Source organism: Ambystoma mexicanum, chromosome 3p, assembly GCF_040938575.1.
Source record: "Ambystoma mexicanum isolate Mex_15411 chromosome 3p, UKY_AmexF1_1, whole genome shotgun sequence".
Taxonomy (NCBI): domain Eukaryota; kingdom Metazoa; phylum Chordata; class Amphibia; order Caudata; family Ambystomatidae; genus Ambystoma; species Ambystoma mexicanum.
In genome coordinates this window covers 419,910,373-419,982,461 of record NC_090925.1, presented here as the reverse complement: position 1 = coordinate 419,982,461, position 72,089 = coordinate 419,910,373, and positions in this window count along the sequence as shown.

Genomic DNA, 72,089 nt, shown 5'->3' with positions numbered 1-72,089 from the left:
ATTATGAATGCGATTTCCACTTTTTCAATTTACTTGGGCTATAAAATAAACCAAGCAAAGTCCAAGGTTATCCCGCTGACTCCAGCCACCGAACTGTCACCACCGTTAACTGGGTTTAAGTGGTCCCCCACCACCGCAAGTTATCTAGGGATAATAATGTCTACAGACAGACAAACGCTGCTTACAAACAACCACGAAGCATATTTGCATATTTTATGAAGAACAGAATTTTCAAGTCACCTTGTAGCGCACCTAAAGTTAACGCTAACTATAGGTTAAATGATGTTCCAAAAATCATGTTTGTTGTATCATGAGGCTTTTTTATTCCAAAAATGATCCTCTAAAAATTGTTCTTAAATAGTAGTGCCCTCTACACGTGCTCACCAAATCTATTGGCTCATCAGGAGGGATTTATAACAGAAAATTCAATTCAAATTCATTGATTAGATATAAACATGCCTACTGATTAAATATTTGCATTCATCTAGATAGCTTGGTCCATGTTTAGATTCCAAATTAGTTTGAAATTGGAGTGGTCTTGGTAACATGTGTGTTTGGGGTTTCCCCTGTGCTGTTTTACCCCAATAGGAGTTTCTTTAAAGTCTTTCGATTGAGACTTGAGAAGTTCTGAAAATCGTCCTCTTTGCTTGTTGCATACTCTGGAACATAAATTAAAAATTTGGGGGGCTTTACCAATATCTATATATGGCCGAGTCGCTCTACTTAAAATGGTTGTGGTCCCTAAACTTCTTTACTTGTTTTGTGGTGTCCCCGCCTGGCCGGGAAGGGAATTTTTCCAAAAATTGCAGAACTTTCCACCGCTTTTGTTTGGGGGGGAGGGCGGTCAGGCTCAGCTGGCCGAAGATGTGTGAGAGATATGAAACTGGTGGTCTGACGGCCCATGACTATTTGCTATATTATCACGCGACCCAGGCACACTTTGCGCGATACTGGGCTACTACAGCAGAGCCGCATGCCCATGTGCGTGCCGAAAAGTTTGCAGTGGCCCCTTCCAATATTCAGGCGATGGCGTTCTCTACTGTTAAGGGGAATATCACAGATATAGATCCGGTGGCCTCTACGGTCCGAGCCTGGTCGTCCCTATTCACTAGAGTAGGATGTGATATACCTTTTTGGCCGTTTCTTTCCTTGTGGCACTACCCTGGGTTAGAGCCCTCATATGACACTGCACTTCAAAAAAGATGGGACCCCCGATAAGGAGATGAAGCTGGGAGATCTTTACCCTGGGGGAAAGTTTGCTACATTACAGGTAGTGCATGACCGACTGGGCGCCGGCATTACCATTACTCTACAATACTACCGGTTAAAAGCAGCATGTAAGAAAAAGTGGACCACTTTTCCGGATGCCCCAGAACCCCACCATTTTGTTACAGCTACCATGTCACAGGACGGATTTACAGGCACTATATCTAGCATTTACAGGACAGCACAGGCATACACTCCCTCTAAAAACTATATGAAACTAAAATGGGAACGGGACCTGGGAATCACCATAGAGGATGATAAGTGGTCCAAATACTGTCAGCACACTAAATCCATCTCGCTCAATGCCAACTTCCGATTAATACAATTTAAGATCCTTAATCACCTGCATATTACATCGCACAAAGCCTCCAAATTTGACCCAGCTCTGCAAGCAAGCTGCCCCAAATGTAATTCCAACATGGCAAATTCTATCCATTTGTACTGGAACTGTCCCCCGGTTAGAGCATTTTGGGAAGAAGTTTCTAAGACAGTTTGTGATATTGTTGGACTTTCTATACCCGCAACACCGCTAAAGTACTTGCTGGGAGATATAGGCAAGGCATCTGTAAGGATCCGTCGCTTTGTAGCTGTTGCAGGTGCGGTGGCCAATAGGAACATTTTGCAGGCCTGGAAAGCTAAAACAGCCCCAAATCACAAGACCTGGCTAAGGGACTTATTGTATGTTCAAGAGACTGAGGAACAATATGTTCGATCCGTGTCTGCGGTTAGCAGACCTAGGGATATTTGGGCCCCACTACGGAACTATCTATCAAGCACTCGAAACAGTGAGGACGAGGCCATCTCATTAGCTCTCCAATGTTCTGCCCGTTGAGAATGTTTGTAAAACTCTTAGTGTAACTATAAAGCCCCATGCACGGGGTAGCTGTGGAACTTGATGATGAAGACTTATTTGCACGACTATTGCTTATCAAATTTACTGTGCTTGTTATGTTATTCAGTTTAGGGGGTAGGGGGGACAAGTTCTTGGGTAAACATGTTATGACATGCCACTTTCAAATCTTCTAAATGTCTGTTGTTGCCATTCATGTGCCAAACTCAGATCTTATGTGGTCTCCCAGGAGACATAGAACCTTCACAAGGGTCCATAAGCTTGTATATATATATAACCCACCACAAGGGGATATGACCTGAGACAGGGGAGTCTTCTTTATATGGAAATAAACTACTTACCTTGACTCCTAGAAGTTCTTCACTTCAGAATGGCAAAAAGCTGAACCCCAGGAGGTGCTCCTGCCATCTTCTTTTTTCAGTCTGGAGGTTTTCTTCTGCTTCTCCACTTCTTCTTCGAGCCAGGACTCAAGTGCTGCTTCCTCTCCACTGCTGATGAGGTCGTCTCTATCTCCTACACGTCAGGTTCCTCCATTGCCGAGTGTAAGGGTGCTTTCACGACTTCTTTTAACTCTGCAGCACTTCTTTGGTTGTCCTCAGTGGCACCTTTGAGTAGAGGACCCGTCCTCCCCTGCGGCCACCTGACATCCGTGAGCGCATTCTGTTGTTCCCAGCGCTATGGCCATGCGTTGCCAACCATTCTTCATTTTGTCGCCAACCATTCTTCACTATGTCGCCAACCAGGAAGCCGTTCACTTCGCATCGACTGGCTTTTGGCATCTCCGAGCCCGTGGAGTTGCTCCCTGCCACAGTCGCGGGCTGCGATTGCCTTTACGCCTTCTCCTGCAACTCCGGTACTGGTAAAAAATACAAGAAAGAGGGTGGCATTGCCTTGTCTCCCCACAGCAACTCTTCCTGCAACTTCCAGCCCCGAATAAACTATTGCTCCTATGGACAGCTGCTTGAACTTATATTTGACTGTCCTCCTGCCTTTACGCTTCTCTGGTGCTCTTAATCTTCCTTTTCACCTCACGGAGTGTAAAGAACACGCAGTGCACATGGTGTGCCAGCCTGGATTCCGCCTTTACACTGCCTGCACTTCCTGAAGCATCATTTGTTTGCATTGATTTACTTGATACTTACATTTGCTATTGGAAATATTCAATTCTTCTTTGTCATAGGTCCCCACAGCATACTGTGCCTTATTCAATTTTTTTGCGGAATAATTTTATGCCAGCATCGTGATATAATTTTTGTGTTATATGCTTTGTGGGCTTTCCTCGTCCTCACCATTAATCTTCAAGTAATATCCTCTGTATATCCTTGTAGCCCTAACTTGTGAACAGTACCATTTATTCCTTATCTGTTTGTCACTATGCCAACAGCTGTCATGTGTTAATCATTTTAAATACTTTTGTGGGCTAGGCATTAGTTGTCACATACAAATTGTACTTCATTACAAAGCCACGTTAGTGGCCGTGTAGTTATGGTTAAGTTGCTGTTTCCATAGGAAGAGCACTTTTTGGGCGGTTTATAACTTCGCTCCCCCTGGACGAATCCTCACGAAACCTTGGAAAAAAGTATATGGGCCACTCTGAATTTTTTGCTAAATTTGGTGAGGTTTGGCCCAGGGGGGGCAAAGTTATAGTGGGGTCCCAAAACTTCTGTTTTTCCCATAGACTGAATGGAGGAAAAACTTTGCGCACGGCTACAGGCCAAACCGCTGGACGGATTTTCACTAAATTTGCAGCAGGAGCAACGGCTTGGTCCCGAAAGCGTGCTTTTGTAAATTTGGTGACCTTCCGTGTAGTACTTTTCTTTAACATGACCAAAAAGTAGGTTTTAAAAAATTAGTGATATCTATGTCTGCTCCGCGGTCACACTTCCCTATTCGCTCCATGGACAAGACACCGATTGGCTAAGGGGCTGGCGTCATGACCACGGACACGTGATGTCTCTGCCAATTGGCTGCAGCGAGACGTGTTCTGCGTCAGATTGTTTGGATGCACCCAACATCTTGGATCCGCTGACCGCGGAGCGTGTACCAGCGGCAAAAAGCTATTTCGAAACCTATTTTGCTGTGTCAAAGTGCTTGGGGAGGTTTAGACAGTAAGAGATGGGTGAAAAACTGCTTTTGTTCTGGCGGTAGGTGTTCCTGATGTACTTTCTATGGCCGCCTTGTTCGGGATGTTTTTACGTACTGAAAATGAGGGGTCTAATAAGGGTAGTATTTCAGTCCGTGCTGTGTACAGGGAACTTGAAACTGTTCTAAGGACACGCGTGCTGTTAGCGAACATTGAAATTGAGTACATGCCGTATTTACATTACTTTTTCCTATGCGTATGCCATTCATTCGAACACTGCCATGGGTGTGACATGCTGCGGTGGTTGTGGCCAGGGCCTAGAGTCTTGGATGCATGGCTGTAGGCCGTAGGCCGACGGCCATACTTCCAAGACTGTAGGGGCTGGCCACAACCACAGCAGCATGTCACACCCATGGCTACACCTGTAGTATTGATTATTGATTAGCTCATTGTGGGGAGTGTGTACAGTCTTGGGTGCATGGCCAAAGGCCATGCACCCAAGAACAAAGTTATAAGCACTGGAGGTCTAAGCCACTGCACACCCATAACTTCTAATATCTATGCACATACAGCTAGGAGTCCAGCCTCTGGCCAGAAGCACTGAAGCATACCACACCTATAGATACACCCGTATTACGGCATATCACTGAGGGGTTGTGGGGAGGACCTGCAATCTTCGGTGCATGGCCAAAGGCCATGCCCCCAAGAACAAACTTATAAGCTCTAAATTTATAAGCCAACATGGATTTTATATAGTGAAGTGGTTGTGGGCAGGACATACCCTTTTGCGTGCATGGCTGAAGGCTGTAGGCCACACACCGAAGAGTGTAGACCCTGCCCACAAGCACTCAGGACATCACTTTCATACATCACAGCCATACATTCGATTATGTATCTGGTAGGTGTGACCAGGGCCTAGAGTCCTGAGTACGAATTGAGTACATGGTCCACTTACAAAGTTTCATTGTATGGGTGTGTTAATGATGTATAAGCGACCATGGATGTAATATGCTGTGCTGGTTGTGGCCAGGGCCTAGAGTCTTGGGTGCATGGCCGTAGGCCGTAGGCCATACTTCCAAGAATCTAGGCCCTGGCCACAACCACCGCTGCATGTCATAGCAATGGATACACCTGTAGTATTGCTGATGGATCAGGTGGTTGTGGAGCGTGTGTAGAGAGTTGAGTGCATGGGCGAAGGCCATGCACCCAACAACAAATTTGTAAGCACTAAATTTATAAGATACTGCATACCCATAAATAGCAATATCTATGGACAAACAAATAAGACTCTATACTAAGGCCTCATCCACTGTAGCATACCACAACTATAGATACACCCGTAGTATCGCCCATCACTTGGCTGTGGGGAGGGCATGCAGTCATGGGTGCATGGCCGAAGACCATGCACCCAACAGCACATTTGTACGTAGTGTAGTTACACGCCCCAATGGGTGTGATATGGTGTGGTAGTACATCACTCCGCTGGCTTTGGGGAGGGGCAGCAGTCATGGGTGCATGACCGAAGGCCATGCACCCAACAGCACATTTGTACGTAGTGTAATTACATGCCCCATTGGGTGCCATATGGTGTGGTAGTTGTGGCCAGGACGTACAGTTTTTAGTGCATGGCTGAAGGCCATGCACCGGAGAACAAAGTTATAAGCACTGCAGTTGTACGCCACTATGGATTTTATATACTGCATGCCCATATATAAAAATCTATGGCCTCACACCCAAGTCTGTAGCCTGTGGCCACAACTACTGCAGCATATCACAAGTATAGGTGCACTTGTACTATGAAACATCATTCAGGTGGTTGTGGGGAGGGCCTAGCGTTTTGGGTGCATGGCCAAAGGCCATGCTCCCAAACCCAACTTTATACGTAATGAAGTTAGAAGCCACAATGGGTGCGATATGCTGTGGTGGTTCTTCCCAGGCCCAAAGGCCATGCACCCAAGACTGAAGTCATAAGCAGTGAGGTTATAAGTGAACATGGGTGTGGTGTGGTACGTTCATTGTGTGCATGTCATAGCGTCTTGGGTGCATGGCTGCAGGCTATGCAACCAATAGTAGACTTATAAGTAGTCAAATTACAAGCACCATGGTTTTGATATGCAGCAATGGTTGCGGGTAGGACCTATCGTCTTGGTTGCTTGGCCGTAGGGTGTAGGTGGTAGGTTATACAACGAAGATGCTAGGGCCAGCCTACAGCCACTGCAGCATATTAGTGCCATAGATTAGACGTGTAGATTCGCATATATATGAGATGACTGTAATTATACTTACTGTTTACTTTGTTCAGAATCCATATATGTCTTACATGACTTTAGCACTTGGCAGAACAATCCTTTTTCAATTTCTGTGATAAAAGAAAAAAGCATATTAGTGTTTGCATTTTAAGAAGACTTATTACACTGTATAATAGACAGTTTAGCTTTTTTTTCCCCTCATATTTAGTTTACAAACCAGTGTACTGTTCATTTTGCTCAGTTTCTGTGTTTGTTTTTCAAATCCTTGGGTCTGGGGGAAAAAAAACCTTTATTTGCTATGCTACACACTATTTCTTTGTTTTCTTTGACTGTTTCCTTCTTCTTTCTGATTAATGTTATCTTTGTTGCCTTGCTACCGATTTGTAACAACAGTTAGATACTTGTTGGCGTATTCTAACTGTGCATTTGTGGTTACGGATCTGTGATATTCATTTATCTGTGTCGTTGTAATACACTCTTGGCAGTTAGATACCTGTTGGCGTATTCTAACTGTTTTTAGTCTTTCACTTAATTTTTTGCTAATGTTGAAGTACAAATTAGTTATTAAATTTTGGCTTTAAGAAGATTAAATACGCATTTGTAAGATTAGCTGGCAATCTCTGCTTTAGAGTAATGGTGCTATCATTACATTCCAACCATCCATATTTCTTTTTAATGTATGCAGTGTAGTGACCTGCATTGGTTGTACCTCCTGCATGGTAGATTATACCTATTGTTGTAAAGGTTTTCTTTCCAAGTGACACTTGACCGTGTGTGAATCCACTCAGCTTGCAGTTGTTTTTGGTACCATCTGCATTATAACGTAGAAACATAAGTATTATGTAGTTACTATGTGTTTGTATCAGTAAGGTGGAGCGATTGTCTGAATAGCACCTAGTACATAATCTGCCATGGTTTGCATTCTGTACAAGTTGCTGAAATGGAATGGATTCACAATTAGGTATGAATACGTACACAAATCGCTCATTTGGGATTTGTTCCTGTATCACATTGCTACAGAGAGTGCACGTATGTTTCCACATGTATGAAATCTGGAAGATTTCATTTATAGGTATGCTTTTGTTTTCCAGTACTTGTAGTAAGTACATTAGACATTCTTGTGGATCTTCTTGTGTGTTTATAGTGAATCTTACCATTCCAGCACAGTAGTTCAATTCTTGTCTTATTCCGTGAACACTGTACGTGTTGTCAGGGTTGTTTGTTGCGTTTCTATGCAGGACTAACATTTGCAAGCACAATTGGTCTGTACTGTGTAAGTAAATATTGTTAATAATTGGTGGCAATTGAAATAGAATATTAATTGCTACATTTGCATAGCAACTTACACCAGTTTCATTTGAAAATTTGAATGGACCAGCTAGTTCTGTATCTGAGTCCATTTTTTGGCCTTTCTGTTCCTTGTTTGAAGAAGTACCTGGTTTACTTTCCCTAATAGGTTTTTCTTTGCTTGTGGTAATTGGTGAAACTTTAGCTTCTTTTGTTTTCTTTGAAAGATTTGCTGTCAGATTCTGTTGCATTTCTGTTTGATTTAGTTTTCTTTTACCACGTTGTACTTTTTCTGGAACAGGATATTGTTTCAGATGAGGGGTGTACATTGAACGCAGTCTATTGTATTCTAAAATGCAAGGAATATCAGCATTCACTCTGCTTAAAAATAGCAAATAGCAGTGGAAAAGCAAGTGCTTCTATAATTTTTTCCCATATACTCATTGGTGAACCTTTGTCGCATTTGGTAAGTTTCTAGTGCATCATCTATGCTTTCATTGGAATGCAATGGATGAATTGTGTACTGGTCCAAAAGAGTGCATACTGCAGCAGGATCCAGAAGTTCGAATTCTGAAGCTGGACTTTTAGCATAGTATATTTTATACACTAGATTTCTTACATTTGAATGATGTATTGATATCCTTTTGATATCATGGAAGGTGCTTTTGCAAATAGGTCCAGAAATGCAGGCTAATGAATGTCCTCGCAGTCCTGTGTATTTGCGCACTGGACAGCTACTTATATTTTAATTTTGTCTTTACCTTGTACATACTGATGGAGGAACTGACGTAAAGATTTGAAAGATTTGTTGGGAATGGCACACATTGATGTGCACGGCCATTTGTATACTGGACGGTCTGGTTCAGTCGAATCGAGAGGTAATTCTGAGTTTTCAGGGGATACTTTTCTAAGCACTGTTTCTTGTTCCATGATGGTATTATTGATTTTTTCATACCCTCGTCCACTGCTGTGGATGGCAATTGTGTTTGTTTGATTTTGTTTGTACGCTTCTTCATTAAAATATGGTTCTGTGGTTGTCGTGTGACTCCATTCACCTCCACAAATATGTAAGAAGTTATTTTTGTTCACATTCCGTTTATTGATAAGTTTCTTTTGTAGTTTGGTACTTAGTTTTGTTAGTGATTTCATCCTATTTAACACTTATATGAACAACTTCCTTTTGAGAAGGATTGCACTGTCCACGAGAGCTTGTAGGATTAATTTTCTACCGTAAGTTTTAAGGGTTGAGGATGATTTCGGTCCTGTTCTTATTAGATTTTGAAGGACTCTGTAGCGAAACATTTTTGCCAAAATACTTTTTTTACTATGGGTTCTTGTTACTATATCAGGATTAATAGGAGCATTGTTAGCAGTACTGGTAGCTGATTTTTTGTGAAGAGTTTTGTGTTTCACGCTACATTTTGCTTGGAGGAGGTAAAGTTTTGGTAGTTGAATCTTCCTTTGTTTTCCTAAACGACTGTATTAGCTATTTTGTTCCAACGTTCTCTACAAACTCTGCTACAGATGGATGCTTAGGTTGGACACTTTTATTTTTATTTGCTCTACTTCTGTGTTCCTTTCTACGGACTTGCTTTTAAAACAGCTATTTGTTTTCTAGTACTAACATTCTAAGGATTTTGTATGTTATTTGCGTTCCAAACACACAGTGATTTGTGAGCCATTCTGTCTGTTATTCTTTATTTAATAAATGGGGATTTGTGGGAAGAATGGTTCAGAAATCAATGTTTGATTTGGTGCACAAATTAAATAAATAACCCACACAGAATGACAAGGTTTCTTCGGATATGTCGTTTGCAGTGTAGATGCTGTTGATTTTCAGGAGAGTAGTTTTCACTGCGATTGTAAAAGAAAAGAATTACTAACTTTGTGTGCTTAAAGCAGTGATGTTACTATACACGTTACTTTTGCATCTTTTATCGGAATATCCTCCTTTCATATTTCAACACAGTGCATGTCTACATTTCACTTCACTATGTGCTACCTCTGTATGTTATTTGCAGTATCTTAGTTGCACATGCTTCAGAAAGGAGTACAATTTTTAGGTTATGAAAATGCCTTGTTTTTTTAAAGCTGTATTATCTATAGGAGAGAGGTTTGTAAGCGATAGGTCATTATAGTAGATGGGAAAAATTCCTCTACTTTCATATTATAAATATGATTCCGAAAAATCGGGAGATGCTCAGCGGGAGATGTCACCACAGCAATCGGGAGCGTTTATTTTTCTCATACGATCGCATTGCAAGTAGCATTAATGTAGGTGGGACACCTTACAAAATTCAGACATTCACTAATGGACAATAGAGTTTCGCGCTCAATAGGGATGGTTGTGACGTATGTATAGGTTATGCGGGAGACAGTAAGAAGTAGTGCGGTTTGTCAATGAAAAATCGGATATCTTGCACATAAAGGGGGAGCGTTGGTATGTATTGCCTGTGCAGATTTATTGGCTTTAATTTGTTTAAATGAAATCATAAGGGTTGCAGATGTTCTCTGATTAAAATATGCATACCTGTACTTTATACTCATGCATGTGCGCATGAATGGAGATGTACGAAGAAATCCGCGACACTTGCACAGTAGTTTTTGAAGTAGGTGCTTTGCAATGATATGCAACTTCCCTTCAGAGTCATTGATAGTACATTTGAAGTGCGAAATGTTGATGACGGAGTTAGATCTAGCGATGTTGATTGTGATTGGTGGATGACCGTGTGACAGCTTAGTTCTGTCCAATGAGGGAATGGATTCGCGACTGATGTGGAAAGGGTAGAAGGACTGGGTAAGAGTTACGTGCCGCACGTAGACAACGCTTGTCCGCGGGTAGGGCGTGTCACATACGGGTTTCTACAGCAAATCCAGCATGGAAAGGGGACTGTAGGCATCAGGCAATCAGATGTTCACATTGCTCTTTTGTGTCGAAAGACGGTGCATATGCTGAAGATGGTAGAGGGTCAGGGTTTTGGTGCTTGGAGATATTTTTGTTCATGGTTTACAGCACTATGCCGAGAGTAGGCATGTGGCACACCATTTCGATGTGAGAGGAGTGGAGGTGGTGTGGAGCGCTCAGAGTGATCGCAATGTTGAGGCAATTCTGGAAGTTTGCCGACACATGCGTATGATGACCACTCTGCATGTGGTACTTTTGCACTACGGTGCTTGCCATTTGGGCTACGTGACTTCACGTACTTTGTTGAAAGATTTGGAACAGTTGGTTCAAGATGTCATGAACATCTTTCCAACTGCGAAAGCAATTTTTTCTGGTTTACTTCCTAGAGGAAAATGGGACAACAGTTCTGTTTTCTGTCCTGTTCAAAATATTGAGAGGTGTATCATCAATCGCGGCATGCGTGCTTTCATGTTACGAGCTGGTATGTTTTTCTGCAGCCACGATAACATTGTTCCCAGTAATGCAGATTATTTTGAAGCAGATGGTGTTGCGTTATCTTCTTTGGGAAATGCCATGTTCTTTTGGAATGTAAGGCTTGCTTTAGAGAAGGTTCTATAATGGTTGTAGGAGTAAAGCAAGAAAAAGAAATATTAAAAAAACACAAAATAACAGGTTTCTGTAAGGCATCTGCCCCAAAACAAAAACGTCTCTTTTCAGAGCCCACCTTAAAGGGGAAAAGGGGAATAATACTTAAATGTACATTCGTCACACTCTGATCCTGTACGTGGCCGCGGACATGGCGGTGGTTTGCAGGCAGCGCATGTTAACAAGGGGGATTCTGGGGTGGAGATGCATGCAAATGAGAATGAGCGGAGCTAGGGATTGGTCAGTAAAGTTCAGTGGGTGTGCTCTGAACGGAGAGATTTAATGAGACCGTCTTCTCCCTGACAGGAGAACAGACAGCCATGGCTCTGTGTGCGCGCAAATAGATTATCTGGATTTTGGGAGACTCCTGGATACATTGGTTGAAGGTGCATGCAGAAAGTTGCGGTCTATCTGCAGATCTTGGATTTCCTCATGTGGAAGTGCACTGGCATGGCGTTCGTGGAATGAGGTGGCTCGACTTGGTACCTCTCTGTGCTACTTTACAGAAAGAGCGTCATCCTGAAATAATTATCATTCATTGTGGAGGAAACAGTTTAGGCCATGTCTCTGGAATTTCTTTGCAATTTGCAATGAAGGAAGGACTTGCGAAGGTCATGGACATGTTTCCAAATTGCCAAATACTTTTTCCCGTATTGCACAAAGACAAATATGGCTGCGTTCTTCTGCATTTGGTCCACAAATGGAGAAAGCGAGGCGCAATGTGAATAAGGCTGTTTGTGCCTTTCTAAGAGATGTTGGCATGTCCTCATTCCACAATGAAAACATTTTGTTTTCGCAACTCTTTCATTTTTCGCAGAGATGGAGTCCATCTCACATATGCTGGCAATCAGATTTTTCTTCGCAATGTACAATCCGTATTGCAACCTTTTTTGGATTCACTGTAACCTTTTTGACAATCCGTTTTTTCAAATGTACAATTTTTGACGCACACAAACCACCACCAAAAGGCTCTTTTCAGAGTTACCACTTACTCCCAGCGTACAGTCCATTGGTTTTGCTCCGCTTGCACCCTCCATTTTTGTGTGTCCTACGACTGTCCGCAGACTTTTTCAAAAATGTGCGGAGGCCTACAACGGTCACTTGATAGTTCTATTGTTAAACTAAGAAAGGCAGCTGTGAAAAGAGCCATTATTTTTTCATTTTTGTAGTTTTCCACTTCACTGCTTTTGGGCACACGACAGACTAGGAGAAGAGGGCAAAGGAGGGTAAGGAAGTAACACCAACCACGGGGATAAGAAGGGGCAGGTGGAGAGAGAAATATATAGGGTGAGCTTTACTTGGGTAGGAGGCACTTCTTCTGGTGCTCTGTGACTGTAGCCTCAAAAGCACTTTGAAAACTGTTCCCCCTGCAGAGTACTGCATCGCAATACACACACAATATTGTCACCTTCGAAAGATAAGGGTCAACAAATGACTTGTGAGGCAGCTAGAGGGATGCGCTCCCCCACAGGAGTGTCTCTTGTGGTGAGAGGATCGGACACAGAGGATGCTGTGGAGGAACTCAATCTACTACGTTCTTCACATGGCACCACCATGCGAATGTCCGCACTGTGGAACGAAGTTAGATGTTGCATCATGGTTGTCGTACCAAAGCTGTACGCACCAGGTCTCCCGCGACTCAGCACCAACTGGCGCTGGTTACACCTCACCAGGTTCGCACGTGCTTTTGGTACGTTCCCACAAACGGAAAACAACCACCACACCCACGACTCCCGGTGAGTGCTTGTAATGCGGAGTTCCTCCACCTCATTCTCTTCTTCCTCTTCCTCCTCGATCTCTACATCCTCACCCATATATCCCTCTTCAGGCCCTTGGGGAGTTGGTGGCGGTGGAGGGTTTGGGGGTGGTGCTGAGACTAATGAAGCAACAGTACCCATGGATGCCATAACGATTACTTTCCTATTGGTCGCTACAGCAGTAAAGGCAAAACAACTCAATGTGCTATAGCCAGAAGCACAATGAAGATGCACTCGGGGTGTGGCCATTTATAGGGGTGGAGGGGTGCAGCTCACGACCATCTGCATCACTCAAAAGCGTTCCAAAAACTTTAAACAATACGTGCACAGGTACAGCTATTGTATGGGAAATGGGAAATGATTATTTTAAACTGTGAAATAATTTCCCTTTCTGTATATAACTTCTTTTGTAATGTTGCGTAAGCACACAAACTGCACGAATTAGTCCACACGCTCAGCGTGGGTGCGGTCACATGATGATGTCCTGAACACATCTGCGAGGGAAATGAGTGCCTGCTGGACAGCAAATGCAGAGTTACAAACGTGCGCATGCGCGCAAATGTCCTACGGACAGTGTTCGGGTCCTGTGACTAATTAAAAGTGCGACACAAGTGAGACGGACAGTTAGGGACAGGCGCAATGCTCGCTGTACTTATGAGTGTACTGCGCATGTGCAAGCATTATCTCATGACTGTACAGACAGGTCCAGTGTCCTTAGGACACTTCCATTTTCTTTGACTACGAACATGCCGGCCACCGCCCCTGTTCTACGGACAGTTCCATCTTGGATGCGGACGATACGGACAGGTATAGTGTCCTTAAAACACTCCCATTTTGCTCATTTACAGACATCCCGGACGCCTGGTGTGTTCTAAGAACATGTTTTATCTCGTTTATGAGCGGTACGGAGAGGTATAATGTCCTTAGGACGCCCATTCTGTTTATTTAAGCACAACTTGCACAGATGGTGCATTCTAAGATCAGTTCCATCTTGGTTGCCATTGCTACGGGTAGGTTTATTGCCCTTAGAATATCCATACTCTATTGCTTAAGGATAGCTCGAACAGGCACGCTGTTCGCTGACACTTTACGTCTTTTAAAAAAAAAATACTCAAACTCTTCAAGAACAACTAATATACGAAAACTTTCCAAATACACACACACACTTCAATAAACAGAAATACAGGGGGAAGCAGAGACTGACACGAATACAGGGGAATTAGGATTCAATACGGGCTGGTTGTGAGGGGAAGATTTGTGCGGGGAAGAAGGGATGGATGTTTCATCAAAATGTCTATTTTCCTCTTGAAGGTTTGGGGACGGTTCACTAGGGAATGGAGAAGGGGGGGAAGGTACAGGTGGGACAGTGATAACGTATTTTTCCTCTCACAAACTCCTCCACAAATTCCCTTAAACTTTTAAAATTCTCATTTAATGTGTCCATTTTCAGTTCTATCCTTTTCAGCCTGTCTTCCTCTGTGTCGTTTGTTGGCCTTTCTACTTTTTTTTCCTCGTCTATTAAAAAAAAAGATACATATGTTAAATGCCCATACAATACTGACCATTATTTCGCTTATGCAGAGCAGTGTGTACCATTCTTATCGCTATCTTCGGACATTTCCCCATGCGTAAAATTCTCCTCCAGCCACTCCAAAGTACTGCACATTTCTGTGTCAAAACAACAGAAAGAAATTATTTTTTCTGCCCCACATACCAAAAAAAGTACACACACACACACATAAGAAAAATGAAGTTCCCTTACTATTTGTTCAAATTTGCCTTTGTTGTACTGCGTGCGTCTACTGTCGGTCCTGGCTGCAGAGTTTCTGTGAGGTAATTTCGTTGGAGCCATACCTTTTTTTTGTTATGGTATAATCCATTTCATTCTACATGGTCATTAAATGCATGGTTTTTATTTCACATGATTAGGTTTACCTATTTATTTATTAATACTTCTAATGTCATTATATCTCCTTTTTCCAAGTTGAGCATTTTTTGTGTAAGACAATAGTACCCGTGCCTTTCAAATACCAATAGCGAGGGGGTTCTGTATGTTCTAAGTTACATGTATATAAAGTAAATAAATTATACTACATATGTCCCAAGATCACATGAAGATAGTGTATATTGAGCAAAAAAACTTTATTAACGCGATGTTATGATTAAGTTCTCCTTCAAAAAACCTGTGAAATTCAGTAAAAAAAAAACTTTGTTAAGGTTATGGTTAAGTTGCCCTACTAAAAACCCGTAAAATTCACTAAACAAAAACTTTGTTAAGGGGACGTTATAGTTAAGTTGCCCTACCAAAAACCTGTGCACTTCACTAAAAAACTTTTCAAAAGTGCCATTATGGTTCAAAGTAAAACCGAAAAACCCCTGAAATTCGCCAGTTATGGTAGGCTAAGCAACCATACCTGCCATCACCACTGTGCACTGCTAACACTAACACCCAGAACATGAAAGATGGCATCACAAATGTCATTGATGACATCACTGACGACATCACATGCTTAGCCCCTTTGTTTCTGTTCACTGCCATATATATATATATATATATATGTATATATATATATATATGTATATTCAGTAAAAAAACTTTGTTAAAGGGTCGTTATACTTCACAGTAAAACTGAAAAACACTTGACATTCCCTAATTATGGTAAGCTAAGCAACCATAATTCGCGCCACCTAGGTGCATTGCTAAGACTAACACCCAGGATATCAAAGATGACATCACAAATGTCATTGATGACATCACTGATGACATCACATGTGCATTTATTTTTCATGCAGAGCCTCCACAAGGGATTGTCATTATAATATTGGCAGAAAAATGTCAGAGATCATTGCAGAACTATAATATGGCAAATAGTTCATTAAGCAATGCATTGGTAAAAAATTCCATTGAAATACTGAGTTCTTTCAGTACATGAACGACCTCATGAAGAAACATAGGCATTGTCTGCAGCATGCGCTATAGAGGTGCAATATTCTAAATCTCCCCATGTTAGATACTAAATTGATGTATGCTTCCATTACAGAATTTTGCATACTGTGAAACATAAGCATCTACGAATGCTTCCCTTACTGCATAATTGTACTATTACACACAAAACACAAAGAGACCACAATGCATACAAATAGAAACATATACAGGGAACGTAAAGTAAGCAAAAAAACCTGCAGTATTACCAGAAAGTGTTCATAATCGACCTAATTAACTTCATGCACAGAAAAGATTCTTGTGTTTCAGGATTCCTTCTTCTACTATGTACATGTATGATATCATATAAATGTACCCTAAGGAAAGTATTGTAAGACCATATGAGAAGGGTTAGGACTACAAATATAGCACTTTTTACTTTTTTAATTCCTGACTGACAGTGAAGAAAGGCACCTGGCTTAGATATGTCAGTGAATAAAAAAAGAGGTAGCTAGACAGGTGATGTCATCAGTGTCATCAATGACATTTGTGATGTCATCTTTGATATCCTGGGTGTTAGTCTTAGCAATGCACGTAGGTGGCGCGAGTTATGGTTGCTTAGCTTACCATAATTAGGGAATGTCAAGTGTTTTTCGGTTTTACTGTGAAGTATAACGTCCCTTTAACAAAGTTTTTTTACTGAATATACATATATATATATAAATATATATATGGCAGTGAACAGAAACAAAGGGGCTAAACATGTGATGTCGTCAGTGATGTCATCAATGACATGTGTGATGCCATCTTTCATGTTCTGGGTGTTAGTGTTAGCGGTGCACAGTGGTGATGGCAGGTATGGTTGCTTAGCCTACCATAACTGGCGAATTTCAGGGGTTTTTCGGTTTTACTTTGAACCCTAATGGCACGCTTGAAAAGTTTTTTTAGTGAAGTGCACAGGTTTTTGGTAGGGCAATTTAACCATAACGTCCCCTTAACAAAGTTTTTTTTTAGTGAATCCTTCTTTATACAAATATATGTTTACGCCTAAGACTTCTCCACATTATGGCCAATCTGCCCCCCATTTTCTTCAACCCCCGGGTGAACCTGCAATACCAAGGCAAACCTGGAAAGAAGATTTGATTGATTATGTAACAGCAATACATGGGCCAAAAGTCAACATGGGGAGCCGCAGAGCTCTCAGCACTGTTTGGGTAATGAGGGAGGGAGAATATTGAAAAACCTTCCTGATTTAATTTCAAATACCCAGGCACCTGGGGAGTGGGCAGAATTATCCAATCTGTATGTTGCCATTATAAAAAAAAACTTGATAAAAACTATGAGAAAAAGGTTAGCATCCTTTTACAACGCTATCACTTCAGCACTAGGGAGCACTCAAAAGATTAATCCATTGAGCCGTTCATTACAGCTCTTAGAGAACCAGCCAACACCTGTAACTTTGGCCCATCCCTTGATGAGAGACTTTATGAAAAGTTAATGTTGAAAGTTAAGGAAATCAAAATAAGGGAGATTTGGACAAAGGGTGATCCCTCCTTAGAGGAAGTTTTAGATATTGCATAAAGGGTCGAGCAAATGTTGCCATGTGTTAAACAACTTGAAACCAAAGACTCAATTAATGTTGTATCCTCTCAAGAAGTTACAAAACTTGTTAAAAAAAGAACAAACCTCCGATAAAAAGAGATGATCAGAAATCTCATACTGGCAAGTTATATGCTACTTCAAACAGGAGAAAATGTTTCAGATTTGGCAGCTCCTCGCACTTAGCCAATAAGCCCTCTTGTCCAGCAGACAATGCTCAGTGTGGGACATGTGGGGGGAAAGGGCACTTCACTAGGAATTGCCATACTACACATGAAAATGGTGTCAAAGAAATTTATGAAAATACTGAAAATGAATGTTCAGAATATCCCACTTCTGAAGAAGAGGCTTCTCGTATCAGTTGGTCAATATGAAATGTGGGTGTGACCAAGGGAACTGATGAAAAACCACACTCCTCTGTGTTAGTAAATGGTATACCCATCAAAATGTTGATTGACTCGGGTCAGATTACACTATCATTAACAGGGACACCTGGCAATCCAAATTCCCCAGACTTAGGGCCTCATCACAAGTCTGGCGGTAACCCATAAAAGTGGCGGTAACGGAATTAGCACCGCCAATACAGCTTCGCTGGATCATGAGCCGGCGCTAATACCGCCAACTGTAAAATCAGCCGACGTTATTACAGCCGGCGCTATTACAGCCCGCGCTATTACATCTGGCACAAATACACTCAGCCACACGAGGCGCAAACACAGCTGCATCACAAGTCCATTTTTGGCAGTATTAGCGCATAAAACCAGCTCTAATACTGCCTGAAAACTCGGCGCAGTTACCTCCAGCTTCTAGCTGGAGGTAAATGAACACAGGTGTCTGAAATGAATCCAGAGGTGATCCCAATCCAGCCCAGAAGGCTAAATAAGGCACACCTCTACCCCAAACACTGTTTCCAACACTATGCTGCCATAAACCACTTTGAGCTGGGACAAACAGCTGCTCATGCTACACCTGTAAGTAGAGAGGCAGGACAACCAGGCCAGGGCACAGAGAGTACAGGGGGTGGGAGGGGTGGGGAAGAGGAGGAGGAGAGCCCAAGCAAGACGTGCACCGATCCCCAGAGTTAGGCCCTCACCCTGGACCATCACCGATAGCCAGTTGGTCACCCTGTACCGCCTCAACAGGGAGACCAGAACAGAGTTGCCCACCACAATATAGGACGACATAGGGAGCAGGATCAACATCCGGACAGTTGTGCCTCCACTGCCCAAGCTATTGTCCGTCCTACAATTCCATGGAACTGGCACATTTCAGCACTCTGTGGCCATGATGCATGGCACAGCCTACATCCTGTGCAGTGTTGGGCTATATGCTTTAAGCCCTCCTGCGGGAAGTGCACCACCACGTCCAACTGCCTACCACAACAGGCCAGGTCAATGCCATGAAGGCACAGTACCATGCCATTGCCCAAATGAAAAATGTGATTGCTGCCCTGGACTATACCCAGGTTGCGCTGGTGCCCACGAAGCAGTGTGAAACCACAATCACAACCACTCCCTGAATGTGCAGGTGACCTGCGATCCCAACCTGTACCTCACCCACTGCTGTGTCCACTACCCTGGTTCCGCCCACAATGCCATGGTCATATGGAAAAGCACACTGCCAGGATACATGGAGAGGCACAGAGGACAACGTAGCGGGATAGTGGGCAAGTAGAAAAGCCAGCACATATGCACCGTGAAGCACATGCACAAATGGGGTGGGGATGCAAATGACTACACAAAAGATGGCATGACAAGTGAATGGGAAATCTGTACCTCACGCCCTCCCAAAACATTGTCACAGAACGGGCAAGGGAGAATGCACATGTCTGACTTACCTGCATGAAGAAGCAGTAGTACACATACAGTAGCAACCATATACACCAACATGATCACAGGTACCACAAGGCAACATGCGCCAACCAGATCAATGCTGACAAATGGCCACATTGCCCCACACAACAAAACCCCTGCCAGTACCACAGCCACGCACCCATGTGCGGCCAGCCCACAATGCCCACCCGTAGCCACAACATGCCCGCGAGGTCCAATGGGGTACCCAGCATGCCACATGCATGGTGGAAATACACTGCCACATGACAGCCACCATGTCCACTGCACATGTCACCCACAGACACCTTATGTAAAATCTGCTGCAAGGGAACTGGGTGCATGTGTAGCATCGACAATGCATGACATGACTTACACTGCGTGCACAGACATGGAATGGACTCATGCCGTGAAATGAAGATCCATGTGAATGCACAAGTAGAGCATAGAGCTGATACAGTGTGTGTCCACCCCCACACCCTACTCTGTGTCTAATGTCTGTGCCTCCCCCATGCAGGTGACTCTGGATCCCCACAGCTTCCCTGGTCAATGACTCCTGTGCATAATACACAAACACTGCAGGATATTGCCTACAACCACCCTTCCAGCAGGACCCTGCCTCCACGGCACTTGTGGAACCCTGATGTACACTCAAGAGAAAGTGTGACAAATTGTGCTTGTGTGTACCATGCTGCACAACATTTGCCTGAGGAGAAATGACTCACTACCCACTGACTTGGGCATGCCACCCACAGAGGATGAGGAAGCAGTGCCTGTGGCTGAGACAAATTAATGTATTGCCAGAGATGACGTGAGGGATGGGGGATTGGCATGCCAGGAACTGATGGATACATTCTTTTGGCAACTTCACATGGCACAATCCATGCAACACTGTGTGACACCACCCAAACAATAAACGGGACAATGACACAATCAGGAATGTCCTCGCATTGATGTACTGAAACAGCTATTCATGTATTGAAGTGCCCCAACTATCCCCCTGACATCCTCCCACCACCATCTCCCCATCACACAATCCCCCTCCCCCTCCCACCACCAACTCCCCATCACACAATACCCTCACCCCTTCCAGCAGCAACTCCCCATCACAGAATACCCCCTCCCACCACCAACATCACAGCATGGCCACTCATGGCAATCAGTGTCCCAGAGTCATTTACAATCGTGGCCTCCCCCACTGCCAGCCCCTGGAGATATTGGGTACAGGAGGCACTGTGACCTTTGCTGTGGCGTGCCCTGCTGTGACCCCTTTGTGGGTGTGGTTGAGATGGAGCCTATCTCCATGTTTTGCTGGTGTTGCACCTCTGTGCTCTGCCAGATGGTTTCTGGCAGTGCAGAGACACTGTCTGTCATTTCCCTAACCCGTTGGGCATATAGTGTCAGGGCAGACGTGTTGGCTGTTGTTTAGGCCCTGTTCCACATCATGGCACGCACAACCCTGCGGGTGGCCCCCTGGATGCTGTCCCTAATAGCCTGCAGGTGTGCGGAGTGTGTGTGGACAATCTCCTCCATCTCCCGCTGTCTGCACTCCATGTCTTTGAGCCTCCACAACAGCATACTGTGTGTTGGAGTGTGCTGTGTGGGTGAGGGGCTATGCACTGGCCCGGGGATCTATTCAGGGGAGCCATATGAGGGAGTATCAATGTCCGGCTCTGGTGTCCATCTGTGCTGGCTGTGTGGAGTGCTCTCCTGGGAGCGTTGCCGCTGGGGGCATGGAGAGCTCCCCTGGTGTGTTGGCGCTGGCGGCGTCTGTGCCTCCGGCTGCCGGTGCAGTGTAACCTGCACTGCTCCTGGTGGCCTGGGGTGTGGGTGTTGCCTTGGCTCTGCTCTGCCGCAGCACAATGCTGCCTTTGTGTGGCCTGTGTGGGCCTTTGCAGGGTGGTGGTGGTAGATCTTGAGGGCCTGGAAACGCAGCTCCATAATGGGCCTTTAACCTCCTCCTCTGATGCCTCTGGAAAAGTGTGTGTGCCTGTAGGGGACACAGGAAAAGCTGTTAGGTATGGTTCCCCCACATGTGTTGGCATGCAAGGCACAATTGCTATGGTACAGGGTGTGACCCCAAAGGTATGGCCATAGGGAGATGCATGTGGGCCCAGCATCATGGGGTTGCTTGTAGCGATGGGTGTGTGACACATGGGCAGATGGTCTTTGGCCTGTGTGTGGGTAGGGCAGAGTGTCCATGCTGGGGCAGCTTACGCCTGACATGCATGCTTGTGGTCTTTCATGACCCCACATTCCCTCCCCGGGTGGCACTCACATGGTGGGGGGCTTAGTACATGGCATTGTTATGGCTCAATGGGGCACGGCTGTGCAGCCAGCAGGGCTGCACTCTGGTGCGCTGTGATTGGCAAGCTGGGCACATGTCAGTGTGTGGGACATGTACTTCCCTTTGGCTTGTCTGCCATGCCGAGATAGGGCAGGCCTACTGGGCACGCAACATGCTGGTGTGACTGCTGCACAGTGTTGGGTTGCTCACGCAGCTCAATCCCGCTGGCACAGGGTGCGCCAGTAGGGGTGGGGTTGCATGGCATTTGTTTTCTGCACTTGCCTGCCCTTCCCCCTACTTTGACATTCAGGGGTGCCCTTGGTGCCCTACCCTATGGCTGCTGTGGAGGGTGGCTGATGCACCACCCCATCACTCTGCCCTAGGGCATCTTATGCTGAGCTGTCATTTGTGCATGCATTTGTGTTTGGGGGGGTTCATTCACCTCCTGCCTGCTGGCACCCGCCTACTCACTGCCGACTCCCTCTATCCCTTCGAGGTGCAGCGCTGTGCTGCATTTCTCCTCCCAGGCGGTGAGGACCAGTGGCTTCAACAGGGCCTCCTCCAGTCGCCAGGGACTCCCGGTGGTGTTGGGGCAGCAGTCCCCGCGCTCTGACCCTCAGGTCGTTCCACCGCTTGCAGCAGTCCTCTCCGTAACGGGGGAACACTGGAAACTGCTGTCACCTTCTGGCACATAGAATTCCAGATGGCTGTCCTGCGCTGCCCAGTGGTCTTCCGTTGGCGACGGCCGTAAAGTTCCTCACTGTGGGCAATCACCTTATCTGTCAGGACCACAAGCTCCCCCTCGCTAAATTTCTGTTTGCCCAGGTGATGTTCGGCCACCTTGCCTCATATCCTCTCCTGGGACATTTTTGCTTCTTACCAGGACCGGATGGCTGCCGGAAGTGGAGATATTTAATAGATTGTACTTTTCAAAATGGCTGGTGCGATACTTGTCGTTCCGGCGGTAGCGCTATTAGTGCTGCTTTCTCAGCAGTAGCCCTTATTTTGGCACAGTTACTGCTTAGTGCTAATAATGTTAACGCCGGAGTCGGGGCGCGTTCATGCCAGGTTGTGATGCAGCGCTAATTCCACTGCACGGCCCAGCGGTAACACAAGTTCCACTCAGCAGTAATTGCACCGGATTACCACCAGACTAGTGATGAGGCCCTTAGTCTTAAGCCATTATGCATAAAAGCCAGTGCATATTGTGGCTCAAGAATAACAATGTTAGGCTGGCTTCTGGCTTCATTAGAGTGCAAAGGTAAATCAACGAATGACAAGATTTATGCCTCTGACAAAGGTGGTTGCCTGCTGGGATGGTATCAGCAACGTGATATGGGTGCAACAATTAACCCATAAATCCCTGGTTGTGTCTCTACCATATCTTCATCTCCAAAAAACACCATCACCAATGCATTTAGAGAAAAATTAGGTTGTCTTAAAGGTAGATATCATCAAATGAAACTAAAGGAAGACGCCACCCCTGAGCTGCAAGATTGAGGTGTGTTCCACTTGCACTCAGGGAAGAGGTTATAAAAGAAATTTCCAGGTTGATAAAGGAAGATATATATATATTATTTTTAATTGTATTTGGTTTATTGACAAAATGCAAAAAATCCTTTACAAATTCAATACATGATTAAGAAGAGAATCATACCAAAAAGGATCAAATTCAAAACATAATTTAAAAAAAAAAAGGATCATACCAAAAACAATCAACATAAGTTACAAAATGTACAGAATTTTCCATAAATAAAACTCTCTATCAATAAAACCTAGCAGTTCCAGATACAATGTGCACCCACTTTGGTTTCCTACAGCATAGTTTTAGATCTCTTCAATAATAGCAAGCAGAAACATGATCAATTTGAGCTTTCAATAAGATTCAAAAGCCTTCTAAAGCTGGTCTGGGAGAACCCTAGTGAAAAGATGGAAATTGGCCACTAAGAATAATGCATCTCTTACACTTGGTCACCTACTTTCAGGTGATAATATTGCATTTTTTCAGAACCCCCACTACAGTTGATACTAAAGCTATATTGTGGCCAGAGATTATTCTATCCCAGAAATATTCTGCGATGATTACCTCCTCCTGAGTCACAAATCTCTTAAAAAGGGCCAATCCCACATTCCAGATGCCCTTACACTCCATCGGAAGATGTCTTAATGATTGGTTAGCAGAGGTATCACAGATTTTACATAACTTTTTAGCTTTATCCCCTTGATTCCACTTAACCAACACTTCCTCTGTGTGTATTAGATTTAATCTTATCCTCAGAAAGTCGTTTCTCAATAGATTATATGGGAATGTTACCAGTTAACAGGGGAGACACCCGTGTTTTTTATCAGCTGAAAGAAAAGGGTTAGTTGGAGATGATTGCCTCACTTTTGCAATTGTTTTTATCCAATCGAGGGTCTCCAACTCACGTTTTACTTTTAGTGGGTTTCTCACTAAGGTCTCCAGATCTAAGTCAACCTCTACCAAGAAATCCTTCACTCTGTTTTCGAGGTTCCTCAAAAATCTTTTTTTTTGTAAAACATTTTTTATTGGCTTTAGCGACAATCACAGTAAAACAAAATAAAGACATGCATCTTTCTATCAGTAGACATATGAGTTAATCATGCCCACAATCACAAAAGTCCTACATGCAAACACATCAGTATATTGCTCGAGTCCCTCCTTTTGCATATCAGGAGCTGCTAAGTCTCTCGCTCTTCCCATTTCCCCCAACTTTGGAGGCTTTGGCTGGGCAGCATCTTGCATTGTAAATCCTATGCTCCACCATTGCACATGTGTCCATATCGGCAGCCCATTGATCCAATGTTGGAGAGTCTGGGACGCCCCATTTTTGTGCAATGTTGCGTTTCTTCAGCCCCACTGCTGTGGATAGGAACAGTCCTTCCCACTTAGAAGTGACGTTTTCATCGGGTATTCCCAGTAGCAGTACTCTCGGGTCTAGCAGTATGCTGCGGGCCAGAACCCTAGTTAGTTCATTGCAGCACTCATTCCAGAAGCCCTGGATCCGGGGGCATCCCCACAGGATGTGTATAAAGGTTCACTCCTCCTCACCGCCCGTTTCCAACCGTACAGCACATTTCTAGGATAATATATTCGCTGCAGGATTTTTAATTGTACCAGGCGGAGTCTAGAAGAGATAGGGCCTCATTACGACCCAGGCGGTAAGGGGTTTACGGCAGCGTAAAGAGCGCCGACCCTTACCGCCTGATTACGAGGTCCCTTAGCGCCATGGAGGTTTTAACACCTGCTTTTAGCAGGTGTTAAAATCCATGGCGCTAAGGGACCATGGAGTTAATTACGCCACCGTAATTTACGGTGGCGTAATTAACGCCTTCCCCACTCCCATTATGCCCTATGGGGCAAAAATGGGAATGGGGAAGGGTAAATGGGGATTGGGGACTTACCGCCCCGCCAAGGTCGGAATGGGGCGGTAAGTCCGCCAACCACCATGGCGTAAACATAGTTTACGCCATGGTGGTAAAGTCACGGCCCAGGCGGTAACTTACCGCCTGGGTCGTAATGAGGCCCATAGCAATCTCACGAGGATGCATTAGCATCTGGATCCAATCCTCTGGGTCTAAGGTGCTCACATTCTTCTCCCATTTAGTTTTAAGATTAGAAAGTTCAGGAGTGGCAAAGGAGGACATAGCTTAGCATTATACAGAATGGAGGTACACTTAGTGGGAATATTTGCCAGGAATATATTAGTTTAGTTTAGTTTATTATTTATATAGCGCCACCTGACCCTGGGGCATCCAGGCGCTTGGCATGGTTACAAAGTAGCCAAAATATTACAAACATGGTAAACATAGGTAAACATTACAGATAGTATGGACATTATAAAAACAGTTACTGATAATATACACATTATGACGTATATACAAGGTTTGAAATTGTGCAGATTATTCAGGCAGTATGTACATTTGTGTGGTAAAAAGTTGGCGTTTTAGACTTCTTTGGCCAGTAGCCAGGTTTTGGCACTGTGTCTGAATCCGTGAAAGGATGGTTCGGATTTGAGATCGCTGGTAGTGAGTTCCAGAGTTTAGCGGCAAGCACATGGAAGCTTGTGCCGCCTGCTTTTTGAAGCTTGAATCTGGGGATATTTAAGCAGTGTGTTTGGGCTGATCTAGTTGGGCGAGATGGGGTGTGGTGCGTGAAGCTGTCCGAGACGTATCTAGGTGCTTGGTTGGATAAGCATTTGTGTGTCAGAGAGAGTGTTTTATATTCGATTCTCTGAGGTATAGATAGCCATTGACAGGAGCGTCTGGCATCAGAGATGTGCTCGTGTTTGGGTATGTTCATGGCTGCTCTTATTTTGGATAACTTGAAGCTTGTTGATGTTCTTTTGGCTGGTGCCCAGGTAAAGAGCGTTGCAATAGTTGACTTTGGAGAGTACAAGTGCTCTGGCTAAGGTGGTGCAGTTGGAGGTCGAGAGGTAAGGTCTACTGGCATTGATGAGCTTGCATGTGTAAGCAGTGTAAGCAGTGGCGGATGAGACGGCGTTGATTTGTCTTGTCAGTGTACGGGAGGAGTCAAGGTAAATCCCAAGAGTTTTGACGCTGTTGGAGACAGAAATGTTGTTGCCGTCAATGGTGAATGTCTGGTAAAGTTTGTCGAGTTTGTTAAGTCTGGATTGGGAGAGTAGGAGAAGAAGCTTGGTCTTGTCGTTGTTGAGGCAGAGGCCATGTTTGGCCATCCATTCTTGGATAATGGAATAGATGTTGTTGAGTACAGCCTGTTAGTGGGATGAGTATTTGAGTGTCATCTGCGTAATTCATGTAGATGACACCCAAATGGTCCAGTATGTCGAAGAGAGGTTTTGTAAACACATTGTATAGAGTAGGGGAAACACAGGAGCCCTGGGGGACGCCGCATGTAACGGTGGCTGATTCGGCAGAGGCTGTGGGAGCAAAGGCCCTCATGGATCTGTTATTCAGGAAGGACTGAATCCAGGCATTGGCCTTGTCAGAGAATTTGGCTGCTGAGGATAGATGTTTCCAGAGAATATAATGATTTACCAAGTCAAAGGCGGCCGACAAGTCGAGGAGGAAAAGAAGGGCTAGTTTGCCGTTGTCTTTGATGTTGTCCATTTGTGTCTTGGGATCGATCAAGGCTGACTCTGTGCCGTGTTTGGGGCAGAAGCCTGATTTTCTTAGTCCTAGTGAGTTAATTTTCTCTAGGTGGTTCTGGATCTGCAGGTAGGCAGCTCTGTCAAGGTCTTTTAGGAGGAAGGGCACAGTAGTAATAGGTCTGTGGTTCGTGGGGACACTGGGGTCTAGCGTGGGTTTCTTTCTTGAGTAGAGGTAAAACCCAGGAGTCCTTTAGGTTGTTAGGTACTATACTGGATGTGAAGGATGAGTTTATAAGAGATGTGATGAAAGGGGCAAGATATTTGGCCGCGTCTTTGATAACTGGAGCAGGGCAGATGTCACCTTGGCATTTGGAGGTTTTCAGAGAGTTAATTATGTCTTCAACCTCTTTGGTAGTGATGGTGGAGAATTCAAATAGGTTGTTATTGTCCATTCGTGAGGTGTGGGTGGGGGAGATGGGATTGTCTGCGAAGGTGAGACTTTCTTTCTTTGACTCAGTTTTGGCTTGTAACATAGCAATGTTGCCAAGGAGTGCTTCTTGTATGTTGGTACACCAAGAGATGCCTTTGGTACATGTGTCAGGGATGGGAGATGGGGACTCGAGGTTTCTCAGGATGTTAAAGAGCTCTTTGGTGTTGGATTTGGCATTGCAGATTCTCTCATTGTACATGTTTTTTTTTGTTTGGATGATTGCTGACTTGTAGATATTGGAGGCTAGGGAGTAGGATGTTTTATTATTAGCGGAAGGAGACTGTTTCCACGCTGATTCAGCTTGTCTTTTGTTTTTGCTGAGAGTTTTTAGTTCAGGAGTGAACCAGGAGTTGAGATGCGCGCGTGGTTTGGCTTTCCGTAGTTTGAGTGGTGCCACAGTATTTATGGCCTTGAGAATGGTTGTGTTATAGAGGTCTACTAATTCAGTGGGGTTGGTAATGGTGGGTGTGAAGTCGATGATGGGTTGGAGTAGAGGGATGAGTTGCTCGACTGTGATATTTTTGCTGTTTCTTGTGAGTGTGGGTGGAGCGTTGGGAAGGGACACAGGTGTTTGTTTGTCTTTGTTGTTGGTGAAAGTGATGAGGTGATGGTCAGTCCAGGCACATGGTGTGTTGGAGTGGATGGTGGTGTTGCAGTTGAGGTCTGCAATCCAGTCAAGGATGCAGCCTTTGTTGTGTGTGGGTTGAGAGATGTGGTGGGTGAGTCCTAATTCTGATATAGTATTAGCGACTGTGCTTGCTTTGTCATCTTTCCCGTCATTCTACCCCAGGTTGAAGTCACCTAGAAAAAGTGTCTCATTGTACCTATGCTGGGATAGGAGTTCCTGATGGTATTGTTCTTTGGGGTAGGAGTGCAAGGGATAGTGGCATGCATTGCTTTTTGGATACTGCAAGTGTCTGCCGTGGGGTGAAACTCAGTGAGGGCGGGCTGGAATGGGTTTGTATTGGGTAGGAATGGGGTGGGACATGGGATGGGATGGTGTCTAGGACATGCTTGTCTGCTAAAACCGTTAGGGTGGGAGAGGAAGTGGAATCCTGTGCAGGGTAGGTTGAGCGGTACCAGGCAAAAGGGAAACATAATGAGCATAGTCCAGGTTGGTATAGCTGTTGTTGGTTTTGGGTTTGCAGTCTGAACAGTCTGACAGCTGCACCTAAGCTAGTGCTATTGTTCTAGGTTGAGGCTGTGTGTTTTCTCGCAACATAAGTTGGCCGAGGTTGCTTTGTTGCAGTGGTAATTGATTTGGGCGGTGGTTCCTGAGTGGCCTAGAGAGACGTAAGTGCTAGCTTCTAGAGACCAGTGTTCAGAACAAGACTGCAGTCGACAAGACAGTCGAGTAGCTGAGTAAGCAGAAGAGTTCAGTGCAAGGCGGTTGGACAGCTGAGATATGTGGTGGCAGTTAATACAATGGCATTCACAGCAGAGCAGTAAGGCAGCTAAATATGCAGGTGGACTGGAATCAGTTTGAGCTGGTATGCTAAAAACAGCTCTGCAGTGTCAAGTATGTTGAGGCAGTTTTACAGTGGCCGCAGGCTAGGAACAGCTTTGCAAGGTAGGCTAATAACAGTTTAGCTGAAGAGGGCTTTGCCGTGGCAAAAAGCTAATGCAATTTTTCACACAATCTAAAAACAGCTTTACTAGTGTAGGCTAGAATGGGTTTGCAATGGCATATCACTAGCACAGTTTTTTCACACAATCTAAAAGCAACTTTACTGCTGTAGGCTAGAATGGGTTTGCAGTGGCATATCGCTAACATAGATTTTTCACACAGTCTAAAAACAACTTTACTGCTGTAGGTTTAGAATGGGTTTGCAATGGCATATCACTAACACAGTTTTTCACACAATCTAAAAACAACTTTACTGCTGTAGGCTAGAAGCGGTTTGCAATGGCATATCCCTAACACAATTTGTTCACACAATCTAAAAACAACTTTACTGCTGTAGGCTAGAATGGGTTTGCAATGGCATATCGCTAACACAGTTTTTTCACACAGTCTAAAAACAACTTTACTGCTGTAGGCTAGAATGGGTTTGCAATGGCATATCACTAACATAGTTTTTCACACAATCTAAAAGCAACTTTACTGCTGTAGGCTAGAATGGGTTTGCAATGGCATTTCACTAACACATCAATGGCATATTGCTAACAAAGTTTTTTAAAGCACACTAAAGACAACTTTTGCTGCTATGATAAATGCGGGAGAGAGATTGCTTTGTGGTTGCAGACTAAAAGCAACTTTGTATGGATTTGGCTAGTAGGAGCTGCGCAGGAGGAAGGTTAACATCCCTTTTCAGACAGAGGTAATTGGTATGGATAAGACAGATACCAGAGCAATCAGACTGTGGCGAAGCGCTTATGACTACTGCGACCGCTGGAGGTAGTTAAAGTAGTTATTACGCTATATGAATGTGCTCTACAGTGGCGTCTGCCGGGATGTGTGCCATCAAAGCATGAGTCAGTTGTATATAGTATTATTGTTTGGTTGCCGGAATTTGAAATTTTAGTCGTAGGGCATCAAATGAGGCCATTTTCCCATCTACCAGGATATTCCCAATTTTCATGATCCCAGCCTCTACCCATTTAGGCCACGGTCCAAGTTTTCCCATTCCGACCAGGTTACCATTATGCCACAGGGGGTGCACAGTGGCTATTTTGTCTTTCCATCCTACCAAAGCGTGTGCCTGTCTCCAAACCGTAGCAACATGTGCTGCGGTTGTCTGTAACGGGGGGTTTATTAAGGGGCTGATATAGCAGATGTAGTGGGTCTGTATCATGAATGGTGGCAAACTCGGCCCTTATGTGTGGCAGTTCCCGATCCCCATGGAGCAGGTCATTGACCACTGCCAGCTGGGATGCCCAATAGTAGGTCTGAAGGCAGGGTATGCCTATACCTCCCTCCCAAATTGATTTTTGCAGAGTAGATAATGTGATTCGGGGTTGTCCCCCTCCCCATATGAGCACTCTAAAGAGGCTCTCAAGTCGGTCAAATTCGGGGTCCGGGATCTTGAGCGGGGCGTTTTGTAAAACGTATAGGAATCTTGGTAGGGTCATCATCTTGAACAGGGCAACCCTACCCATAAGCGTTAGGGGAAGGAGCTTCCAGTGGCGAACATTGTTAGTGAATCGGTCCATAATAGGCTGTAGATTGTGGGTCGTGTAAGATGTTAGGTCCCCAGATACCCCAATCCCCAAGTATCGGAAGCCGTGTTTTTCAATTTTATAAGGGCAGTTGTGGGGAACAGCCTGCACTCCGCCCTTTACCAGAAAAAGGATAGATTTTCCCCAGTTGATTCTCATCCCACTGAACTCACCAAAGCGAATGAGCATCTGTGTCACTATGGGGCAAGTCCGGACTGGGACTCCCAAGTACACCAAGAGGTTGTCGGCATATAGAGACAACCTATCCTCGTGTCCCTCCGGCCATCTAAATTCCCATCCAAGCCTCACTCTGACGAAGCCACAAGGCGAGCGTCTCGATCACAAGAGCAAAGAGGAGAGGGTAGAGGGGGCATCCCTGCCGTGTCCCTTTACCGAGAGGGAAGGTCTCAGAGGGCCACCCTTTCACTTTTACTTCTGCCTGAGGATTTGTATAGAGTAGTTATACTCAGCTCAGAAAAGTGTCTCCAAATCCCATTCAAGGCATAGTCTCCCAAAGGCTGTCCCACCGGACCAAATCAAATGCCTTCTCAAAGTCAATTGCTAACAATCCAAGAGGCGTGTCTATGATGGGAACACGCTCCAGTAACAGGTGGAGGCGTCGTATGTTCATTTGCGTTGATTTATGTGGCATAAAACCACATTGGTCCGGGTGGACCAGGGAAGAAATTACCATTTGTAGCCGGTTAGCCAGGAGTTTGGCAATGATCTTGGCTTCACTGTTAATCAACGATATAGGCCTGTAGGAGGTGCATAGTTCAGGGGGTTTGCCCGGTTTGGGAATAACAACAATTGTGGCCTTACATAGATCCGGCGGGAGGGTGCCTTGTTCTCGGGCCCGGAGGAACATATTGTGGAGGGGGATGCCATTTTTTCCCCACCCAGCTTCTTCCAGGTTTCGACCGGGAACCCGTTGGGGCCCGGTGTTTTCCCAGATTGTAATTGTGCTGTGGCCTCCGCGACCTCCGATTCAGTAAGGTCAGATTCCAAATGTGTTTTCTGTTGTTCTGATAAACATGGTAATGTAATATCGTCTAGGAGGGAAGGGTTCAATGGGGATGTCAGGGTACGGTACAGAGCAGTGTAAAAATTAGCAAAAGCTTCCACTATTTCACAATCCGACTGGCACTTCTCATTTTGTGGAGTTATGATCTCCCTGACATGGCGTTGACCCTCATCCCTACTCTCAAGCCAGGTCAACATTTTACCCGCTTTATCCCCTTATTCAGGGATCCTTGCCCTGGACTCCCAATGGGCGTGTTTAGCGTTATCTAGCAACATGTTCCGGAGTCGCTCTCTGGCGTACTTAAGGGACCCATGAATCTCAGGGCTCGGATCAAGAATATATCTGGTTTCCCATTAGCCCATTTCCACTTCAGCCTCTGATATTTTTTGGAGTCCATCTTTCTTTTTGTTCGCCGTCCAGGAGATTATCTCTCCTCTGAGCACCGTTTTGTAGGCCTCCCATAATGTCACAGGGCTCTCAACCGCAGTATTATTTATTTTGAAATATTCATTGGTTGCCTCAGTGAGACGATCGATAAAGTCAGGGAAGGTGAAATGATAGTTTTTCAACCTCCATGATCTAGGAGCAGTTATACCATACATGCACAACACCATCGTTAACGCTGAGTGATCTGAGATGCCTCGGGGAAGCAGCTCCGCGACCATCACCCTGTGCATATCGGTACCTGGGAGGAAGAGGTAGTCTAGCCTGGACAGGGAGCCGTGGGCACCCGAATGGAACGAGTAACCTTTAATTCCAGGGTGAAGATCTCTCCATGCAATTTTGTTGGGATATTCGGATTGCGATGTCTGATGTGAGTGCGATCCATGGTGTTACACATGACATCATTGAAGTCGCCCCCCAGAATCCACATGTCAGGTTGATGCTTTGTCATAAGGGTGGTCAGTTTGTCAAGCAGTTCCTCTCCCAGCCCCGGCGGAGAGTACACCGAAGCAATGGCTAGTGTTTCCCCCCAAAGTGTACCAAGGACCAACACATAACGACCCCTAGGGTCTTGTTCCACTGTCAGTGGCCCAAATGGAACACGTTTGTGTATAGGATCAGAGTACCCCTGGAGCCCATTGTTTATCCCGCGTGTAGTGCGGAACAGTAATTGGTTCTTCGAAAGAAGGTAGTGTTGGACCCTGCTAAATGTGTCTCAGTTATCAGGGCAACATCAGGGGAATACCTATTCAAGAACTGCGTAACAAGATGCAGCTTGATCCCAGAGCCCATCCCGTTCACAATCCACGTGAGTAGTTTGAATGATCGAGGACATTCAACAGGCGATGATCGGGGTTGTGTGGATGCCATTCATAGTGTGTAGTACAGGGTTTACAGAATCCCTGTGGTCTAAGATCAGGGTAGAGTGCAGCCAGTGGTCGCAACGGGGATGTGTTGCTGGTAGGGAGTGGCATGAGACAGCGTATAGCAAATGGTGTGATTGATTAGCCATATGGTTACGTGGTAGCTTAAAAACAACAGTAAACAACGCAAACTTCTCCCTCAGGTACTTCGTGTTGGGGTGGAGTATAGGGAAGAACCCTATACTCCACCCCAACACGAAGTACCTGTCGCCCAAACATTGTTGACACTCAGAAACTAGACCATCAGCTTAACACAATCAACAAAAATAACGTATTCGTCCTCCGTTTAGGTAACAACTTACAAGTCCAACTGGAGGTACAGGGTCTTAGGTTGTGGCCATGTCGGCCGTTGAGGTTATAGTATGATTACACAACAGTGAAAAAGGATACAGAGGAGTCCACAGACCTCAGAGAGGTATATTTCCCACCCCAGGTCGGTGGGGATCAGAAGCGACTGGTGCCCTCAAAACAGTGGTGTCCGGAATCCACCATTCCATCTGGGTTCCAGTCCGTTTAGGCAGAGGGATGCAAAGATTGTCTGCACACAAATGTATTGGAGTGTGGCCCCTGGGTCTTACTGCGCATTGCAGTGGGTAGAATTTGGTTTATGGATCCGCTCCCTCCATTGGATCAGGATGTTCCTGCGGTACAGGTTGGCGTCGGGAATGATCCCTGCGTGGTCTGACGCGAGGCCTTTCTCCGGGTTCCGGAGCGTGCGTTGTCCAGTCCTCTTCGATATGGGTCTCAGCCCATTTCCAAGCTTCCTGCAGGTCTGTGAAATGCACCGTTGTGCCGTTGTGCTGGATCCTCAGCTGGGCTGGGAACAGTAGGCCATATTTAACGTTCATGGAGTGGAGCATCCTCTTTAGATGTTCAAAGGATTGCCTGGCCCTTTGAACTTCACGGGTACAGTCCAGGAAGAATGCAATTCTAGCGACGTTATACGTGAGTGTTCCTTTCGTCTGGGCCATTTGCAGTATTGCATCCCTGTCTCGATAGTTCAGGAGTTCTGCAATGACTGTTCTAGGGGGCACTCCTGGAATCGGTCGGGTTGTTGCTATACGGTGCACCCTATCTACCATGAAGAACTTGGAGAGGGATTTGGGGGCAAAGAGATCTTCCACCCACTGCTCCAGAAAGAGTTCCATACTGGGACCTTCTTCGTTCTCCGGAAGGCCCAGAATACGGATGTTGTTTCGGCGTGATCTGCCCTCGTCTTCTTCCACTCGTGCTTCCAATGTTTTTAAGCGGACCAGTGCTTGCAACAGCTGTTGGCACACCCCACCAAGATCGTCTTCCACCCCTGACACCTGGTGTTCCACTTCCCTGGTTCTGGAGGTCAATTTCTGAAGGTCGTGCCAGAGGAATGACACCTCGGCCGAGATGCCATCGATTTTCTTCTCCATCGAGGAGCGGGAGTCAGCGATCACTGCCATGACATCCTTAAGTGTTAATGTCTTGGGTGGGGTGACAGAGGACGATTGCAGATCTGCTTCTGGTGTGTGGGTAGTGGCGGTGGTGGTCATGGCAAATTGGTCCCTAGTGCTCTGTGTGGAGGCCTTTTTGGCCTTGTCCTTGCCCATGATATCGACAACACGTGCTCCGAGTGTTCGGGAGCCACCCCTCGACTATCCCACTTTGTCTCTGGTTCACCGCCAAGGCCAAGTAGCACTAGAATAAGTGCCAACAATATTAGTGAATACCTAGAGTATTGCCTGTACGCCGAGGCGTAGCGAGCAGGTACAGTCTGGTTCCAATCACCCCAAAGGATCAGTGAGCAACTTTGAAAAAGGTATGTCAGGTATCCCAGGCAGCGGTACCCAGGAGCTGAGGAGCTCATCAGTCAAGCCAGCCCGGAATAGCCGGACAGGCTGGTGGTAGCACCGATGGTGCAAAGAGCGTGGAAAGCTGAGGGTGTTGTTTCGGCTGGATGATATTCAACACAGAAGTTGCCAGCAAGGGGAGCCTCTATTCTTGCTTCTGTTGGCCAATGAGCACAGCCTCCGGCACACCAAAGATAGATATGCGTGGTTGAATGCACCGGATGTAGCTGACTGCAGTGTCCCAGAGTCACCTCTAACTACACCCCCTTTAGTAGTCAGAGCTGGTTCCGCAGTGTGTCAGTACGGTGGAGCGTGCAGTGGATCACTGCTGCGTGAAAAACTCATAGACCATTGTTTGTTCCTGTTTCGTGGCACCTCTCATGTTCTCTCCTTATCATTTCAGATTGACAGCTGTGTGGAAGGCGATGTAATTGTCTCTCAACTGGGGAGCAGTACACTCCGAGAGCAGAATGTAGTGTGGTTCGGGTGGAGGCTGATCAATGATAGTTACACTTGTTTTCTTTCATAGTGTTCCATGCCCCACCTCAGTATTTTGATGCTGCTTGCCTGCGTTAGCTGTTATTTCCTGGTTAGAGTTAAGTGTTGTGTGTACAAGTCTCGTGGGATTCGGCTTCTAATTATTACTCGTAAAGCAAGTGTTGTTCGAGGCCGTGTGTCACACGTGTACACGCCAGTCATACATGGGCATTCCGTCGGTCTTTCAGCAGTGTACCCCTATGATTCGTACAGGTGCCCGGGTCCCAATCCTCTTGCAGGGTATCTCAGGCCTCATGTGCCTACCTTTTCCGTTGGGGAGTGTTTGTTGCTAGATCCGTATTCCTTTTCAGAATGTGTCTCTTTCATTTATGAGCACATGGATCCCGGCAAGCGACGAGTAGACAATCGACGAGCAGACCTCCACCCATTGCCCAGAGGGTCGACCAGGAAGTCAGCAGCACGGGGAGATCTACCTCGTTATGCCTTTTAACGGTGCAGACGTCAGTTAACAAGGTTGTCGGCCGTGTGTTTCAATGGCCTCCTCACAACGATCTTCGTCGCCGGTAGCCGTACCTCCTCGCCGACGGATGTTGCTCCCACCGCATCTGAGTGATACCGTGGGGCATCCAACGGTCTATAGGCCGGCGCGGAGCACCCCGCGGACTCCTCCGGCGACGTCCCTGCCTCCCTCCGTGTAAGCAGGGATGCTGTGTCAGGGCTCACAGGCGTTGCGCAATACCCCTCGGGATATGCTCCAGGGCCTCAGACTCCTGCAAGTTCCTCCGGCATCTGTCCTTTGCCGGATGACCGAATCCCTGGCGCACGCCTCTATAAGCACCGGAGGCCTCTGGACCACAGCCGTCAGGATCCCTGTGTGGCCATTTTGTTTGCCCGCCTGATCACGTCTCCGAAATTTCAAGTGCCACAAACTTTGTTTTTAGCGGGTGCGGTTTCCTCCCCAATTTCAACCGCTGGTGCCTCAGGACTCCATATTACCAATTAAGTTGTTTTGGTAGCGACAGCATCAAAGAATCAGGCTGGATGACCATGATATAAGCAGCGGCAACGGGAGCAATGAGAGCTCACGTCTTCATCGTCACGGTGTTGGCCACGCCCCCAGGTTCATCAAAAACTTTGATCTACGTTGTTCGAGATGTATTTTAATGTCCCCGTACAGTGTGGAATTTCTTCTGGTGACGATCTCCCGATAGAGTGAGAACAATTTCTAATTTGCCATGAAGTGGAGTGACCTTAGGCCTAGTTCAAAGAGTAGGCACCAAGATGGAGCGCTTGATTGGAGGCCAAGAGCCTTCTTCCAAATCCGTCCCTCCAAGATGCTCCAGTTTATTTCCCAAAGTGATGGTTTTGCCTCTAAACCGTATAAAATCACTGAGACCACCTTTGCTTTGTAAAATTTTACTAATGGCACAATGGAACATTTACAATATTTGGAGTTTAATTTTAGCATCTGAGGTATAATCTGTGAGATTTTCTTAGTTATATCCGACTCTACTTTATTGAATGCAGGCGAGGAGTGGACTTTATATCCCAAGTATGTTAACTCTTCTACTCTTGGGATAGTTTTGCCCTCCAGTACCCCATTTGAATAACAGATCTTTTTCTGTGGGTGTCTAAAGACCACAGTCCTCGACTTGGGTTTATGGATAGAGCATTTAGCCTGGCATATTCACCCAATTTGGACAAAAGATGCTGCAGTCCTATCACCATTCTGTCCAACAATACAATATTGTCTGCATAAGCCAGGCAGAACATTTTTTTCCCATTCAGCTCTGGACTGGCCAATGCAGACGACTCCAAATTAACACCCATATCTGCCAGGAACAGATTGAAAAAGGGGGGGCACCGAGACACCCCTGCCTCACACCCCTCTCGGCCTTAATTAACTCTGATAAATGTCCCTAGTGATCCAGATGCACCCTCAAGAGTGTGTCCTTGTGTAATTCAACCAGCATCGCTAGTAATGTTTCTGGGATCCCCCAGTCCCTCAGTATACTCCAGAGTAACGCCCTGTCGACCTGTTCAAAGGCCTTAGATAAATCAACCCAAGCCCCATAAAGGGATGCCTCTCCCTTCCCTATAGTGTATTCACTTGCTAGGCTTAAGACCAGGCCATTTAGGGTTAGGGTGGTAGAGAGACCTCATCTGAAGCCTATTTGGAAGCGAGTCAAAATGTGCTTTTCCTCCACCCAGAACGAAAGTTCATTTAGTAGCAGTTTCATAAATACCTTGCTATCAATATCAAGGAGGGCGAATGGTCGGTAATTTACCAGATTTAAACGATCGCCCCCCTTGAAGAAAGGTATAACCAATGCAATCTTCCATGATGGTGGAAACAGTCTCCTCTGGAGCATCTAGATAAAGAGCTTATATAATAAGCTGGACCACAACCTCAGGTCGTTCTTAAGAACCTGATAAGTAATGCCTTGAGGATGATGTTGCCAATATCCTCCTCATTAAACGATAAACACCAAGGAACATTTGGGGCTGGACTAAATTGGGTACCGTTGCAATTTTAAAAAATTCCTATCAGATATTCCACCCACCTAGATTTGGAAACCAGGTTGCATAGAGTGCTGTTGGTTTGGGGTTCTAATTTTCCTACAACCGACCATAAATTTCTAGAGTTCCCTTCATTTACGAGTTGCAGCATCAAATTCCCAATCTCTTTGCAACTGTAATGCTCTATGGTTACTCGACCAGTGCTTATAATTTCCTTTTACTCTCTTGGCTTCTAACCTGTAGAGATCTAAATCTGAGTGTGTCGATTTTAAACATCGCATCCGAAGTGCTCGGAAGTGTTGGCTGTTGGGCTGTACTCCTTGAAAGTCTCTGCCGTGATTCCAGGATTTGGAGCCCCTGTCTGCGAGAGGAAGGCTGACGTTCGTCGCAACGCTGTGGACTTTGCTTTGCTGTTTGGAGAAAACTCCTCCCAAAGGTTGATCCCGCCCCCTCAGCACAGCCAGTCTCTACAGAGCACCGGTGCACACGCATCCTGCGCGCGCATCCGAAGTGCTGGGAAGTGTTGGCTGTTGGCTGTACTCCTTGAAAGTCTCTGCCGTGATTCCAGGATTTGGAGCCCCTGTCTGCAAGAGGAAGGCTGACGTTCGTCGCAACGCTGTGGACTTTGCTTTGCTGTTTGGAAAAAAGTAATTGGACTTTCACATTGTGTTTATCCATTACTGTTTGGACCGCGGGTCTTGCCGCGTACGTGTCCTAAACGCAGCTTCCCTAATCTGCTTCTTTCTGTCCCCCCAGCTCCTCCCGAAGGTTGATCCCGCCCCCTCAGCCCAGCCAGTCCCTACATAGCACCGGTGCATGCGCATCCTGCGCGCACATCCGAAGTGCTGGGAAGTGTTGGCTATTGGGCTGTTCGGCTGGCGGGGGCTGGGGCAGGGGTTCAGGCCATGCTGAAACATGAGTTATTTTGTGCCTACAGGTGTGTTTTAGATACTATTGCACCTCAAATAAGTCCAGTGAAACAGGCAAGATTTGCTGATATTTTTCTGTAAGCGCCAGGGGTTACACTTGCGCTTGCTCTTACGCCTGAACTACCGTAAGTGCTTTGTTATTTTCGCAATAGCATTTTGGATGTGCTCTTCTCCTTTTATTATATTACGAGCAAAAAGCTTTCTTCTTTTTTCTTTTTATTATGTTTAATTGTTCATTGGGTTGTGCAGAGGTTCAAAGACACAGTCAGCTGTTGAGATGTCTCGTGTTGCATACACTTTCAAATCTGGTATGCCTAATCCGCTGGCCCAAACATTGAGTGAAAATAATACGAGTGAGTCTCCTGCTACCAACTCTCTGGCTAAATCGTGTGATAAACCCAAACGGGCAACTCGCACTTCTAAAAAAAGCATTACTCTTACTCCTGTGTCTCAAACTCCTCTGCAAAATCGGGACATTCGCACATTTTATGAAAAAAATAATCAAATGTCACCCATTGGTCAGCCCACTCTGGCATCAGAGCCTGTTGTCCCTACTCTACCTCCTGTATTAGCACCTGAAAGTTCGAATGTGGTTGTACCTGATTCCAGAGTGGGTAATCCTAGTGCCATTATCTCTGATCAAACTATTCTAACGATTCCACAGACCCCCCTGAAAGCTATACAGCGTAAGAGAACTTTTTCTGTAGTTCAAGAGGAAACTTTGTCTGAAGCAGAAGTTTGTGTTAGCTCTGAGGATGTTGTGGATGTCTCCGATGAAAGCGTGAGCGGCTCTCCCTTAGGTGTCATATCCCTGCATGCAAGCATTAGGGATCTCGAAAGTTCCAGATGTTCGAATGTTACTGATAACAACCTCCCGTGTTCCATGGACTCAACTAGACAAGCAATAGATGAATCCTACATACAGCCAACCCCTAGACGGTGTTTATCATCAGCTCGATCAGTTGACCAAAGTGGTGACTCGGTTGATAACCGAGCACTTCTTGAAATCACCCTAGGAGCTGTAAACACCACCACTGCCAGTCTTTACAAGCTTTTTGAAGCAATGGATACTAAGATCTCGCTTCAATTTGTAAAATTAGACCAACTTGGGGAATGGATGAAAGGTGTCCCATGTGACTCTCTGAATACAGAAGTGCTTGCGAACATGGCCAAGCATTTGACAATCTCAAGAGTCCAATTACATGGCCACCAAGACACTGACTCATGAGCCTTTGACATCGGTTCTGCCCATGTTTCCCAGGATCATTCGTCCTGTGGAATGTGTGGAGGAAGACGATGCCAAAAAGAATGACTCATGGGTAAGTGTTGACTCTCCACTGCAAACGGAATTCATTGATGGTGTTCAATATATTCAAACCATTTCTGGTGAATCGTCTGGCCAACAGATCCACAAAAAAACCCAGAAAATATTGGTAGGGAAAAAAACAAAAACGCTGAGTCATATAATACTGCCTGCGGTAAAGGCAAGCTTGAAAAAGAAAACAAGTTCACAACCTCAAGTGAACACTTCGTCAAAAACAACTCAAGCAGATGATGTAATCTACGTCCCAACTGAATCAGAAGGAGGGATTACTTCACCTGTGACGGCTAGGGCTGTGTCTGTGGCCACAAACTTAACTCTGGTGCCATCTTTAACTAGTCCTGCACAAATAAATGGCCCCTCCATTCTGGGTCCTTCAGCAGGGTATGCACCACTGAATGAACTTGTAGCTTTACTTGAAAATAAACCATCTAATTCTCATTCATTGAAACAACCAGCTCCTGTTAATGCTAATCCAACTATTCAGGTCTGTGAAGACTCATCTGGTCAAGATAACCATTCTATCTCTGCAGTTGAATGTGAGTCAGGATTTGAAGAACGCATGGCCATACTCACATCCACATTGGACTCTTACATACAGAGAAGAATAACTGAGGCGTTTCCGAGGGCAAATTCCATGAGCATTAACCAATGGTCTTTACAGAAAAACGATGCACAACCAGCTTAGGTATGTTATGCAGGCAAAGAAATACAGACCGAATGCTTGCACAACTGCCTTGAGCCAGAGCATAGAAACCCTGTTCATGTCAGAATCCATAATGCGACCCCAGTGTTGGGAGTTGGAAATATTTCAAATTCTAAACATGGTCAAAATGAGCAGAAAAACACTAACAAAGATAGATTTGATTCCTTCCATACATTGATACTCAAGTGCCGTGATGGACCATTTGAGAAATATGATCTTTGTCGTTCGGGTGTCCTAAACGTCTTTGGAGACAGTCAGGCGCTAGAAGATCTTTCCTCAAGTGATTATGATCAGATTGAGTTTCTTTGTGACAGAAATCTGTCCATTGTGCGATTGTGGATCAAATCGGGGCTGGTAAGAAATACGCTTTGAAAAGCTAAAATGGATCTTGTTAACCTGGGATTCTTGTAGGCCCTCGACCCCGCACAACAAACTCACAATTTAGGCGAACAAAGCGTGCCTAAAACTAAGTCACTACAGGAGCCAGATGGTTTATGTCCAATTTGCACAAGAGACAACAGCATGAAGCAGGTTTCATCCTCTAAAACCCAATCATAACCACCAACTAGGGAGAAAGAAGAGGAATTCTCATTAGCAAGTTGGAACACGAGGAGGTTCCAGCATCTTAAATGGGCCACAAATGATCAGTTAAATAGTTTTGATATTGTGGCATTACAAGAAACCTGGATGTCGAAAAACCCTGTCTGGGATGATCATGATCTTGTCTTGTTACCAACGATAATATCAGGTAAAGGCAGACCCACTTCAGGCTTGCTGGTTGCAGTAAAATCGAGTAGGGGTTTCCAAATTTTTGCTTGGTTGTCCCCGAAAAATGTTATGCAACTAGAGAAGATCTCACACACAACACATGCCTATGCTTTAATCAACCTATACCGTAATCCAGTTGGAATTACAGACAATGCTTTCTATTGTGACCTATCAATCCTTGTTGAAGAAATTGCTAAAAATACTAATATTTCTGGTATATTGGTGGTGGGGGATTTAAACCTCATGTGTAATCAGACAGAAAACAAGAAATTTAGCAAAGAAGGTCAGAGATGGGCTAGGTTTATGAATGAGTTAAATCTCAGAATGGCCAATGGAGCCATTCAGGGAGATATCCCACCAAACCACACATGGGAGAGAGGTGAATCTAGATCCATAATCGATAAAATTTTCTTGAGCAATAGCATTTTCGTGACCACCAACAAATTTGCAATCATTAAACAAAATAAAAGTGATCATCACTTACTATCACTGAGCTGGACTGTCTTAGTCCAGAAAATTGACAAATCACAGAAGTGGAACAAACAAATGCTAGTGGTCAATAATGCCAAAAATCATTTCAGATGGTCAGAAGACAAACTAACATTGTTGAATTACTCGATCATAAACAGCCAAAATACAAATGGGTTTGAATCATACGTAGATGTTCTGCACACATTTAGAAACATTCTTCCAAATATCGTCAGACCATCTAATATGCATATTCATGGATTTGATATGATCCTCCAACAAAGGAGAACTGATCATAGAAGAAACTGGCTGGCAAAACAAGAGAGGACAATCAAAGCGGCTAAGTGCACATATCATAATTGGGTACATTGTAGAAAAGCTCATCTCTTTCAGAACGATGGTGAGCTTTTTCTGACAGCCTGTTACAATAAATCATCAGCACAAGTTTTGGCATTGCTAAATAAATGCAACTCCACTTCTCAAGTAGATCATCAAATTAATGGAGTTACTGAAGCACAATGGCTTAAACATTTCTCCGAACTTTATGCTGATGATAACATGGAGGATTATAAATATTCAAATAGATCTTCCCCAAGCTGGCATTTAACCTGTTCTGAGGACATTATTAAATATTTTATTAATAAGGCATCTTCCTCTAGAGCAGCAGGCACAAATAACAAAGCAACCTATTTATTTTGCATTTGTTGATTTACATTCTGCCTTTGATTCAGTTTCCAGATCCAAACTAATGTACAAACTCATCAAGTCGGAATGCCCACCCACGTTAAGTGATATTATTTTTGCCCTCCATTCAGATACTACCGTACATATAAGACTGAATTTTGAGGGCCTGTTATCAGCGGCAATAACAACAAAATGAGGGCTGAAGTAGGGATGTATTTCAACAATGATGTAAGATGGATCTTTGGCAATGTAATCGCAGATGCTCTGAAACTGAATACTGTTGAAGTAAAAGCAATGTGGTATGCCGACGATTTTGTACTAATCTCGAAAATACCTGTTGGATTACAGAATTTGCTGAATACTCTATGCAATTATTTTAGTAGTAATGAATTGGTGGTTAACAGCAAAAAAAACTCAAATTGTTATGTATGCACCAACTGGTTCACGGAGAAACAAACTAGAGTGGAAAATTAAGAACACAACAATTGAGGTTGTATCAAATTATGTCTATCTGGGTCTTATCTTTGATGGTCATCTTTCTGCTCGCTCTCAAATGTCTAAAATTGAACAAAAATTAACATCAGCGATTTGTCAGTCTAAACTAATTTTGTTCTATTAAGTCGGGCGTTATATTTTGGACCCAAAATGTGCTAGCTACCATACTGTATGGTTTAGAAACTCAAAAAATAATCAAACCATCAGTTCTGAATCAATTGGAAGTAAAATTCTAGCGGCCAGTCCTTCACTTACCTCAGTGCATCCCAGGTCCCTGGATACGCTATGAGTTAGGATTATCATCACTAACGGCCATGTACAACTGGCGATTATGCAGTCTTTTTCGGAAATGTTTACTTTCTACTATAAATGAATCCACATTGGCAATTGTATCGAGTTATTTGTTGTCTTCCTCACATGAATTTCCGAAACAGTGGTCCAAGAAGATCATGATGGTGATGAATAATGCAGACATTACAATTGATACTCCTGTGTTCAATCCAGACCGAGCAAAGAAAAAACTCTACATGATGGACTGGATTGACACAAGAGCTGCCTGCTTAAAATATAAGACTTTAACCCTTACCTATTTGGCCCAAAAGAATGCAGAGAAATTGAATCTTACCTTTGTAAGGCCCCCTCTCCTTCATTAAGAAATGCCATTTTACGTTACCGGTTCAACCTATGGCCGACTCGTGACGTACAAGCAGGTAGAAAGCTGATTAGTAATGAGAAAAATTGGTGTCGCTTTTGTAACAACCATAACATCAAGGAAACCCTGGAACATTTAATTGTTGATTGCCCAGAACTCAAGCATTTGAGACAAATACACTTCTTCAATCACATAACCTATTTTGTACAAATGAGGCCAGAAAACAGATGGGTTGCAATAATAGCCACTAACATCATGAGCAACAGAACAGCCACAGTTAACTTCTTAAAAGCTTTAAAATTGGAGTAAAAGTTGTAAATCTGCTATAGTAAATACCGATTTTTAAAATGATATAACATGTATAACACTTTGTAAGATTTCACACAGAGAGAAATGTCGAGAGAAATTTTATCGCATTTTATGTGGAAAAATTGTTGATTGGATCTCAAAACAATATCCCCATAGGTGTGTTTTATGTATATTTTATTGTTTTCTCTTTTGACATTAGCTTGTGTGTTGTTGTTTTAACATTGTCTTTTTCTTTAGATGGATTTTGAGATTAATTTTTTTATATTCTGTCTTGAATTAATGTGGCTTTTCGTTTTTTTAATATATGTGTTTAATATTTTTATTTATTCCTTTTCTTCTGTAATGAATTGAAAAAGTTGATTAATTTCAGCTAAATTCATAAAATAAATAAAAAATAAATAAAAAAACATCTCAGACATTTCCTGAGTTCCCTTTTTTTTGCCGGGTTACCGCATCAAAACTGTGTGCATGAATTTGTTTGTTCCCTAACACTGATTCACTGGGGGGTAAAGTAGACCAAATTAACTTTACAAATTTATCCGGATGACATTGGGGCTGCCAAACACAATTGGGAATCTTCTTTAACTGATTATTCCATTTTTTCCCATCTTGTCTATATTTTACAAGCCTGCGTTTCCCATTGACGCTGGACAGGGCTTGTGTTTTTATAGCTGATGGCAGAGGTGATAGATCTGAAAATGATCATTCCAGCCGGGAATGATCACTGCCCCCGTCACACTTTATTGTCAAAATAGAGGGACGGGCAAAAAGACCTGGAGAGACAAATATATAATCCAGGACCGATGAAGGCTTATTTCTATCCCATGTTGCGATGGGGCCTGTATCCCCCCCTAACCCCCTCCCTCCAGAGCAACCATTCAGCATCTTCAAGTCCAGGAAATCCATCCAAATTCGCCAGTTTAAAAAAAAAAAGTAGCCTATAAGCTATCTGTTCCCCTTCATAGTTGCACACAATCTGTATTAAGATCCCCTGCTAGAACTATGTTGACACCTCCAGTGTCTGATTTAATCATTAGTAATAATGAAGCCAGTATATTCAGGAAAGCCAGAAGTTCGGAGCAGGCGGGGTACCAGTAGATGTTGATAATGACCCAAATAGGATCCATTCAGTATGTCACAGTTTAGATGTACTCTACAGGCCTGGATGCCCAAGGCGTTGGTAAATATCGGTGTAATGGTTTTTATTGCCCGGTTTCTAAAAGCCAGCAGGAGACCACCTGATGGCCTTCCTTTTGATTTTTGGGATGCTGGTAGACAAAAGATTGTAAAACCCTCGATTTCTATTGGGTTTACCAACCAATCAGAGGATGATGAAAGAAGTGGGGGTGACATCCGGGGTGCATTACATACACTACCAGGATGACATTCTTGGAATGGGTGCATCAACCAAAGAGCATGACACTAAACTAAAAATGGTTTTAGATACATGCTGTCTCATCACGAGTTTGCTGGTAACCCCTAAATGCGGCGGTAACGCTATTACTGCTGCATTTAAGGGTCCGCCATATCACAGGTTTCGCAGGATTTACCCCCAACTCTAAGCTGGGGGCAAATATGCTATGATTTTGCCAATTTCCAGCGCTATTACCGCGGCGCTGATCCCGCCAGCGGTAGTAGTACTGAAAATTCCCCATTGGGCCCAATGGTAAATGGGAATTTACTGTTCCGCCAAATCCGTGATCCGGCGCTAATAGTGCCGGGGGGTTTGGCGGTAACGCTAATAGCCCCGGCGGTAGTACCACCGGGGATACCGCTCACGTCCTGATGAGGCCCATTGTATGCTGCACGCCTCATATTACAAAAGTCCAAGTATTGTTTTAGGGCCTCGTACATTGATTACCTGGGACATCGCTTATCAGAAAATGTAATCTTTCAGGGAGGGGTTTGTTTCCACTATACTACAATCTTCACCACCCAAAAATAGACAAGAAGTTATGTCATTCTTAGGTGTGGTTGAATATTATTCTAGATTTGTGGAACATTTTTCATTTTTCAGAAAGATGCCTAAATATTAGGAATCTGTGTAAAAAAAGCACAATAATTTGAATGGAACAATACCTGTGAAACGGAGTTGTTAGATCAAAGAAGCAATGTTAATGCCCCGATTCTCTCACCCTTTGACACAAGCAAAGATACTTGTATAATGACTGATGCTAGTGGTACTGGGCTGGGAGCTGTACACATACAATCAGAAAAAAACAAGGTGACAGGGTGGTAGCCTTTCGCTTCCAGGTTACTAAAGGAGGTGGAGCAACTATACTCTGTCATCAAAAAAGAGGCTTTGTCAGTGACATGGGCAGTAAAGAAATTCAAAACGTTCCTGTGGGGCAGAAAATGTTCCAACATCACTGATCATAAACCTCCTGTGGTAGTATTCATGTCAAAGGGGTTAGATGGTGTTTCAAGGAGAATTATGAGCTGGATAACCTCTATACAAGGCCCTGATTTTACTATTAAATATGTTTCAGGTAAAGACAATGACATAGCAGATTATCTCTCCAGGTTCTCAATCAACACAGCAGATAAAGACATTTATGAACCATTGCAGGAAGTTGTTGGGGTCCGTGGAGAATCTATATATCACGATGAATGGGATCATGCTAGAGATAGTGATAGTGAGCCAACATGGTGAAACATTTTGTTCTAAAAAAATTAGGCTGGGTGAAGTCCTGATATGGGCCTAGGAGCCTTCCATAAGGTATGAGATGAACTGGGCATTGAGGATTCACATGTGGTGAGATCTTGTCAAATCATTCCCCCAGGTGGGGTAAGAAATAAATGCTGGTAACTGGCTCTTGATAGTCACACAGGGATATCCAAAACCAAGGGATTTCTTCGATCAGACTATTGGTGGCCAGGTTTAGATACTGAGGTGGAAGAAATAATAAAACATTGCATGACATGCTCCTCATCTGACAAAGCACTTAAGGCACATAGACAACCTTTGAAACACATAGGGCCTGATTCATGGATTATTTGCGCCAAACAAAACAGGATTTGTGCACCATTCTGCCCGCAAATCCCTATTAGTTAAACAGGGATTAGCGGGCAGAATGGCGCACAAATCCCATTTTTATTGTCGCAAATAATCCATGAATCAGAGGCATAGATTTTCCAAACATTCCGTGGTAGGAAATTGCTTTAGATGTATTAGGGCCCTTACATTCCAGAGAAGGACGGAATAAATATATAATAGTGATGGCTGACCTTTGTTCCAAATGGGTAGAGGTGAGGTCTGTGTTTGAGGCAGATTCAAAGGCTGTAATTAAATGTATGGATGATATTTTTCACGGAGAAGGCATACCAAAGAAAATACTAACAGGCAATGCATCCAGTTTACTTCTAAAGTAATGAAAACTTTTCTAGTGAATATGGGCATTGAACTTCATAAATCATCAGTATTTCACCCATCCACCAATGGTTTAGTTGAGAGGTTCAATAGCACTTTAATGCAGAGATTTGAATGTCTATCCAAGCGGGGAGAAATTGGGAAGATGGCATAGAAAGACTTGCTTTAACATTCAGATTGACACCTCATGCCTCCGAAAGGATTAATTCCTTTTGAAATATTAAGAAGAAGGTAAGCTGCTACTCATGTATGCCCTCCATGGTTGGGGAGAATGAATTTAATTGTATGGAATGAAAGTGTGTTAAGAGTGAGAGTTAAAATAAAGAATGAAGCAGAAAAAGAGATATACAACAAAACATGTAATACTAGACTCTCAAGAGTGGATCAAGGCGACCAGGTATGGGTTTGACGGCCAATAGGGGTACTAAAAGCTCAAAGTAAATTCAGTGGTCCATTCAAAGTGGATAGAGTTTTAGATGATGCAGTAGTTTCAAATGATGGGCGTACATGGAATAAGCGCAGGATTGCTGTACGTCCTTTGAATTAAAATACATCCTGATGGTGATAGGAAGGGAGGTCTGTTATATATCCTGGATCTGGACTGAAATGTCATGCCCATGTATGGTATCCATAACAAAAACATGTTTATCATTTACAGTTGGTTAATGCAGTCTCTAAAGATGCATTTTTGTTGTAACTGATCATAACATCTTTATAAGGTAAATAATACAATATGTGTTTCACAAACGTTAATATTGACAAGGCTATGACCAATTTTAAGATATTTGGACAGAAAAAGTATTTGTTTTTTCCTATGGGAAAACCTCACGTTAAAGGTTATTGAAAACATGATCAACTGCAGTTCTCCAGCTTTGGTATCTTTCATATAGTCACATGCGACCCATCCGCCTCCACTTTGAAGTTGCAGCTTCTGAATTCTCAAGTCACACAAATGAAGGTTTGAATCGGAAGATGTCCACCCTGAGTGGAGATAAAAAATAACCTAAAATTAGGTTAATAGACAATAGGTTTATCAATATTTTTTTATTGAAACTTCGGTCAACATGAAATTCATTGCATAATACACAACAGTAATAAAGCATTAACCGCCTCTGTAAATCAACGCTTCGAAATTTCATTTTAACTGAGTTACAGTACATCTAATATTCATAAACTCATCATCACGCTCAAGCAAGTCTGATAAAACAGGTTAACACAATGTAATGCTTCAAAAAGGAAGAGACCAAACAAAAGGGGGAGAGAAAAAAAACAAAAAAATAGAAAACACACCATTCACAATTAGCATCATTAACATCTAAGAAGGCATATTCTGTGTTATTCCAAACACACCATGCCTGGGTCACTTATATCCAAGCCTTGTCACGGGTTAAGGAGGAATTTAAGCAGTCTTGGCTGAAAAAACATATGTTTTTTTTCGGCTACGTATTCCAAAATTGGCCCCCAGATGCGGACGAACTTGGACATCTTCCCCTCAATTGTGGCCGTACGTTTTTCCATTCCAAGCAGTTCCCAAACCTTCACCCACCAATAGGCTATGTGAGGGCCCTCTACCTCTTTCCAGAAGCGGGCTTCTGGAAAGAGGAAAGTTCCCCAAGAGCTTGCGGAACTTGCTTGAGGCGAGCTGCCATAAGTAGTTGAGTAATCAATTCAACTCTAGGGCCCGACAGCGGATAGGACCCGTCTTCTGGTGTATCGCCCAGTAGCATTATTTGTGGATCCATGGGTAATAGAGCCCCACATATTTCCCTGATCCTTGATCTCATTTCCAACCAGAAGTATTGTATGATAGGGCAATACCACCACAGATAGCTCAGGTCCCCTCTCTCCCCACAGCCATGCCAACACGTGTCTGGATAGTCTGGGTTCATTGCATGCAGCTTTTGTGGGGAGAAGTACCAACGAAAACAGAGTTTAAGAGCTCCTTCCCTTACTGCAGTACACCTTGAAGATATGTGGACCTTACCCCATATCCTCTGCCAGGATTCTTGAGAAATAGTGATCCCCAATTCCCTCTCCCATGCCAGCATATACAGGAGTTTCTCGTCCTCCAGAACATTCTCCAGGAGACAGTAGCAAGTAGCTATTCTGCGAGAGTGTTGGCCTTCTAAAACCGTTAGTTCCAGTCCTGTGGGAGATCTTGTGGCTACCCATCTCGTATTTGGATTAATTATCCAATGACGGAGCTGTATATACCTGAATCATTCGGTTTCTGGGAGTTAAAATTTCTCTTTGCATTGGTCAAAGGTCAGTGGCAGGTTATCAGCATAAAGATCTTGTAGTCTCATTGGCTTCTCAGTTGACCAGAGATGATATGAGTTGGGTTGAAGCCCTGGGGTGAAGGCTGGATTCTGCGTGATAGGGGAAAGTGGGCCATGGCCTGATGTAAAACCTCTCTGTGTGCAGGCCCTATCCCAGCATTGGAGCGTAGCTGGCGTGGTGGGGAGGAGGGATCCCCAATAGTTGCGCGCCTCTCGTGGGAGAAACGGCAAGTGACTCAGGGGGGCCCAAATAGTTAGTTGCTCAATGTCATGCCATTTAGGGGGCTCTAATGGATTAGTCTGTCATGATGCCTACCCCCGGAGCACCAGGCCAGGCCCAGCACCCCCTGGAGCAGGCATCATGCCCCCGGGTAAAAGCCCAGCGGCCACTTATAGGGGCTCTTTGGACTCTGTCCTGGCGCCTTTGTCGCCAGGCTCATGTTGGACATCAGTCCTGGCGCCATAGGCGCCAGGCTCATAAAGGAAAGTGTTTGGTGCACTTACCTGATGCAGACCATGCTGCATACTCACCTGATGCAGACCATGCTGCATGAAGACCCAAGCCAAATGAGGCTTAGGAGGGACTATTTTACTGAAGGGACTATTTTGTTACTTGGGTGGGGCTGTGGAAGAATACTTACCTAGGACTTCTTCCAAGGCTATTTAAGCCACGCCCGGACAGCCACACGTGCTTCGCGTTGTTCTGCATCCCAGCAGCTGAACGCTCACCGTGTCTGCTCCTGCACCTGGACTCCAGCCACGCCCGCCTCGAACCTGGAACACCTGTAAGGAAAGAAGAGAAGAGAAAGGTGAAAACCAAGAACTTATTCAAACTTCTTACCTGCATCCGGAATCTTCACGCCAGCATTCTTGAAGAAAGACTTCCATTTAAAAGCATTGCGTTGCTCGCTGCAGCGCCGCGCTTCACTCACCTGTCCTCGAGACATCTCCCGGCTCCATGGCGGCTGTCAGCACCGGTCGCCACATCTCTGCACCTAGGGGAGAGAAGAAGAGAAAAGGTGAGCAGAGGGAACACAGGAGGAAAGCCGAATTTTCAGCCATAATACTTACCGGCTTTTCTTGGTGAACCATTCCACATTTCGGGTCGGCGCTGCTTCGTTGGCAGGTACCGCACCCCGGCCCCTATGGGGAAAGGACAAAAGACATTACTGGGGAATTATAAAGACATTTAGAGAGGTCGCCCTCATCACTAACTCACCTGATTTTACCATCTGCAATTTAACCCCTCAACGCATCGCCTTCGTTCTGCACCTGGAATAAAGGACAGATCACAGGTTAGGAAGACAACATAAAAAGAGGCTCACACTTGAACTTTTGAATCTTCATACTTACGGCGTATCGCTCAGAAAAGTCAAGTGGATTTTGCCAGCGCCATTCTGAAAACCAGTGAAGTAACTGGACGAACGCGCGCCCCTGCACCAGAAGCAGGATGGAGAGTTCATCCTTCCAAACCATAAGGTGAGCTTAAACCGGGGGTTTTGGAGGAAGTCAGAGAAGAACGAAGGGGAAAAGGGGGGAGCAAGCACACTATTCTGCAGACAGTTAATCCCCTTTCTCATCTGCAGAAGGATATTCCTACGGGCCAGACAAGCTAGATTTGGGGGTCCTGTTCAATCGGTGGTCCGAGTTCTGCGCATCACGCTTGAAGAGGCCACAGCAACCCAGACTAGACCAGCGCCTCCGTGGGAGCCAGGTGAGCGTTACATAGTCCAGCTAAAGATGGCTGCTATTTGGGGTGCTCTAAAATACAGTGGAATGGAGGGAAGCCCCAGGCCACCTAGCATCCTTTCGTGCGTTAGAAGCTTACACTGGATTCTTGTTGTTTTTCACTGCCATATAAAACGGCCTATTTCTTTTTGTAGCTCAAGAAGATCTCGCTCTGGGATCAGTATAGGAAGGCCGTGGAACGTGTATAAAAGCCTCAGGAGCAGAACCATTTTAACTGTGCTGATGCGTCCGAGCCAAGATATCTCTTGTGAGAGCCAACTCTGCAAGGATTCCTTAGAGTCTTTTAAGAGATTGGGGATATTGGCCTTCAGCAGACCCGCATAAGTTGGGGTCAAGTGCACACCCAGGTACGTGATGCATGTGCTCTTCCAGTGAAAAGGGTATGTATTCTACAGGGTGGCCAAGGTGTCAGGGGTTTCCGACAGGTTCAAGCCCATTGATTTAGCTGTGTTTATTGTAAACCCTGAGACCGAAGCAAATTGAACAAGTAAGACCATGAGGGCAGGAAGGGAAGTTCTAGCCTCTCTCAGAAAACAAAGCACATCGTCCGCGTATAACGCAACTTTGTGACATTGCCCTCCAATTTCGAACCCCTGAATCTGCTGGGTGAAGACGAATCTGCTGGGCTATGGGCTCCATCGCTAACGCGAATACCAAAGGAGATAGCGGACAACCCTGTCTGGTTCCCTTACCAAAGGCTATCTGGGCCGTCCACTGTGAGTTAACTCGTATTCTGGTTGAAGGGATCTGGAAGTTTGACAGGATTAGTCTAGAAAATTTCAGCCCAAAACCAAAGCCCTTTAACACCAAATTCAAAAAGTCCCAGGACATGCTATCAAACACCCTGTGGGCGACTAGAGAAAATAATGAGAAGGAGTCTGGGGTTGTGGGGGCCAAGGCTACCAGATCTATTGCTCAGCGGATGTTGTCATGTGCAGACCGACCCTGAATAAACCCAGTCTGGTCCCTATCTATTATTACTGGTAACACATCCCCCAACCGCTGGGCTATGATTTTGCTGTAGAGCTTTGCATCAGTATTGAGCAAGGCTATGGGGCGGTAGGATGTGCACTCTGTTGGGTCTTTCCCAGGTTTCAGAATTAGGGTCATAGCAGACTCAGCCATTGTCTGTGTAACGGTACCTGTTTCCCATAAAAAATTAAATAGCTTTGTGAGGTGGGGTGTGAGTTCTGCACTGAAGGTCTTATAAAATGTATACGAAAACCCATCTGGGCCCGGTGCTTTACCGAGGGGAAGAGATTTGATTGCAATTTCCACTTCCTGTGTGGTTATTGGGTCTTCCAGAGGATCCCCAAGAGCTTGCGGAACTTGCGGGGGTTCGCATTTGTTATGAAGTCTTTGGAGGTTTGTAAATCTCCTACGTGCGTAGTTGCCTGTTCCCTAAAAAAGTTTTCAATAATCTGAAGTTTGCCATCCTCCCAGGAGACATATCTGCTTTCGCCATCTCGTAGGGTGTCTATCCTGTTTCGCTTTGTCTGTTTTTTCAATTTAGCTGCCAATAATTTGTTGTCTTTGCTCCCCCTCGTATTAAAATATTGCTCCTATGGTGAGCTGCCTTCGCTGTGTGATGTGCCTCCTGCGCCTTCCTAGCTATCCGCAGATCTCTCAAAGAGCGTCACGAGCCCTTCTCTTTATGTATCGCTTCGAGCCTGCAAGCTTCACCCTCTATTGAACTTGCAATAGCCTCCTGTCCTTCCCCCTTTGTGCCGCCTGTTCAATCAGGTGCCCCCTAATCACTGCCTTGCTAGCTTCCCATATTGTGTCCCAACTCATATTGCCAGTATCGTTCTCATTAAAGTATAGTTCCATACCCTCCCTTATATGAGTTCGAATTAATGGGTCTTCTAATAGAAAATCATTTAGTCGCCAGGGGGGCTTCCGGGGTGGGGTTGCCTGAAGAGGGGACATTGTTAGTCTCATTGGGGCATGGTCTGAGAGGGCTTCTGGAAGTATTTCTGCATCTATCACAGAATGGATTAGTGAGTCTGAGATAAAAAACATATCTAGCCTGGAGAACCCCTTGTGAACCGCAGTAAAATAGGTATAGTCCCGCTCCTCCTGATGGCAATAACGCCACACCTCAATGAGTGAGTGTTCCGCAGTAGTGTGGTAAGTGCTCTAAAGTTACTCTTGTCATTGGCCATTGGGGGCAATGTTTTATCCATTAAGGGGTTGATTACTGCATTAAAATCACCACCCAAAATGATTTCCCCCTCTGCATGATCAGACAGAGCTTTAGACAATTTTGCAAAAAACACATCTTGCTTAGCATTCGGTGAATATATGGAGACCAGGGTGATTCTGCTTCCATCTAACATGGCCACTACCAATAGGAACCTTCCCTCTTCATCTCGCACCACCTCCAGTGTCCTGAGAGAAATGTCCGTGCGCACCAGAATGGCGACCCCCCCGTTTCTTCAAGCCGCAGAGATGTACAGCGTCTGCCGAACGAAGTATGCAGAGTTGATTGGCCCTGGTTCGGAGGTTTCTTCCCAAAGTTTAACGGCACGCCCAATAAGCGGCTCCTGGGAGAAGATGGCGGCGCACGCCAATGCCCGCAAGCTGTAGCCCTGACTCGGCTGGCAAGCTGCGCTGATGCCTAAGCAGGCTGACTAACACAGTATGCGCCTGCCGCAACAGCCCTCCAGCCGAGACGAACAGCGAAGAAGAAACAGACATCTCCCGGTGCGGCTCTTTGCGGAGGAGTATGGCATGGAGCTTCCTGCTGGTGAGCCGGGCCGGGTGAGCGGTGGACCGGCAGGCTGGGCTGAGGGCCTCCTGTGAGAACAGACTAACCCCCCTGGATCCACGCGCCTGAGAGTGGAATTCCCAACGAGCCGGCTCGACCTCACCGATCTCCCTTGGTGGCTGGAGGAGGCGGGGCCCTGAACAGGAGTGGGCCGTCCGCACTGGGAGCAGAGCGCTGGAGGACTGCAGCGCTTGCAGATGACACGCTCCACACCATGGCCCCTCCGTCACGGGCCGCTCAGTGCTCGTCGTGCGCCTCATTGCGGATTGCCTCCCTGTTGCTGGGCCCGTGGCAAGCTCGGTGGGCGCCCCTCCTCATACCGTGTCGGGTTGCCCGCCTTGAACCCAGACGCCATTGGAGGCCCTTGGAGACAGCAAGTGGAGGTCCATGCCTCCGGTTATCTTGGCCCAGAAGCAGCTCTGAGTGATACTGCCATACAGGAGCTGTAGACAGAAGGTGGGTGCCTGCACGCCCCTGGGGGGACCATTGGGAAGGCCGTCCAGCGGGGGATGCAGGCTCACCCGCCAGCACTGTTGGGTCCTTCAGCTGAGTGTCGGTGGAGGCCTGGGCCCCAGTAACTGAAGCAGTCTTGCGGCAGGCACAGGAACCTTGGGGAAAAGAAACCCCCCACTGCCCTATGTGATCTGAGCCTGGTGAACATGATCAATACCCGCTGAGCACCTGGTGGGTTTTTCCATTCTCTTCCTGCACTTTCTACCTAATTATAAGCCCCTGCGCTGCGGGCGCACTAACACAATCACATTGGAGCCACTGGCAATGCCTAAAACTGCAGGAAAGCGGAAAACGCATGACATACAGGCCTTCTTAACACCGCAGCCGGCAACTTCTTCTCGCTCGCACATAGTCACAGCGGACATCCACCCGGCCCCGTCTGTGACGCAACATTCAGACATGGCCTTCTTCAGGAGTGACTTTGAGGAGTTGTTAAAGACCCTCAAACAAGACATTACCCAGGAAATCAAAGCAGAAATTAAAACCTCAAAACACTCCCTAGCCCAATCACTTGCGGATCTGATGGTGCACCTTGGGGGCTGGAGACCACAGTCAATGAGTTGGAAAACATAACCTGTGAGCAGACGCACAACAGCGAGGTCCTCACGGAAAGGGTGAGGGTCATTGAGGAGCAGCTTGAAGACATCTGGGCAAAACAGGTGGACCTTGAAAACAGGTCAAGGAGGAATAACATGCGCCTTCCTGGTATCCCTCGGCAAATCCCGGATCAAGATCTTCCTGAATACGTGGAAACACTATTTAAATCCCTCCTGGATCTCCCAACCTCAGAAGTGCTGACGCTGGACAGGACCCATCGGGTATATTCCTCGGCCCAGCTAAGAAGAAATCTACTGCCGGATGTCCTTACCCGTGTGCACTTCTTCCGCCAGAAGGAAGAGATCATGTTAGCAGCTTGGAAGTTGGACTCAGTACAATTCCGGGGGTCAACGCTACAGCTCTTCCAAGACCTCTCCCCACACACCCTCGCAAATCGAAAGACGGCTACAGAGGGTGACGGCCTGGCTGCAAGCTAAAAAGATTCAATACCGCTGGGGATTTCTGTGCAAGCAAATTTTTGACCTTCACAATCAGCACTACATAATCTCTTCAGAGGACGAGGCAAGCGAGCTAATGTCTGAGTCAAACAACAAAGATGCCTCTGGGCCTCGCACCCAGGACTCGACGGATTCAACCTTCAGCCCCACGCCAAAGGACAGGAGGAGAAAGCCCTGGGGCTGGCGTCGACTAGGGGCACCCCCGAACCAGGAAACGGAAGCCACGGAAGAGGTGGATAAGCGGCGAGAGCTAGAGGCCCCCTTGATGTCAGAAGGGGACAATCTTAGTGCCAGCTGAACCCGGGAAACGCATGGCCTGACAATAATCAACAAGGTGGAAGATTAGGCTCCTCATTTGTTCATGCCCGACTAATGGTATCCTCTCTAGTCTGAGGCTTCTGGGAGAGTTGTGGAATAAAGCCGACCTGACACGCAGAACGTATAGCTGTTGGCCAGGTGGGCCCAGAGACATGCACCCACTCTTTCCTCCCATGGCCCTTTACACTGTTTACTCAAGCTTCATTGAACTATAGGACCGTGACAAGGCTTCACTTTAGACTTGTCTGCAGAGTTCGAGCGCAACCTGGGGAGACACGCTTCCTGAATGCTAGATAATACTTTTCCCATGGGATGAATATAGGGTGAAAAGTCTCGTCTTCGCGCTTCAGCATCTCATAGTTTGGGCACCTTATACCGGAGCTCACGGCAAACACGACCGCATGGCGTGCTGCCTAGCCACGCCCCCCTAGACAATAGGTTTAAAGCCTTTTGCTACCAATGCCAGTAAGAAATGTGTTGCTATAACACATTTTAGAATTAAAAGGGATAATTATTATTATTATTTATAGCACAAACATAGCTCTGGAGCAACCTGAGTGATCTAAATGCCATAGGGCAAAACATTAGTAGAGGGAATTCAGTAAACATTAGCAATAATGATCACAGTACACTGTATGAATGGGGATGTGCACAAGATATCCAGAATCTACGTTACACCAAGGTGTTGGTGGATGATCCAGCTCTTCAGTTCTTTTCTAAACTGAAGGAGACGTGGAGCAGTCTGGATTGGCATCAAGAAGGAGTTCCAGAGGACTGTAGCAAAGCAATAAGAAGGACTGTTTCCCAGTTTTCTCCTTGCAAGCCAGTTTAGTTTCCAGTACGGTGCTGATTGTACTGTGAGATGACTGTGTGCAACCAGGTATGGTGTGCAGCTAACGATCTCGGTCTTAATGCCAGTAAGATGGAGATCCTTCTCATTAGGACACAGGCACCCTGTTTTCCTCCTACCCTCTGGCTGCCCTCCTTGCGCCCTCTACCCTCACCATCCTGTGAGGCCAAACACCTCAGGGTCATCTTCAACTCTGCTCTCTCCTTCACCTCCTTCACCCCTCACATCTTGGACCTTGCCAAGAAGACCCACTTCCAGCTTCACCTCTTCAGAGGCATTCTCCCTTTCCCCAGAAGCTTAATGTCTCCAGAGCTCTGATCCTCTCTAGGCTGGACTACTGTATCAGTCTCTTCCTGAATCTCCCCCTCGCCCCCCTATGCTCCCTTGAGCTAATCCAGAATAGGGCTGCAAGACTTAGCCTTGGCCTCAAGCCCAGGATCTCCCCAGCCCTAAAATCTCTTCACTGGCTCCCTATGGCTGCGAGGATCAAATTCAAACCCCTCTACATCATCCATAAACTGTCTGGGGTCTGGGACCGCACTATCTCTAACTTTCCATCCCTAAATACTCCCATGCTGGAGCCCTCCAATTCTGTAATTCAAACTGTTTGATTGTTAAATGCTTCTACAAGCAGAGAGTGGGGGGCAGGTCTCTCTCTTCGGCTGGTGCCTCCGTTTGGAAAAGCCTTCCTGCCCCTCTAAGACTTGAGCCGGACCCCTGCTTTTCTCTACCTCTTTTCCTTCCTTGCTAACTACCCCCACTGGCCTGCTGCTGAGACCAGTGGCTTTGTCCTCATGAATCTCACAGGATACCAGGCCCTCAACCCAGTCGACACCAGCACTGTCCCCCCACTTCACTGCCCGTGCGGGCCCCTGCTTGGGGGCTGTGCATCCCACCCTTGGGATTCGCTCGTCCTAGCACTTCCCGGGCCGCCACCAGCACTTGTCCATTCCTTAAGCCCCACACCCATCCGTATCTCTTGCACTTCTCTTCACTGTACTTGCACGTCCGAATGACACAAGGCCTAGTTGGACCACGATTGCATATTTACTGTTTTGCCAATGTTATTCATTCCCCTTCTTCCCTCTCCACTTAGCCTTGTGGTGCCTGGAAACACAAGTCTGTTGTGTAGGCGCCTAACAAATGCTCAATAAATAATTAATAGTTTGGCTGTCAGGGTGGTCAGACTACCAGAAGTAGTTCAGGCATATGGCCAATGTAATTTCCACTAGGTGGGGGTGAAATGGGCAAACTTCTTAGAACCAGTGATGAGGCAAGCACCCGGCATGATGATGGGAAATAATTAAACTATATGAATCTATAAAAGATACCAGCACTGGAGAACTGCAGTTACAGGTAACTAATTCTTTTGGTGGCGTTACATGGTGAAAGATAATGGAGCATCTTTACAAGAAAGCACAACAGAAAGGAAACTGGCAACCATGCAACTGCCTCTTACAACCTTTGAAAGTACTGGACAGAACAAACAGGGGTCATAACTATGGGTTTTTCCGCTAACTTTCCCCCGTCATGCAATCACACTGTTATCTAGGTAGTGGTTAGTAACTCCTCTAAGATGGGGCATTTTAACCTGCTGTTTACAGCACTTCCGTCCGAAGACAAACTGCCCCCTCCCTTTATCCACCACTTGGTCTACTTCCATGGGTTAACTGATAAGGTGGTATCAGATCAGGGACCTTAGTTCACAGCTACGTTTTGACACACTCTGGCCAACAAATTGGAGTCTCAAGCTCTTCATTCCATTGCTTTCCACTACCAAATAACCCAGGATATAAATATTTACTGTTTAATGTCGAACTGACAAACATAGTTTGAACTAATTTACCACGAAGTAACAGTGGTTGACAAAACCACTTATTACCATCCAGTGGTATGTCTCCTTTCTATTGTCTGGTGGTTGCTGCCCTCACATGTTCCCTGCCCTGCCATTCAGAACCAGCCCCGTCCCTGCAGCACAAGAGCTAGCCAAGAAGATGCTCCCTGTAGACCCCGCAGCCCAACACATCCAACAACACGCCAAATACAATTACAAGCACTTGGCTGATCACAAAAGAAGACACGTTTCCCCTGTAGCTGCGGAAATGATACTACTAAAGTATTTGTCCATACATCCTGTGATTCATGCATCATTCCTTAAGCCTGCTCATCCTGCACACCAGCGCACTAACATCTCTGATATTACAGTTTCCGATTCTTGTACACCTGACATTTACAGCCTCATCACGAGTTTGGCGGTAACCCTTAAATGCGGCGGTAACGCTATTACCGCCACATTTAAGGGTCCGCCAAATCACAGATTTGGCAGCATTGGGTAAACCCGCGGGGAATTTGCAGATTTTCAGCATAATACCGCCGACAGTAGTTGTGCCGAAAATTCCCCATTGGGCCCAATGGCGAATGGGGCATTCCCAAATGGGCCTAATGGGGAATTAATGTTCCGCCAAACCAGTGGTGCTAGTAGCGCCGGGGCGGTTGGCGGTAACGCTATTAGCCCCAGTGGTATCCCGGCAGAAATATCGGCCACTGTGAGTCATAGCAGCTCCCTTTGAGCCCATCTATTCATCCCTCTTACATCTTCTGTATTTTAAGTCCCTTTCCTAGTGGTCCTCACGTCTGCAAGGAGAAAGTTGAAGCTCCATGCACTTTCTCTCTCTCCCCCTTTTCTGCATCTCTCAAAGGAAAAGGCCACTTTAACGAGCCAAGCTTTCTTTCCTACCAAAGGTGGTATCAGAATTACATCTTCAGCTGAAAATCAACCTCCAAGCATTTTTCCTATCGTGACCTGAGTGACCGAGAAACTTTCTCCAGCTGCCGGCAGTCAAAACAAGCAGCTCTGTGGCCAGCACATGATTTACTGCCTGCAGTTGTGGTCCACGGCCTACCACTGCCAAAAGATTCAGCCTCCAGATCATGTTGGTCCACGGCAACAGCAACCACTCATTGCAGCATACATATCAAGCCGGCTCTGCTGCCTGCTCTTGGCGCCTTATGGCAAGCCGCAGTCAGCACAGTGCTGCTGCCACTAGGTCGTCCGTTTGCACCATCCACCATGGCCATCTGACTTTTACTGGCTACTGGCACCCGTCACCGGGCACTGCCAAGGCGTTAGCAAACTGCCAGTAGCTTGGGAAAATTGTTAATTGTGGAAACAGGCAACTCGCCGGCTGTAGCAGGGCAACAAACAGGGTCCAAAATTGGCCACCGGGACTTCTTGGGCACGGGCTAGCAAAATGATAATGCCCGTGTGGTGCACAGGTCGGTTGTGGGTGGTGGTGGGTCGAGAATGCTTGTGCTCCCCCTACCATAGTACTGGAGCTTCCAAGACATTCTCAGGAGACCACAGCAACAGACCAGTTGTCACCAGATATGTAGTAACCTGGGGCAGGTAAGCTCACAGCAAGGAGGAGGTCTGAGTCCATTGGTTCAGGCCAGTCTTCTCCATTATGGGAAATATAAGCACAGAGGGGTGAGAGCCCCCCGGGTCCCACGACCCAGACAATCTCCAACTCTCAATGGGGGAGCACAGAGGGCACAGTGTTAGGCAGAATCACCTGCAGTACCCTTTGGGAACACTACAGGTAATTAGGACTACAAGTGTAAGCAGAATTTCACCTTTGGTAGAAGCCTGTACTACACAGTAAAGTGGTAGCGATGGCTGAGCAGCCGGACTTATCTTGAGTTTAAGTGAGCAGTAGAACAAGTTACACAAAGGACCAACCAATACAGTGATTCAAGTAAACACTTACTCCAGGTTTCTCAGTAAAATAATATACATGTATTTACTCAATCATTTAGAAAACATTACACTAGCATAAGCAGCTCAATATCACACACTAATACAACACAAAAATCCAACCGGTAAGTAATTGAACAAGTTTAGCTCAAAAATGAAGTGTCAGCAAAACGGCACTTCAGATACTTAAGAAGGGAGGGAAAAGACAAGGTTATAAGAATAGACAGCCCAACTACATTCATAGGCAGGGCAAAGGGTTTCAGTTAAATACAACAAGCAATTCTTCTCAATAGGCCTGGGCCAAAGTCAATGATTCAGAGTATTTTGTCTAGGATAGCACTTTTCTTGTAAGTAACGGTTAAGTCTTTGCCATGGAAATTAGAAGAATTTGGCTAGGCGAAACGTTTGACGAATGTTTAGGGAAGGAGAAGCCTTCGTAATTGAGGAAAGTTTCACGCACTTTCTCGATGGCCGAAAAGATTTCCGGACCGCGTTTGCACAGTACCTTTTAAATGAAGAAAGCTGTAGCTGAGGCAGTTGTTCCTGGCAGATCTCGCTGTTCCTGTGCTTCAGTCGTGGGGACAAGAAGGAGGACGTCGGGTGGTTCCTGCACTGCCCAGGTATTAGGCCAAAAGCTGTAGCAAGACGTTGGTTTAAGGTATGAGTGCCTTAAAGTCCCCCTGGTTTCCTTCCCTCTGGCTATCCGGTTTTCAACAGCACTCTGATGAAAATTCGACCAGAATAGGACGGTGTCCAGGTGGCTTGCGAGTTGGTTGTTCCCACCAAACTCAAGGGAAGAAGTTAACCTTGAAGGGCTTCTCTGTCGTCAGAGTTTCAGGCAATTCAGACCTGCAGCAGGGCTTCACCGGTCATCCAGGAGTTGCAGCAGTCCTCTTCCTTCCTCTCCTCTTCGGTTCTTTCGTTCCAGTGGTCGACTCTGCTTTCCAAGTCCCAGAGACCTGCTTTTAAACAGTTTTCCCCCATTCATCCCAGCCTGGCTGTCACTCACACAGCAGGGTGCTGTCATTGCCGGACAGCCAGCCGGCCAATCACACCATAGTGTATTCAGGTCTCTTAGGAGACTCAGCACAGGGAGTGTCGGGCACCTCCCTCACATCCTGTCCACCCCAGACACTCTGGCACCAGAGGAGGGCTTCAGTTCAGAAGCCCGCCAAAGGGCATGAACAAAGGCAACAAACCTGTTTTGGCACACATAGACAAACACAAGAAGGACTTTTCCTAAAAGAAATGGCGAAAAATATGATGACCGGAGTCTGTTGTTACAGATAGGTCTGGGGCGGCATATTGAAAAACATGGCTACCCCTGATTTTTAGTTACCGTTGTTAGCAGTCGCAAAAAATCACGGTAGTTGATCTAAACCACTGCCACCAGCAATTTAAAATAGGAAAAGGTAACATTTTACTGTTACATGAGTGTTTTGACTCAGGGGAAGCTAGGCAACCCCTCCAGCACTCTATAGTAAGATAGGGTGTGCTGGGTCAGTAAATTTAAAGACACTAGTAAAGTCAATTTAACTTTACATGCTCTGGGAGACAGTAGTCCATCTCAGAGAAGGTATTTAAACCTGGGGGAGTCAGAAGGACACCCCTGTGCCACTGCACTGAAGGTGCTGTGTGACACACAGAAAAAGATGATGCCACTGGCTTTGTTTTAAAACTCCATAACCAAAGAACACAAAAGTAAAACACACATCAAAATACATGAAACGAGTGGGAAAAAAAGGCTCACATTCTTTCCAGGTGAAAGATTCAATCCCAGAAATCCAGCAAAGTTGCTTGGGGTCTCAAAAGGTAAGGGAAATTAGCACATTTGGAGAATTCTCCCTAACACACAACATTGCACATTCTGACATACAAACACCCACGAAATCACATCCCACACGCTCAGTAACAAGTTGACCTCAGCTAAGCACCATTCACACAGAAGTATGCAGGTAGAAGACCCTCAGAACTTCCTTGATAAATTGCACATTTTCATCTGGTTCCCACCTCCAATTTTCTTTTGATATCTATGCTTTTCCTCCCACATAATCCTCATGGGCCACCTTCCTGCCCCTCCCAACTGATTTCTTGACTGTTCATTGAAGCCCCCATTTCCCGGCCCTGGTCCGTGCAAGGGTGTACACTCTCCTTCCTCAGAGCTGGGACAGTTCCTATGGATACCACCACCCTCACCCACCAGTCCACCTGGATAGGGAGGGGTGCTGCTAAATAAAATTGCTGTTCACAGGAGATGGGCCTAAGTTCCTTGATCACTAATAGACGCGGAAACCAGAATGCATTTTATAGGGATCCCAACGGGGACCACTCCTTATTTACTAAAACATCAATACCTTTTCCTTTTACCCTCAGAGTCCCCTTGCATGAGCTCCCACTGACTGGGGGCCCGCTACGCCAGCTCACCCTGTCTTGGAGGGATCTCAGGGACCCTTAGGGGGAGTCTTCCGCAACAACCCCCTTCCTAACCTCAGGTACCACCCACATGGAGAGTGAGGCCAGAGGATGGCCTCTGTGGGTGACCCCATCTTGCTGGGCGGCCTCAGGCAAGCCGCCAATCTCTCCCACTACCTCACACCAGAGTACCTCCCCTCCACCTCTTCTTAAACTAATGGCCATACTTATACAACATCCTACTTAACTATTAGCCTACTTAACATTCCCCTTTATTCCCCTACACCCTAATTAACATTTACCCTACATAACAATTCTTAATAACAATATACATATAACTATACACACATATATACATATACTTACCCTGTATATACACCATAAAACGTTATATCACAATTGGGTGATTGCTGCAGGCAGTCACCCCTTCAACGTACCTTGCAGTCTGTCCATGGGGAGCTGCCTCTGTGCAGGCTGCTGGCCGAGGGTAATACTGGCTCAAAGCTGGCAGATGGCAATGTATGCTGGAGACTGGGGCCTGTCCCATCCCCTGTTGACTTATAATGGGGCACTGGCCCCTTTTCCTTTGGCTGGGGGCCCATCCGCACACACTGCTGCACCAGTGGCATGTCTCCTATACTCTGGGTGGGCCCCATTGGTTGGGGGGCCCACCCAACATCACTGCTGCCCTTAGAGCCTTGTTGGATTGGGCAGTGTCTCCATGACAACAGGGCACGTGGCATGCTCACCGCTGTGCTCCGCGGCCTCGCTGCAGTTCAGGCCCCCTCTGCAATGTGTCGCAAGACGCAGGGGGCGGGGCGCCTGCCTTCAAGCAGGCTGCTCCGCTGGGCAGCTCAGGGTTTTCTTCACCTGGGCTGCTCAACGGAGCAGCCCAGGACTTCTCCACCTCCTCCCCTTCACTTGGGTTGGCTTTCGAGGCCAACCTGCAACTTAAATCTTCACTGATTCACCCTTCGGGGTGAAGCAGGCTTTCATCTTCTTCACTTCACCTCTCGGGCTGCTCCTGGCACACGCAGCCTGGGAGGACTTCATTAAAGCACCCGCTTCACTGGCCATGAGGCAGCCTGTAGGAGGCATGGCTGGGCAGCCTGGTCTGGGCTGCCCCCCACATGCGGTCCACGCCAGGCTGTTTTTTGTGGACCCAGGCAGCCCTTGACATGCTGCTTGGGCCATGCATATCACTGGGCCCACTCGGTCTGGCCCCAGGGGGGCCGAAGGGCAACACGGCCTGGGGCGGCCAAGCTGCCCCTGCCAAGCCCATTCCTGGCCAGGGTAGTTCTATTCCTTTGTTCCTTCCTTCTTTTCTTTACTTTTAACATTCCATCCAGCCCCATGGAGGGCAGGATTAATTCTTCCAAAACACCCACACAGAACACAAAAGAAACAAACACACGCTACACTTTTTAAATAAAATCCTTTATCACTGTGGTGTCTGCGTCTTTCTTTCTAGGTGTTCCCTCATAGGGCAAGCATGTAGCCGCACAAGCCACCCCTCTTGGGGCCACATGCTATATCATTGTATGGATTTTTTTAAATGCTCAACTCAGATTGTTGAAGATTTTCAATACATAGTATGGACAAGGTTGAAAGGCAGAACTGACTGAAATGGTGCTGGTGGCTTAGGGTATATGTATGAATAACGTCACAACCTGCAGAAGATGGCAGCAAGGAAAAACGATAAGACTGAAATTGAAGCTGCACAGGGTTACCTTGTGGTACTTTGAAATCTTTCTGGAGCAGACTATGGGCCTCATTACACGGATGGCGGAGAACCATGGCGCTATTAGCGCCATGGTTCATGCCGGTAAAATACCGGCACCGCCTTGGTGGAAAGGGGAATTACCGCCCCATTCCAAGGTTGGCGGGGCGGTAATTCCCCCTTCCACCATTGCCCTTCCCCATTCCCATTTTTGCCCCATAGGGCATAATGGGAATGGGGAAGGCGCTAATTACGGTACCGCAAATTGCGGTACCGTAATTAGCTCCCTGGGTCCATTTGCGGGTTGGTTTTTAATGCCTGCAAAAAGCAGGCGTTAAATTCCCCAACCCGCAAAGGGACCTCGTAGTAAGGCGGTAAGGATTTACCGGTACCGGTAAAGTACCGGTACCGGTAAATCCTTACCGCCATCCGTGTAATGAGGCCCTATGTATGAGGTGTATTTCCTAAAATGAGGAATCTGTGGGAGGAATATCACTGTGCTGTGGAGTCGTACAGACTACCGGAAAGTAGCATTGAGATTGTTGGGCAACAATACCAATTACAACAAACTCACGATTGACCCTACTACGAGATTGCAAGAGGAAATAGCCAGTCTTACTGCACACACGGTAATGGAAGGGTGGATTGATGAGGATGAGAAAAGATTCCTAAACAAATTACATCCAGTGTCACCAGCGTTTTATATTCTTCCCAGAGTGCTAAAAGACAGCACCAATCCCCCAGGGAGACCCATAGTGTCTGCCATTGGCTCAGTTTGGTGCCTCTGTCAATATATGCAGACTTTTTTCTAAGACTTTTTGTCAACATAATGACCTCTTATAAAAGGGACTCAACAGAAACCATCAATATTGTCAGCAAATATGGAAACCATCGATATTGACAGCAAAATCTATATTTAATTCTATTATCTCTCGATGTGGACGCTTTATAAACACCCATTCCTCAGGAAGCAAGCATCGAAGTAATGAGAAAATACCTAGATAAACAAGTGGATACACTGGATTGAGTGGCCACTTCATTTATACTAGAATGTATTACGCTTGCCTTAACAGAGAACTTTTTCTTGTTGAAGACTCCCTTTACAAACAGACCCATGCAACAAGTATGGGAGCAACGTTTGCTCCAGATACAGCCAACCTATATGTAGACCATTTCAAATCAATGTTTTTATACCATCACAGCAAATCGATTCAGGGAATCCATGATATGTTGGTATAGATATATTGACGATGTGTATATGGTATGGTGGGGCACCACACAAAATCTATTGCACTTTGGCCAGTGGATTAATGGGTTAGACCCACACCTCAAATTCACAATTACCTCAGATGAAAACTCAGTGGCCTTCTTATATCTATTTCTTTCTAAAAATGACAAAGGTGGCATTGAGACCTCTTTATATCGAAAACCAACCGATAAAAATGCACTTCTCCATTTTGGTAGCTACCATCTGCAAAGTTTAAGGGAGAATCTGCCATTCAGACAGTTTCCTCACATTAAAAGAACCTGTTCAAATGACAATGAGTTTACGGGGCACTTGGATGATCTCGAAAGTTGCCTGAAACAGAGAGGCTGCCCTAAAAGAGTCATAAAAATGCTAGAAAAAGAGCTAATAATATAAATAGAAAAAACAACAGAGAACCGAGGAAGATAGGATAACTTGGGTAACCACCTTTAGTCCTATCAGTAATGGCCTAAAAATGCAACTTGCAAGAAAAGGCACATCCTTCAAGTGTCTGATTTTACTCCAAGTAAACTAAGATTTGCATTCAAAAGATCGGAAAATCTTAGGCAAATGTTGGTGCACACCCATGATTTTAAACCAGATGTACCTCCCACCATCAGGAACTTGTGGGGTATGCCCCCGTTGACGGGCCACCAGAGATGTGGTAATTGCTCTGTGTGTGGCCTAACACAGAACATGAAACATATTGACCTATATGGGTTAAGGTGGAACCTTAGGGAATTCACCAATTGCTTAACCCAATGGGCCGTGTATGGGATAAAAGGTCCCTGTAATCGCATCTATATAGGGAAAACTAAAAGAGCTATACGACAAAGAATATGTAAACACAGATCATGTGTCAAAAATCGTGTGCCTGAAAAACCATTAGTGGAACACTGCTGAGACAGAATGTTTTGGTTTGTCATCCAGACGGTCAAACGCCCGGCACGGGGATGACCAAGATGCCCTTCTGTGAAGGACAGAACAAAAATGGATAAGGTGCCCATGATCTGAACACCATCATAGGATGGGTGCTATTTTTTTTAAATAAAGCATCTTGGATGTTGTAGACAGAGCCGTTTGGCTTATAATTGTCCATCCAGCCATTTTGGTGTTCTCTGTGTGACAATATGTAGGTGCTGTCTTGGGTTGAGGAGTCGTGTGGCCTTCACTGTTTCGGCACTTTTAAGAAATGACAGCATAGATTTTTTCAATTTGGCCACCGCATATTAAAACTACACAAGTCCACAAATAAGTGGCTCTTGTGCGCTATGATCCCAAAAATCTACTATGGTAAATAAGCACCATGAATGTTACAGAATCGAGTCATGCACTTCATACATTCGGGGTCGTATCAGTGAGTAAAATAAGTGAATGTTTGGAATTAAATTGAAGTAGCGCAAATTCCACTCTCTCAGTATAATCAATTTAAAAATGATGGCAATGTTTTCCAATATGGCCGCCGTGTGTTAGACTGCAACCAGTCCATAGCAACGGAGTCTGTCATCACCCGGGCCAGCTCACGTGGGTTATGGTTAGCGACTTGTAATGGAAAACAAGTGCCTATTAGTACAGAGCGTCATCCAGGCAGTCCCTCATAAAATTCAAAGTTTTCAATGTACTGTAGAAAACTGAGTATTGTATGAACCCATAAAATAAAATAAAAAAGAAATGTGGCACTTTGTTGCATGTGCTTGCATGTTTTGCACATAAATAAGGAGTTGCTTGTGTTTTAAATGTTGAATTTTGAAATTAAATATATTACCATATAAGACATTGATGTGTATTGGACGGTGACCCATGATCCCCGTTCTGCTCAAGCTGACAAAGAACCTAGTACAAGAGAGAGGGGAAGCCTGCTAACATCCTGTAATGCAGGAGGAATATCATTATCTATCAGAAAAATCATTACGGGGTAAGTCATTTCTTCTATTTACTCATCTTTACATTTGTGCCCATTTTTGCATAAGAAAACTAAGCATAATTGACAGATTAGCCATTAAAGAGTATGCTGTTGATAATCTGGAATGCACATTACGTTAGTGTTTGAAATGCATTTCAATATTTGAATTTAAAAGTATTCATTATTTTTCACTAATGTGGCAATGATCCAAACAAATACGGCTTTACAGCAGGACATAATTTATAGGCTCAAGAAATAAGCTATGTTTTTCATCTTAATTAGGGATAGAAATCATGTGCATTTACAAGTATGGATCTTTGGTAAGTAGATCTACTTCTGTTATCATCTTAATTAATATAGATGTACTTGTTGATATTTAAGGGGGCTCATTACAAATTGAAGACTGTCTGTACGTTGGAGTAGTGTTATTTAAGAATCTTCATATAAGTAATGGTTGATTTGTCTGCACAGTGTGGTACAATATTCGTTATTTATTTATTTTAATTCTTGTTACACGCTACACGCCTGTTTTCTTGCATATGATACTAAATAGAAGCACTACTTTAAATTGTATTGATAATAACGCAGATCGTATACATTCCATAATTCATCAGAAATAAATGATAATCTAAGACTTCACTGCACATTGCAAAAGAAAATATTAAAATGTAAAACAGAGAGTTCAATTCAAGGGCAGCATGTGGAGGAAGTGATGTTTAAATATCTACCAATACAGGTGCATAAATGGGGTATTCCAGATCTCTGTTGGTTTGGAAGTACTAATCCATGATATTAAAACGGATGCAGAACAGTTCTCAGGAGCACTCTGATGGACAGTGAAGGCCTGATAGTGATAGAATTGAAGGGAACGTTAGTTGTGAAAATATTATTCATCCCCACCCTCAAAAGAGGTTTACTTTATAAACTATTAATATTACTTAACATTACTTTGTATTGTATTTGGGGCTTTATAGAGCACAGCTATCGCCCTAGGGCATCTTGGTGCTATTGATGCAGAGAGGCAGGGGCTGGAGGTGAGAATGTTTATCATCAGCAATCATGGACGGTTTAATAGATGAGTCTTAAGATATTTCCTAAGGGTAAGCCAATCATACTCTGTACATAGTAAAGGGGGTCTGTCTGCCAGGAGCAAAGAAAAACAGCCACCCAATCTAATTTATACAATGGAACAGGGACATTTTCGAAATTAACGTTGCAGTTTATGTGATAAAGACCGAGGTATCAGGGTGTTAAAAAGATTTGAAGACAAGGCTACTTGGGACCGAGTGCAAAAATAGTAGCCCAGGGGATGTGTGTGCAATCTTCCACAGCCTGAGCAAAATTCTTACTGCTACATTTGGGATTCTTTGCAATCATAGGATCAGCGTAGATAGCAATCCAAGTTAGATGATGTTATTAAAATACAAGTGGCAAGAAATTAAAGCATTCTTTACCATGACTCGAAATGGGAATGTTAACAATGGAAGGAGGTGTTTTATTCTCCTTACATGTAAATGGCAGGAATTTGATACAGCAGAAATCTAATTTTTTTAATTAAAGTCAAACCAGAATGCAAATAAATGCCCACGTTTTTAACATAATATTTAGGTTTAGGACACAGGCCAAATGTGCTGGGCTAGTTGGAAGTGTTCCAATGAATTAAAACATCATTAACGAACAAAACGTCAGTCTTGCCGGAGTTTATTTTCAAATAGTTAATGTCCATCCAGTATTTTATGGATACTAGACAATCTTTGACTATAGCTGACTTGAGCTTTCTATTACCAGATAGCTTCACCATAATGTGGCTGTAGTACGCAAAATTAAAGAAAGGGAATCTAGACTGTCTAATTATGCCCATCAGTGGCCACGTGTAAAAAGTGAAGGATTGAAGAGGATTGGAGATAACACAAAGCCCAGTGGCATGCTGAATTTAAGTGGTATCTTTTTTGACATGAAGGTGTTTAATTGTACTGATTTGTGGAGGAAGGATACCTCAAGGGGAACACGTTTGTCTTAGAATCAAGACAACACAGCCAAAACACAGTTTTGAATCCCAATCCTGTGCTTAGAAACCACTCGCTGGTATTAAGCGCTTAATAAAACAGCAATTATAATTGTGTTCAATCAGTAAGAAAATATTGTATCCATTTCAGGGCTATACCATTGATTCCGTGGCTTGCTAGTCTGAAATAGAGAATCTGATGTTCAGCTGTGTTGAATTCCGCCGAGAGATTAAGTAGGATAAGGACCACAGAGACAACTTCATCAACTACTTCCCTCAGCCTAAAATGCCACTGTTACAAATGCAGTACTACATTTAGGCCTGAAACCGAATGGAAAACTGTCCAGTAATGCAAAATCCTCTACAAAACCTTGTAATTAGTGAGCAACCACACATTACAGTTGTTGTGCTAAGAATGGCTGTTGGGAAATGGGACGCAAGTTGCTTGGGTCTTTCAGATGCAAGGATACTTTATTAAGGTGTGGCCTCATCACCACATGTCTCCAAGGAAGAACAACTTTTTGCCCGAGAGACTGGGAACTTTTCTGTTACTTGGAACCACAAAGTTCCCTTTTACTTTAGAAAGAGCTCATCCTTGCCCAGTTGATTTATGTTGTTAGTGTTAGGGGCAGAACTAGGCTATTTGAGACATGGGACAGACTTTATATTTTGGAAATTCTGACAATGTCATTGGTTTTCTGAGAGTCAGGGAACCCCCTCTTAGTTTTAGGGACAGAGAGGTATTTATCCAACCCTTTTTCATATAATAAAGGTTTCTGCCCAAAAGTAGGTCACCATTGCACCAGAGCCTTACTTCTGCACCCTCACAAAATCAAGAGTCAACACAATCGTAAAGGTAAAACAGGCACAGTTCAGAGACATACCTCAATCGCTGTGTGTGGTAACATGGGCTGAGGGAAGGCTATACTCTCAAGAGGGAAGTGAATGTGGTTCAGTAGCAACCCAAACAGTGAAATATAAGAGTCCAAAATAAAGGAATATCCAATCAAGGTTCTATACAAATATATTTACTTTATTTACTTTAAACACACCATGTACAATAATAACTAACTAGAAATGAACACAGAATAAGGAAAGATGGCAGGATGCAGAATTCCAAGTAATGAATCGGGGGTGTAAGGCAAGTAATAACCACAATGTTCTTTAAAAGGATATGTTCTTGGATACAAAAGGGATGAAAGGGACATAACCAGTCTCTGAGATCCACATATGGACCAAGGGGGTGCTTAGCAGTCAATAGTAACGTTTTGCAGTTCTTGTTTGTCTGGCAGCACCGAATCAGATTTCTTCTGTGTGAGCAATTAGAAAATTGAGAGAGTTTAAAAGGCAGCACCGCAAGGTCCTGATGGTTTGAATATGACAAACAGTTCTTGAAACATGGCTCAAAGCAGTTCAATTACAAAAAACACTAGGATCCTGTCTGTCTTGGCTCTCATGGTGCTGTGAGTTCCAATACAGGTGCTCAGAGACGAGTCCTTTTCCCGTGCTCCCAAACATTGGGGAGGTTTGCACACAACCGCAGGGGTACTTCAACGCTGTGAAGTCCTGGGTACCGCTGTGGCTTGCATAGAGGTAGGTCTTGCTCCAGCAGCAGGTCACTCCTCAGATTGCTGTGAGTCCCACTCCAAGGACTCAGGGACAAGATAGGTCCTTGTTCTCAGGCTCCCAATGACTGGGGAGGCTAAGGCAAAATGGAGATGATGAGGCCTGATACAAACCCAGGAAAGGGAACTTTAATTTGCATCTTAAAGAAGGGTCAGTGAATTCCGCATTTCGGGAGTCCCTTTTAAAAAGGCATGATCTCACAGTGTTGAGTGAGACACTTAATCATCATGTGCATCCCCTCTCAGAACCTTTGGTTGTGCAAATATGCCCTCTAGCATACCACAGAGCACTGCGAAAATGGCCCACTTACTTCCTTGCAAGTCTCGGAAGGCCAGAAACGCCCAACCTGTGTTTCACACAGATAAGAATCTGTTTTTTTTTCTTCCAAAGGGCAAAACACATTGCAGCAAACTGTCACAGGCAGCAAGTCCTGGCGCTTATGGAATAGATGGTCTCTCCGCCATTGATCCAGCACATCACGTTATCTTGGAACGGGATTTGCCAGTCTAGTCGCTTGCAAGGTGGCCTCCGCCGCT